This window comes from Euprymna scolopes, chromosome 45 (genome assembly GCF_053919585.1).
Source record: "Euprymna scolopes isolate OS-2025 chromosome 45, ASM5391958v1, whole genome shotgun sequence".
In the NCBI taxonomy this organism is placed as follows: Eukaryota; Metazoa; Mollusca; class Cephalopoda; order Sepiida; family Sepiolidae; genus Euprymna; species Euprymna scolopes.
In genome coordinates this window covers 31,097,905-31,169,993 of record NC_136526.1, presented here as the reverse complement: position 1 = coordinate 31,169,993, position 72,089 = coordinate 31,097,905, and the positions used below count along the sequence as shown (strand labels likewise).

The window sequence follows — 72,089 nt, the reverse complement described above, 5'->3', positions numbered from 1 at the left end:
AAACAGGGGAATTAGCTTCGGGTCAAATCCTGACGTCATGCCGGAATAGCTTGTGTTCGTTACAACTCGACTTTCAACCGAGTCGTTGTTTGTTTCATTCACCACACTCTTTTCTTCTACCTCTTCTTTTACGCTCGTCCATTCGCTTTAGTGACTAAAAATCGTCTGTCCTCCCGCTTTCCTTTCCTCGTTATTTATGGAACCAGGGAACGAGATTCTCCGAGATTCCCCGAGATTCCACGAGACTTTTTTCCCACATAAAAGCATGCGGGCGCCATCTTGATTCTCAATCACAATGCACAAACGCGCAGCCGCTTTAACGGTAAGCCACTTCTTTCTCCACACTTGCAAAAACTAAATAATGCATGTACTGCTTTGATACACATAGATATAACTGTCCAGCATATTATAAGAATTGTACAAATTGTGCAAAAAAGACATTTCGCTCGGATGTGTGAAATGAGAAAGAAAAATAAAACTTCTAATTAAGACATCAGTATACTGTTGCGGGGGGGGGGGGCGGAAAGGAAGAGAAGGTACAAATCGATCGTAATGCAGATAATAAAGCTAGACACAAGGCAAAGAGGAAACATTAATAGCAAAAAAAGATGACAAAAACATGTTCAGTTTAAAACAATCGAATATCGTGTTTTATTGTTTAGCATGAAAAGGGCAAAATGTATGGCAATCAATTATGGTAAAACTGGAGGGATAATGGTCATCTTACGAGGTTAAGATTCTGGGGTCTTTGAGGCAAAAATTGGTAGCTGGACGTTAGTGGGTACTGGAACGGGTAGCTGTGTGGATGAAAATCCAGGATTGAATCAATAGTAGGCAGTGGAGTGTGCCTCTTCCCTGGTCCTTATGGTGACAACGGCAACTTTACTGTCATTAATCGAGAAGAGAGTAATTCTCCCCCCTCCCCCCAGCTGAACTGGAGATTTGCTGTAAAAGCTACTTGCTTTATTAAGAGTCATGGTGATACAGACTCCTGTAATACAAAAGAAAGAATGAAAACAGTAATAAAAAAGCCAAGACAGCAAAATGGCAGATTAACACGCAACAACATTCTCCAATGATCCTCGTTACTGTTCTTCCGCATTTTCCCCGCGGCACCCTTTTGTGTAATTGAGCAGCGCGATTTTACACGAGATTTTCCGTCACTTTGTTAGAAAAGCTATGGGCGCCACTATCTTGATTCTTTCTTTCCTCCCTCTGACAGCTTGTCTCTACATCACGCACAGAAGCTTTAATGGTAAGCCACAATTTTCTCTACACTTCCCCTCCGTGATTTCATGATTACAGATAGGGCGATGAGCTGGAGATCATTTTCGCGGAGCACTCCTTTGAAGAGAAACGACACAGGCTTCATCCTCATGTGTGCTTTCGTCTGAAGTTCGAGAATTACTGCATCTGCTGAGAAGCTGCTAATATCTGAATCGTTGCCTGATGAAGGTGGCGTAAACCAGAGTAATCCAATGGGGGGTTGCAACTGTAATTTTTAATGCGACAGGGCAACACTGCACTGATTGTGGGCTTATTACCTCAGTGACGCGTCCGGTAGCATATCTTGTTGTACACCTGCCGCATGGGTTTTGGCTCAAAACGACATTTCCTTTCTAAAACTTCTCGCTGGTCACTTCTAGTTCGGGTAGCGGATTGTCTTCAATGTCCTCCCTCCTGACATGGTACATATTCCATGCGTCGTCCAGTACTGTGGAAGATGAACCGTCATCTTTTGGAGTGACGTTCTTATAATAGACCGCCTCAGATACTATGCAGTCCTTCCTGACTGGGAAGGTCTTGATGGATTTGTGGTTTTATTCAAAACCATGGATGTACCTTTCAACTATCCACAAGTTTTTTTTAACTTTTAACTTGTAAACGCAGCACAATTGTCGGCCAGTATTTCCATTGGTGGGCCTCGCTCAAGGAAGACACTTCCTTACTGTCAAATGAGGACAATCGTATCTTGCTAATGCAGCGACCGCCATACTGTAAACCTAGATGGGCCCTCGATAAGTGTAAAAAAATCCACTATCGCAAGTTTATTCTAGTTCTGTTTTGCTCTCAGATTCCCACTTTTTTCAGCGAACAGGTGCTAGATCGATCGACTGGCAGGTTTTGCAGATTTTACGATCTCTTTGGACACCTATAAGTCGATTAATGTGGCAAAGTACAGAGTTTGCTTTATAGTCGAATGTCTGTTTTGACAATGGATATTGGCGACCTAATCTTGTTTTACTCATCCTCCCATCGCTGCGCAACTTTCAAGCGCCGATCCTCCTTCCTTTAGCAGATCCAGCCACTTGCGCGCTACTCTGGTGATAAGTACCGTACGGTTCTAACAAGACTTTACGAGCGTCAACTCCTGGTCAATTCATACGCTTTCACCAGTGATAGCAGGGTTTCCAACTGTCGCCTGACCAGCATCTCGTGAGCGGCCCTTGTATTCACTCATTCTTTCTCAGTGTGTCAGAAATCCACCAAAGTCCACACGCCAAATCAGTGGGAACTGGAGCGCCAAGATGACCCCCCATCCTTAGCGCCGCATAGAACTCGGCTAAATTTATGTGCCTGGCATCGTTGGTAAAACGCAGTCAACACACATCTTCAATGACATTTCTGCCCCCAATGCTACTCTTGCAGCTAAAGAACTTGCATCTATCCAGGCTTTAATCTCGCTACCGACCATGCACCAGTCTCCTCCCACAGGGTCCTGCTCTCGTATCCTGCTAAGTATCTCTACTAACATGCAACAGAAATAGAGGTCATCGATCTCGTTGTCCCATCCCTTGATTGATGCGGTCGCCATGTGCTTGACAAACGTGACTGCCATTCTGAGCCATCCACACAAGGAAAAATAACTGACAAGTTTTTAACACAACGAAAACATTCAAGACTTTATGTTGGGTTTCATTCTCAATAATATAATTCTTCTTGTTGAATGACATGAACTTAATTTATAGAATTCCATTTTTCGAATGATAATTGTTATGTAAACAACAATTGTGGAAACCAACAGCTAAAAACTTTTTCTTGAATTATCGAATTTCAATTTGTTAATCATGGGCCATTACCGAATGAACAGCCGTGGAAATCTTCTACCAGGCTAAATCTCGCCATTCTAGAGCCTACTAATTTGACAGTATTTTAAACCTGTTATCTTCAGGTAAGTGTGTGTCGTTCCTTTGTAGTCCTATATCTGACGCACTATGCTAAATCTAATGATGTGAGATATTTCTTACATAGTCATCGCTCATCAGGGAATAAAACCAAACCCTTTGTAAATAAACGCTATTACACAAATGCCTCTTCAAGAGAATAAAAAAAAGCATTAAACAATTTTTGGGAATGACGAACTACTTCTGTAAGTTCATACCGAAATACTACACCGTTGTTACACCGTTACGAGAAATCCTACACAATGAAACACTCTGGTATCCGATGAACCTCTTATAGAGCAGTGGAGAAATTGAAGCCACAATAATAAGTTCACCTATTCTACAATGTTATGATCCAAGTAGAGAAATGAAAATCACTAGTAAAAAAAGGTTGAGGTGCAGTTTTATGACAGAAGCATGGAAACACGCGGTTACCAGTATAATATGAGTCACGTTGGCAAACTCCAGCAGAAAAAAATTATTGTCCGATTGACGTGGGAACACTCAGTATTTGATGTAATAAATGTCACCTATTAATTTATGAGATACATTATTGAAAATGATTATAAATCGTTTAGGCAGATTAAATGTAATCAATTACGAAAAGCCCTCCAAGACAACAAGAGATTTTTATTTGCACTACAAAAATATAAATTCGAGGTTATATATATCCCGTGGCGTGATTCATTCAGTATCTGCAGACACTTTGTTATGTGCATTGCATATCTATCGAATAACACACAAGAGATACAAGATACGGAAATGGATAATATATTCATATAATTGTGAATGAGGATCAAAAATATATCGTAGCCTCGACGCTTTCACATTGAGACTACTCAAACAGGATAATGGCGCGCCGCAGGTCCAATTGTAAAACCCAGTTCCACACGCATGCGACTGTATAAAGATTACTTCAGCTGCGCGCACATTTCCCTTTCTCCACCCACACAAATTCTGTGGACTTTTAAACAAAACTTTACTTTTTCACGCAGACGTCTTAGTAAGCATCTTACGTCATAAAGATGTTTTTTTTTTCATCCAATCGGGTTATGAAGAAAACAAATTAATTTTTTTTTTTTTCTGACGGTTTCTCTGGAGCCGATTGAAATGTATAAATAGTGCATTTTGCGCCAAACCAATCAGTCGACCCCCTAACAAGCATGCTGAAAGCATTAATGTCGATCTCCGTCCACGTGGATGTTAAACGCGTGCACGCTCGATAATTAATCCTCCACATGGAGATGGATGGACTGTTTACCCTTTTCTAGTTCTCCTCCTCCGCTAAAGTAAGCGATGGACTTTTATATCGTTTAATTCTTCCTAAAAAGAATTTTTCTTCATTACAAAAAGAACTTTTGATTCCTCAGTCGCAGATCTGTCTTCTTCATTACATAACAAAAACATTCAATTACCTCAGTCGCAGGAAGAGACTTTTACTTAAGAAGAAACTTTCTTCTCTTTTAATTTATTTAAACTTTTTTTTTTTTTAAATAAATTCTGTATTTAATTTTATAATTCCGCCTCAGTCATCTTTGTTTCATTGCCACCACCATTTTACACTTTATTTCTATTTTTTATTATTTTGAGTTTTTGGGATTAACACCGACACCAGTTAGTCCCGCAACAAATCCATTCCAACGTATACCGAGAAACTGAAAAAGACTCAATGCTACAGATGCTGGTGAAATATTCCAAATCAACTGGGCCAGAAAACAAAGATATACCACACACAAAAGCACTATACGTACAAGTTCGTGATGAGGTATATGTTGCGAAAGGAATATCATTAAAAAAAATACACGAAAAGTCGTCACAAACTCTTAAAAAATACCCACAAGAGATTCATAATAGGCATTTAGCGATAGAAAAGTGAATTACAAGAGCAAAGGAAGTTATATATTGACCCAATATAAACAATCAAATCAGAGAAATACTAAACACATCCTAATATTACTTAGACCATAGAAACAGTCATCAGATCCGTTAATACACCACGAAATACATGTAACGCCAAAGTTGCGACGGATATTTTTATTTTATATAACACGTTTCTGAATTTTTGAGTTGAGGATTGAATCTTCAACCTTCAGGAGAATATCACTTTTTACAATTGATTTTTCCAAGTACTCTAACCACTGCAGAACGGGGTTTTATGGACAATTCTGGTACGAATTTTAGGAGTCTAAAACCCATTTCATTTCTAGTTGTAAATATCACTATTTATTATTAATTATGACTATGTATTAACGAATATATATATATATATATATATATATATATATATATATATATATATATATATATATATATATAAGGGAGTAGTCACCAACAATGTGTATGTTTTAACATTATTTTATTATTCCGTGTCTTGGTTTTTCATTGAGAATTATGTTTGGATCATTGTAATAATGTTTTTAAGTCATTGAAATTGTTTTTACGCGCGTTTCAGACGTTCTGTGAAGCGTCCTCGTCAGAAATTATTTTCAAATGTGTTAGAGATGTAAAAATGGCAATTTTCGTAGTTCATTTGAAGTGTTTCCAAGGGGTGGAGGCTTGTAAGTGTTTATTATTCATTGGCATGTTCAATTTTTATTACTCTTTTATTGGGCTTGTCCAGTCCGCTGACCTGGTTGTAGTCACTCTCTCTTTCTGCTAGTGTTTTTTCTTTTCCTTTAGGGTGGGTTAGGGTGTGTGTGTGTGTGTGTGTGTGTGTGTGTGTGTGTGTGTGTGTGTGTGTGTGTGTGTGTGTGCGTGTGTGTGTGCGCGCGTGTGTGTGTGTGCGTGCGTGTGTGTGTTTGCTTTTATTGGTTTGAGAATGTGTATACTGTTTTATAGTATTATGAGGTTATTTTCTTCCTTAGGAAGGTGACTGTGATCCGAGGTCGTTACTAATGTGTATGTGTGAGGAGAGGGGGACCGGCTCTTCTGAAATAAGGGTAGAGGTGCTTTCATTCTATTTTGATATTTATTTTTTGGATTCTTGGATTTTAGTATTGTGATTTTTCGTTTTAGTCTTTTCGGGTATTCCTTATATTATGTTTGTTTAGAAATAGGGGTGTATTTAAAATATGTATAGGGGATTTTTTAATGTTTCTATTTATTTGTCTCCCCATGTGGGTATGGCCAGACCCAGGATCGGTTCCTAGTGTGGATGAGATTTTGTTCCCCAGAGGGGGGGGCAATTGGAGGGGGTATAGGTATGGGAGGGGGATGATAGAAGGGATGATAGTTGTTTCAGTGATGAGGGGGTTCTCCTCCACTGACTGATGAGGGAGCGAGGTGTTGGAACAGATATTATACTATGGTTCTAGGTGTTTCCTAGTGTTGTTAGTTTCGAGGTTAAGTAGGGTTGGTATTGTTCAGTGTGTTGTATTAGAGATAGGGGTGTTATGTCTGTGTGTGGTTGTATGCGCGCACGTGTGTGTGTTTTAATGGTTCGGTTCTGATTTATGTGTGGGTGTGTATATATGTATGTGTATGGATGTGCATGCGAGTGTACCTTGCATTTCATGTTTTTGTGTGATGATATTAGGCTCTGTTCAGTTCAGGAGTGAATCTGGTGATGAAGTTTTTTTCCTGTGTAAGTAAATAAAGATAATTGTCTGTTTGGAAGATTGGCATTATTTTGAAGCTGTTTCCACTGCATGTGTGTACGTGTTTTGAAACATAGAGGTGTCTGTTATCTGCAATTTTGATGTTGCTCTTATGTAAGGCCACTCTATTGCTGAAATTTTTGGTGGCGCCTATGTAGGATTTGTTGCATGTTGTGCATCTTAGTGCATATACTACATTTCTGGAGGTGCAATTTAGGTCCTTTTTTATTTGGAATGTTTGTGTTGGGTTTTTGAATGTGTATGTGTTACCTTCTATTATTATGTCACATACTCCACATCGCGGTTTGTTGCATGTTGTAACCCCTTTTGCAGTATGTGGGACGAGTTTTGAGGAAGTTAGGATGTGTTTTAAGTTTTTGGGTTGGCGTTTGCTTTTTATTATGTTTGTTGTTTTAATATGTTGTTTAGTTTGTCGTTCTGATTGAGGAGGATAAGGTTTTTTGTTATCTGTGTGAATAGTTCTGGGTTGTTTGTGTTGTGTGTGGAGACGTATGCTAAAATTTGTTCTTTGTTGTGTTCTTTTGGGGTTCTTAGTTGGTCTATTGGAATTTTTTCAGCCAGTTCAATACCTTTCTGTATTAGTGGTAGTGGATATCCTCTTTTCCGCAGTGTTATTTGTAGTTCATTCAGTCTAGTTGAACGTTCAGCGATTATGATGTATTAGATACGGATCGTTGGAATTCAAACAGTTTTGTAAGAATAGGATTTTAAGCTGATTACAACGAGTCCCAATTATCTACAAGATAATGGACTAGTGGAAAGAAATATTCAAACAATAAACTTTAGTTAAAAATGAAGACAACGAAAGGAAGTCTCATTTTAACATTCAATAAACAACTTTATTTGTCATCTTCGTTAGTGTCGTTAGTACAAGAGAGAAACGGGTTAGTAGGTTGAAGTGTCCTTGTGTAAAGATAGAATTGATATATTGCCGGCTTGTTGAGGAGAGAACAGATAAACAGAGCTCAGTTCTGTTTATACGTGTTTATAGCCTTTTATGTACTCAGTCATGTGATTGAGAGCTGGCTTGTGATTGGACAAGCCAGGGATAAAATGGATTTTAAATCTTGAGTCGCGAGAATAAGCTCCTGCCTGTGATTGTAGCGAGTTTTTGTTGCTACAACACTAAAAACGTTTGTTGAAAGCAACAAATACCCATTTTTAGCAATGTTAACATTAAGAACTACTTCATTAAGGTAAAACACTCGCCGTCATCAGTTTAACAGTTAATGAAAATGAATCTTCGAACAAATCTACCTAGCATTTTTCACAACAAAATAATAATAAAAAATGTGAAAAAGACAAAAAAGACTTAACGAACTGCCAAGTCTGAACAGGAATAACACTGTTCGTATACGATATGACGGAAAATGGAACCAAAAAGGAAACGTAATATTTTTTTAATTAAAAAAAAGTTAGTATTAAAAAAAACAACCAAGGAAATTGTCTACGACGCAATAGACGCCACCCTATAAATTAAATTAAAATCATGACCACTACACTATATGATTATGAAAATATATTCAATGAAGAAAATAGTTAAAGACAGAACGCATCTGAAAACCAGAAAGAAAACACTAATTAATCGCACAAATTGAGGAACAATCCGGCTTCCAGCTAATTATATGCTTTGCACAAATACATTTAGTAAATGTTACAAAACGTTTTTTGCAAGATAATCATGAGTTGTTCCCCTTTGACTATGTTTATTCACACTATTCCTCTTACAACAACCTCACACCACATAAGATATATATGTATTTGCACATCTACAAAGCTGTCGACATAATATAAGTCCGTCCACAACTTGAGGAACGTGCTGGAAAGCCCGAGAAGACAGCACATTATTTTAAATGTTTAGTCAGGTTATTTCAAAATGAAAATTATCCTTGTGTCAGGGTCTCTATACAGTCCAAAGACACTCAAGTTCTCTCAGTAGGCATTCAGTTTCAAGTTTCACCTGCCCCTGCAACATAAATACACTAAACGCACACAACAAAATCAAAGCCCATTTCTTTGTATACCACATAAACAGAATAACTCGTAACTCACCTCAGCAAAGAAAACCGCCAGAGGAAACCATCCACCAAAAGGAAAATCCAACTCCAAAGCACAAACATCACAGCAGACGCAACTCAGGCAACATATATACATATCTCAAGTTTCAACTGTTCCTGCAAATGCTTATTTACATATTTCAAGCAATGTTGTTCATTAGTTTGAGTTAATATAGAGATTTTTAACTTTGATGTGAAAATAATGAATGCCACTCTTTACAAGGATAACATTTTACTTGATTATCGTCACGCGTCTCCATTTTTATTGCGATTTCTAAAAAAAATCATGAGACACTTTTTAACGATATAAGTTTTATCCAATATATTTCTTATGTAATGTAATGAAATATTCTAGAATATTAAAGATTAGTTATCTAAAAGAATTATAAAATCGTATAGAATTAAGAATCAGATAAAATAGCACTTGTACAGTTTAATTAAGACATTGAAAAATGAAAATATCGAAAAAAGTTATATTGTACGTATCCATTTTGGACTGAAGATCTCCGAAAAAATTTCATCGAGTAGAAACCCACGTTTTTATGACAGCAGCGCGTTGAAGGTAGATATCTTGAAATTTTTTGAACACGCCACGGGAAGATAACTCAAAGTTAAGCACCGACACTCCCTCCCCATCTTTTATACTAGCTTTTCTTACTATAAATTGAACCTTTTACTCGATATTGTCACAACTTGTTTTTTGCTGTAAAAAAACTATTTGATGAAATTAGGTGAATTTTGTTTTCTTCGGAGAACATCATTCCATAACGGATACTTACAATTTAAACTTTTTTCGATATTTTCATTTTTTTAATGTCTTTATTAAAGTATTTTTTAGTAGTAGTTTTTTCCATTCCGTGATTCGCAAATAACCTGTGAAATTAATAAATTTCAACAAAGATTTCATATTTTATTTCAGCAAATAAATTTCTCACTCAAGTTTTACTGTCACCATTTCAGTGCGAGTCTGACGTAATGATATTTTCCTTAAAACAATTTTCAGGTTTTATTTAGTCTGACAGTATTTCACAAAAAACTGAATAAGAAAAGCAACAATATTTTTAACACATTTAAAAAAAAACATAAAATCAAATGCAGATTAATAACCTATATTTTACAAAACCGAACTCATGCAAAAAGAAAATCAAAAGTCTACAAATACTGCGTTTTTAGATAATATTTTATTTCAGAAAAATTTTGAAAAACTTTTATTCCAGAAAATTTTGAAAACATTTTGCTATTATAAAAATAGCAGAATTTTTTCAACTATTACTGATGTAATATCTATAAAAAATTAATGAAATTTGAAATTCATACATCATAAACCAATTAATGACAATTCTTAGATATAGTATTCCAACAAGGATAAAGGGCTTAACAAGGGACGGCCTTTTTCAAATTGATTTAGATTCAGAAAAAAACATTATCGTCATATCAAAACAAATCAACGATTATTTCTCATAGAAATGAAATGAAATTCAACCTCAGTGTAAATAAATATTTAACTGGAATCTTTGTCTCATTATTCTGCAACATATAAGATAAACAGATTAACATGAAACACCTTAGTTTCACCATGTACATGCTTTATAAAAATAGAATATGGTTACTTTACGCATCATCATATTTAATTTGTTTCAAGGTACAGAGTCAAATAGTCACTAGGAATCTTGTTTCTCTGCAGTAAATATTCGAGTTAGCTTCAACATAGTGTATCTAGATAAAATGGAAATCAATACATACTATATAGCAATGTATCTTTTACTCTATGCGTATGCATGTAACTTATTTGATTTCTTGCAAAAAGAAGGTAACAAAATAATGTTGTTCATTTCAAGTATGCTTTCACACAGATGACAATATATATTGTTTTTGGAAAAAGAAATGCAGTCTGTAGGACTATATTTTCTCTCCAGTATGCAATCGTGTATGTTGCAACATATAGTCTTTTCGTGAAAAACAAGAGCCACATACTTCACAAGAATATGGTTTTTCTCCAGTATGTGTTCGCATATGTTGCAACATCTTTTGTTTCATTGTAAAAGAAGAGCCACACACTTTACAAGAATACGGTTTCTCTCCAGTATGCCTTCGCATATGTTGCAACATACATTGTTTCTGTGTAAAAGAAGAGTGACATACTTTACAAGAATATGGTTTCTCTCCAGTATGTGTTCGCATGTGTTGCAACATATTTTGTTTCTGTGCAAAAGAAGAGCCACATACGTCACAAGAATATGGTTTCTCTCCAGTATGTGTTCGCATATGTTGCAACATCCCATGTCTCTGTGTAAAAGAAGAGCCACATACTTCACAAGAATATGGTTTCTCTCCAGTATGTGTTCGCATGTGTTGGAACATAATTTCCTTCTGTGTAAAAGAAGAACCACATACTTCACAAGAATATGGTTTATCGCCAGTATGTGTTCGCATGTGTCGCAACATACTTTGTTTCTGTGTAAAAGAATAGCCACACACTTCACAAGAATATGGTTTCTCTCCAGTATGTGTTCGCATGTGCTGCAACTTATGTTGTTTCTGTGTAAAAGAATAGCCACATACTTCACAAGAATATGGTTTCTCTCCAGTATGTGTCCGCATATGTAGCAACATATTTTGTTTATTTTTTAAAGTATAACCACATACTTCACAAGGATATTGTTTATCTCTATTGCTAAGCTTATCGGTCATATTTAAGATTTTGCAGTATAATTTTTTCTTATTTTGCTTCTGGCACAAGAAAATAAGGCTTTATTCATCTTTCAGTTAATGCTTATCATGGATTTTAAAGTTGAGATGTCTTATTTATATTTTATTATGTTTGAATGACAACCTTATTTATTATCAACTCTAATTTCTAATATATATGAATATAAGAATGTGGTGCCGCTCTGTATACCAACAGACTGTTAAGTTTGTGGCCTTGAAATAAAGGTTTGATCTTTAATCTCTGCAGATTGGTGGAAATCTAACATTTATTTACAGTGTGTGCAGCCTAATAATGCAAACCAATTTTTTGCCACAAAAATTTAATTTTTCACGTTCTCTGGTAAAATTTACAAGCATATGATTTAACTGTGATATTTTCTTCCCTATACAGAGATATACTTGAAAATATTCAGGCTTAATAGTCTTGTTTATGGAATATTTCTGAAAAGTGGTGATTTAAGCCGTCTGACTTGTTTAAGCACAAGTGACAAAATGGGGAAAAACCAGTTTTAACCAATTCTGATTGACTTCAAATAACTTCACTTCTTGATAAAGAAATAACTATCATCAAAATATCCAAAATACTTTGTGGAGATTATCAAACTATCAAAGCGTATGTGATCAATGGAAAGAAAAGTAGGAAAGTACTTTAAAGAATAATTTTGAAAAAATTGATTAAAGGAACATGTGCCGCATTGGCAGGGTGATGGTCAGAACACCCCATTCTACTAGCAAGAAGATTTTTCTGCGAGCTGGAGCGCCCCAAATGTAAAAAAATTAAAGATGGGAGACATTAAGGAGTTTTTGAAAAAGTGAAAATCTAAAAAAAAAAAAAAGCATTGGGCGAGAATCACATGGAAAGCATGCTCAATGGCTGGACAATATTTAAAGATGCATTTAAAGAACGTTGTCTTCACTGATGAATGCTGAGCAATGCTGGATGGACCAGGCGGATGGTCATCTGGTTGGGTGTTGAATGGTTATCCAGTTGCATCGTGCAACCACCAACAGCAAGGTGGTGGAGGTATAATGTTCTGGGCAGGAATTGGGCCATTTAGGATTCCACAAGGGGGGGGGTTATTTCAAGGGTTACTGCCAGCTTCTTACAAACTTCTTAATTCCCTGAAAAATCAAACTTTTACAGAGAGAAAATCTTTTGTACTTCAGAAGGATAAAGCATCTGTGCACAAGTCCGTTACACGCAAAGTTAGTTAAGGGATCATGGTTTCACAGGAGGAAGATTGTTGGTTTAGTCTCCCAACAGTCCCAAATTAAACCCAATTTGTGAGCCTTCATTAAACCGAGAATTTATGCTGATGAAACATAATGTATCATCTTGGATTCTCTCTGGAATGTAATGAGCGCCTGTAGATTAATTAAGCCATGTGAAGTCCAAAAACTTACTTCTGCTGTCAACAAATGTCTTCTTAAAATCCTCAAAAATAGAGGAGGCTATGTTGACTAGTAAGATAAAGTGAATAAAATTGCAACTGTTTTCTTTGCTTTATTTTGTAGTTTTTTGTGTGTTCATTCATTTTGATTTTGTATTTGTTAAATAAAAGCATTTGAAACAATAAAATTATAATTTTTTTACATTTTGCATAATCTAACCGGACAGTTAATATTGTACAAAAAAAATTATTATTGTATAAAAATGTAAGTTTAATCAAAATGTTTAGGGTTTAATGCATAAGTACATGATAGTTTGTATAAAAATAATGGTTTGATCAGAAACCTTTCAAGATTCAATATATGTTTAAGGAGTTATATAAAAAAAGTTAGGTGTTGCATAATCAAGCCACACCCACTGTAGTAAATTTTTATACATCTTATCTTAATCAATATATATTATCAATTTTCATTTTTTCAGTATGGGTTTCTTCTCTAGTATATCGGATGCCTAAATTTTGTATATATTAAAGAGTCTATGTGTACATTACTCAGATGCAACCACATATATTAAAGAAAAGAAGAAATATCTATATAATTAGCAAGAAATTGTTGGTTCAATAGATCATGTAAAGTGCTATTTATGACAGAAATTCTCTTGCTTCAGGATATTAGCATTTGCTGTTCTTTGTAGTATTCTGAAAAAAAGAAAAAAACAAAAGATAAATTACAAGTAAGATGTTTTTTTGCAGACAAATGTATGTGTTGCAACATATGTTTCCTTGTAAATGAATAACTACATACTTCACAAGAAAATGATTTCTCTCGACTATGCATACATGTGTCAAAACATATTTTATTTCTTTGTAAAAGCTTCATACTTCACTGAAATAAATTAAAAACAATTCAAAGATAAATTTAAGAAAAAGATATTAATTTTATTCTGCAAAATTATATTTTAAAGACACGTAATAAGTTATAATAAATACATTTTTGTGTATAGTAGTTTCAGCACATAAGACAATTATAAAATAATATTTTTAATTTGATTACTCAATGTCTTTATTAGAACAGGTTCTTATGTAAAGAAAAAAAATGAATGATTCGTTTTCTTATTCATGGTTGAAGAGAAACTTAAAAGCAATTAAGATTGAAGGAAAACTGAAAGCAATTACAGTTTTCCTTACGAACATTACAAACAATCTCAGTGACATGAACACAAATCTTTAATTTAAAAATGTAGATGTTAGCCAATTCAAAAGTTGATGGATCGAAAAAGTGATTGATGGAGAGATTTTACTGCCTGATACACATGGATATAGTGTTCATGGTGTGCTAGCAAGTGAAGAAAATGGGAGGTTGCCAGATTGCTACTTTTAAGGTCGTATTTTGCGAATTTGACGCTTCTTGAATCAGTTTGAGCCTAAAATTTTGGACAATAGATTATAAGAGTTCAAAATATTCTATATATAAGGAGAGTCTTACCCCATTTTTTTGGACCCTCGCACTCAGCACCGACTATGATTACTGTTATATTTTATTTGGCTTCAATTTTAGCAATTCTTTGATAATTTTACAGAAATATGTGATAGCAATTATTAAAAAAAACGTTATAATTATTTTTAAATCAGTTTGATCTTTAACTATTGCGTAGGCTTTTCTAATTTGTCTTTATTATTTTACCAATATACTTATTTGAATACACTTATTAGTGAAAAATGTTACAAATAAATATTCTTGAAACAGTTTGAGCTACAAAATTGTGTTTGCCTTTTGTAAGTTTTAACATATTTTTGTAACGATTTCACATAAAATAATATTTGGTAGTAACTATTAAAGAAAACGTTATAATGAGGTATTTTAAAGATGTTCAGAATAACATCTTATTAATTGTGATACTTGCTTAACAACTCTTCATTAGACAAAATCTCCATTTAGCAGCTTTTAAATTAACAAATCAAAGAAATCCTGTGTGTAGAATAAAAAACTACACACCACGTCTTTCTCTATCTTTTCTGTTCTTCTCCCAGAGAGAACATTCATGTTTGTATTACAATCCTCCTGGCATCTCTGTGGAGTCCTAAATTGTTAACCAAACTCTTGTAGTTCCATTATCTCTTGTCCCAACCCAACACATGCAGATATATCCTTTAATGCTAAGTTTGGCCGCTGGCAAAAATGACAGACGAATAAGAGACTTTTATATACAATTAGCCTAGGGACCCGGCATTGCCCGAGTGTTTTGAGGTGTGTGTTGAGCAAAAAAAAAAAGAGTGGTAGTAGGTAGGCAGGCTCACACCCATACCGTGAAGGAGGAAAAGAATTTGAAAAAAAAAAACGTGACGTCTTTGCCGTTGCATCCATCACCAAAGCAAAAGTGACGAACGTTTAAATTACAGCTAGTCAATTGAAAAGATGGGATGACTTTTGAAAATATCGGCAAAAAAAGCGACCCCTTCTTGTAGAAAAGTGTCCAGTTGAGGGCGAAGAAATTAATGTTTTTGACCAATTTTTCAATATTTGTCGTCCGAAGAGTCGAGCTTCAAAACAATACTGATCTCATGAAAATGCGTCGCCTCCATCGAAAGTTTGAGGCAGACATACATTCATTTAAACAGACAGGTGAGATTTATATTATAGATGTCCAATAAAGCGTATACAGATCACTCAATGAATACAAAAATTCACTTCATAGATTCATACATTGAACATTATCTGACTCATGTTCAAACTTCTGTTTTAAAAAAGTTTTTTAATGTCTATTCATATTTCAAAGATAAAAGTTGAAACCAATATTATCTCCAAATGGGAGTTAAATCCTTATCACAAATATGCATACAAATGACCAATTTTTATTGACAACTTTGTTAAGACAATGCAAAATAAAATATTCATGAAGAATGAGTGTTCAACGAATCTGAGAAAGTTTTAATCAAAGAGAGATGCTTTTTCTGTAAAGAGAAATTGACACCTAGTTGTTTTAGTCGTATGTCGTTTCAAAGAAATAGGTAAAAGTAAAAAGGGGTGTGTGGGTTTCTATAGTATACACATAATTTGGGGACTAAATATTTTCTGTACTGTAACACAATACACTATAAGTTCTTGGCTTAACATATACATTGCACCACTAATAAAAAATATATGTTTTTTATAAAGTACTAACCTTCAAATAGCACACGTCACAATATGAGCTCAATCGAGTTATTAGTTTCCAAATAACATAAATTTAAGTGAAGCTACAGTGCAAGTAGTTAGAGGAATGAAAAATCTGAATTTTATGTGTTGCTAAACATTGCTTTACCATCATCATCATCATCATCATCATCATCATCCTCCTATTCCATTTAACATCCATTTTACATTTGGAAAATTAAAAAAAAAATTAATTCCCAGCTGACGTATCAACGGGAAAAATACTATTCAAGAAAAGCGGTGGTTTGATAAGCGTTAATTTGACTCTCCTCTATCAGAAACAATGATTAGAATTTAAACGTGGTCATACAGACACAAATGATGCTGAATGCTTAAGTTGCCTAAATTTGTCAGTTGCCCTGAGAAACATTGAAAAAGTCTAAAACTCATTTTTGACGATCATCGATTGAAATTGCATGTGATAACATAGGAATTAAAGATGTTACAATTTTGCATGGACGTTTGTCAATGAAAAAGTTGTATTCAAAGTCTGTGTTATGTTTAATCTTAGTCCATAAAAACAACAAAGTGTCGGGAATTCAAAGTTGTTTGCAACTAAAAAGATATTTTTGTGGCAATATATGATGAGGATGAAACAGGAATACAGCCAAACATACAAAGATACAAAAATCAGCTCTGTATTTAGGAATATACAAGATATTTTATTTATTGATTAGCTTAAAAAATGAACCAAAAATAGTGAATATTATTGAGCATTTTGTATGTTTGATGAAATCACCAAAACTTACCATGAATGAATAAAAAAGTGTTCAGTTATCAAGACAATGCACCAGCAACAATTGGCTGTTCACAGATCACAGAAGATTACTTTGGTGAAAGAGGTTTGGTTTCAATGAAGAAATGATATTGGAAACGTAGGTGTATTTTGAAGACAAATTTCTCTACAAAAACATAAGACTTAAATTATTAGAGAAAGGCTAGAATAAATGTATCACCCTCGAAGGAGATGAAGTTAATTAAAGCCGAATTTTGCTTGAAATGTGTTGTTTTAGCAATTAAACCTGGGGCTTAATGAGCTTTGTAATATCAAGGGTCAACAAATAAAACAACATTCACTGCTGTTGCTACTTCAAACAACAAACTGGTATAGCGAGAAATATATTAGCATATTTGAATGCTTTCTGATGCATTTGAACACATTTCTGATATAAATAAAATATAAATTAAATGTCAATGTGGTTTTCAAGTATTAAACTTTGAAACTTTTTTAAAAATATTTCTTTGAACTGATTCTTTTATTTACAAAAAGTTGGATAATTTGTTTTTAAATAAAAAAAAAACATATGAAAATAATATTCTAAGTTGTAACTTTTATAGATTTTCAAAACATTTTCACAAAAATCAAATGTAATGCAAGTTCAAATCTCAAAATTATTAACACTTTGGTATTATTTGTCATGAGGATCCTAAACGAAATCAAATCATCCTAAAACTAAAAATTATACCTTTTTAGACCGTTATGCATGAACACTGAGAATAACTCAAGGCAAAACAAAATAAAAAATATTTTAGAATTTTGATTGGGGGATCAGTTTTGAATTTTAGCTTAATGAAAACTCATAACTTTTTGCTGGCCATATAATGTTTGAATCGTTCAAGTTTATAGTTATCTGCTATTTATTATTAATGTTCTTTAGCGCAAAGGTACTTCTCTAAACTAATTTTAATTTACCCCAAAGTATGATTTCAATTTCATAGTCATTTTTCTTTAGTACTAGCAGGCTGTCCACCGTTGCCCAGTTGTAAAATATGCGTAAATATTATATTTTAATTTGTGCAGATTTCTTATTTATTATAAACAAAAATACCATAGGTATTAAACGTAACGTTAAATTCCTTTAATAAAATGATGTAAAAAAAAACAGAAACTGAGATATGTGCATGAGAGTATTATGTTTGTTCTAAACAGTTCACTTCTAGTAAAAAAAATACTTGAGCTGAGATCGAAACCAAGACTAGATGACATGATTCTATTTCCTTTTGATGAACACCGGTTTTCTCTTTTTGTTTCAGACTATATTAGTTGGCCAGTTGTGTACAAATCCCAAGCACAATAGGCGTCTTCTATCATGCCTGAAAGCGACAATGTTCAACTGTCGAGATCGGAGATGCACTGCTGTACAACTCATGCTCTCTACCCAACCAAGTTATGACAATAAGACCATTACCAGCATCCTCAAAATGCATCGCTGGATTGCCATAAATAACAGAGACGTGCCCAGGGTGATGAAAAAGTTTTTGGCCACGGTTATGATCTTTGGTATCGTTTCAAGTGAGGGCCACATCATGCCACCTCACATCTTCAAAGTTGCCTTGAAAGTCAACACCAAAGTATACCTGGATGTGCTGAAGAGTGTGGTTATCCCCCGGTATAATATGGATTCTGAGTGTGGCAGCAAGACTCAGCGCCGGCCCATAAGTCCAAAGACACCCAGGCTTGGCTTCAGATGGAGTGCTATGAATTTGTACCCTTCTCTTGCTGACCCTCCTCCTCCTCCTCCCTTGACCTGAATCTGCTGGACTACTTTCTTTGGTCATACTTTGAGAACATCACAACACCAAAGCCAGCCTGATTGTTGCCATCTACCGAGTATTCGCTAAGCTCCTGCTGGCGCTTGTGGAAAAAGCATGCTCCCAGTTCTAGACCCATATCAAGGTGGTGATTGAAGCTGAAGGCGCTTAATTGAATAGATGCTTGCTCTACTACATAATAAAATTACCTGAATTCATTTTTTTCACTAAAAGTTTAAAAATAAAGGTGTAGTGTTGTTTTCTTTCTAGTGACAACTTTATTGTATATCTTGTATATCTTGTTAAAGTTTTTGTTAAATTATTAGTCAAGTAAAATATAACAGTAACAGTTTTGCCTTTGGCGTGAAATATTATGAAAAATACATATATAGATGTGTAGGTCCAGAAAAATGTCAGGTTTGAGCAGACAACAGCTAAAACAATTAGTTTCTTGTTGATATGGAGGCAGCTAACTGACAAAATTTCTTTATTATTAATTTCAATATCGTCATTCATAGTCTAAAAAGGGTAATATTTAAATTATTTTTATTAAATTCCTTTTTATTCTATTTATTCTAGGAAATATCAATTTTTAATTCCTACAACTTATTTTTTTTTAATCTTACCTTAAATTAACTTTCAGAAACTTATTTTAAATTCAAAATTTCTGTATGGACTTATGAACATTTTTCTTTAATATTAGCAGATTGTAAAACAGGCTGTGCACAAGAAAATTTGATTAGCTTTTAAATGATAATTGCTTCAGTTACTTGGTTTCGAAATTATATTTTTGTTTTGACAAAAGAAACGAGTAATGCTACGATTTTTATCAGCGACATGTGAACAGTTTATCATTGGACTTTCATAGAAAAAATTATTCACGTTCGATTTCTAAATATATATTTTTTAATTGTTTACTATTCAAAAGGCCTCGATTTTTTAAAAATTATCAACAGTAATATTGTCTGTGTATTGATAATAAGTTTTAAGACCAAATCTTCCACATTTTTTTTCATGAACCTTGAAAAATTCAATCATAAAAATAAAAATGAATTTCAGAAATCGTTTGAAATTACATAGTTAAAAACTGTCAAATATAAATAATAATTTACTTTTTTTAATTTCGTAAAACTGAAATAATTTTTAAATATGTTCCAACATTTTTTCCGAAAAATCAATAAAAATCGTATAAATCGGCAACCTTTGTGACCCCAAAATCAAATATATTATTTCATCATTCAAGTATACTTTAATATGGGTACGTGCAAAATGAATGCCGATGCTCAAAATGTATAAACATTTTGACTCCCTCCCTTTACTTAAAAATTCACCAAAAATCAGGAAATTAACCAATTTCAATGAAAGTTTCAGTATTTATCAAATAATGATCACGGAATATAATGAACCTATTATTATTATTATTATTATTATTATTATTATTATTATTGGAAATGTATTTTTTTAAATAAAACTTTTTAGTAGTAAAAAATATGCATAAATTTATTTTTGCTTTCATGAAAATAAAGCATATTAAATTATAACTATTAAAAAAATATTCATTTTTACAGGAACATTAGCAAAAAAAAAAACCCCTAAAGTCCGTATTAATGAAATCAATATAACTCAAAGAAAAATTAATTTCTCGAACTACAGATATTATCATTGAATTATACATTGTTTATTTAATATGTAAAAACAACTAAGCTGTAAATACCCCCCCCCACATACACACATAAAAAACATCTGATATGATCGCGTTTAGGGGGGGGGGTATGAGAATTTTTTGGTATATTATTTTATTTCAGACTTTTTTTTTTTAGAAAAGTAAGTAAAAAAGCAACGAAATTTATCAATTATTTGATTTTTGATAGAATTTTTTTAATCGCGTTGTTTTTATTGAATATTTTAGTTTTAAAATTTTAGTTATTTTAGTTTTTTTTATTGAATATGTTAGTTTTAAAAAGTTTACGTTCATTTTACGTTAAATTATTATAGAAAAGTGATCCCCCACTTTTTAAAACCAACATTTCTTCATATCTTGGAAACTACTCGTTTGCCGTAATTTTAAACGTTATTTTCGTTTTTCAGCGACCCCGAAAACTTTTAAAAGTGGTAATTTTAAAGGAATTTTCGATGGTGGAGTAATTCTTCATATTTACCTTTTTTTTTTAATTGAATTGTTAGGTGAAAGTACAGAATAGTTCCCCATGTTAAATAATAGGTTTCTTAATAATAGCGTTAAAAATAGCTCGGGTCGTAAAGTGCAGGGCAGGACTGCAGGAGGACTGCAGGTGCAGGAGTACCTGTAAAAGGTAACGCCGGGTCGGAAAAAGATCTCAAAATGAAAATAAAATAAATTCTCCGCTCAAAATAAGAAATGGGAGAAAAAAAAGTTAAACGGGAGAAAAAAAAGAGCTCAAAATGAAAGAAAAATAAAACAAATTATTTTTACAATTGTAGTCATCCGTATTATAAGATTTGTGTGACGTCACTTCCAATGTAAACAAAGAAGTGCACAGCGTCAGGATAACCGTTAATCAACCGAATTCGATAAAAATCTTCAAAGAGATTAAATTCATTTTTAATTATATTTTTTAAAGAAAAGTTAAATTTATCTAATTTCAATTATCGACATTTTCCTTCCAAAAATTGCTTTCCACTTCGATGTGATTATTTTTTGAAAATTTATAAAAACATATTTACAAAAATGTGAAATAATTCAAGTAATATTTTACTTACATTTATTGAATCTTTTTTCGCTAGACGTGTTTGATGGAAACATTCGTTGATGTGTTTTAAAGATTGCACGTGTTTTTTGCTTTGAATGGCAGAATGAATCTCGTCAAGTTCAAATAACGCATTGCGTCATCATCAAAACAGGTTTTCTACCGGGTTTCTCCCTCTCCTCTCTCTGACAAGTTTGTTTTATTGTCAGTAGTACTTATTGTAAACACAATTGTTACATTTTATTTTTACTTATTATTCTATTGATGAATTTTGTTTTATATTGTTATTTTCGTTAAATTAAAGTCTATAAGTCTAGCCTTGCGACCTTGAGAACGACAAAGATTTTGTTGTCAGCCTGTGGAATTGTCTTCCGTTTTCCTGCTTTCCAACTTTCTATAATATGGTTGTCTTCAAGTCCAACGTGAACAAGTTTCTGATGAGCCGTTCCGGCGTTCCACTTAGGTTAACAAATTTACCGAACTTTCATTACTACCGATTACTATATTGTCCTTTTGACTACTCTACACTCTTTAACCCTTATCCTTGAGTGGCCTATCGGCCTTGATAAGTGGTGACGTCTATGTAAAAAAAAAAAAAAAAAAAAAGTCTCTAAGTCTTAGCCTTGCGACCTTGAGTAATCAGTCAGCGCATGCGTCATCAACCCAAAACGTTATTCTCGCCCCGCTATACCCCCCCTCTCTCTCTCTGTCTCTCTCTCTCTCACACACACACACACACACACACACACACACATATATATATATATATATATATATATATATATATATATATACATTATTATTATTATTATTATTATTATTATTATTATTATTATTATTATTATTCGCGGATTTTTAAAATTTAAGATTAATCAGCGGATGCGTCATCAACACAAAACAAGTCGGGTTTTTTTTTTCTACGTTATTCTCGCCCCGCTATACCCCCCCTCTCTCTCTCCCTCTCTCTCTCTCTCACACACACACACACACACACATATATATATATATATATATATATACATATATATACTATACTCTCTCTCTCTCTCTCTCTCTTTCTCTCTCTCTTTCTCTCTCTCTCTCTCTATCATTTCCTTCTCTCATCACTAGTAATTTATTATTATTATTCGCGGATTATTTAAATTTATTTTCAATAAAGATTAACTGATACGGCGGATACGTACATTTATATTTTATACATATAAATATTTTTCTAATCCATTCTAAAATTAACAATTATGTTCATTTATTGTTTTTTTTTAATATTGTTTTAATTAATTAATTCTTTTATTAAAACATTTTTTACGTTAAAAAGATTTATAAAAAGTGAAAGTATCCACTCTTTATTATCTTTTTTTTAATATGAGCATGAGTAAAAAAAAAAAAGTTTGTAATTTGTATAAAACGATTTAATCGGAATCTGTAAATCACAGTGAACAAGAAAAACGGACATTACAATAAAGTAAATATTGCATTAAAATACGTGAAACAATTTGATAAGTTGAAGTTGTGCTTGAAGGACCAACGTAAATACGATTTAAATGTGAATTTAAAGTAATAAGACTAATAATTTTCCTCCTTTTAGTTTTATCTCCATGGAAAAGGAAGCCCGTCAAAGGAGGCCCGCCATGAAACTACGCATTAAAAAACTACGCTTTTATAAAATTACTAATTTATAATTTATAAAATTGATATAATTTTTAAAACTAGTAATTTTTAAAATTACTAATTTATAAAATTTATATAATGTGTTAAATTACTAATTTTTAAATTACTAATGTATAAAATTTATATAATTTTTAAAGTTACTAATTTTTAAAATTACTAATTTAAAAAAATTATATAATTTTTAAAATTACTAATTTATAAAATTACTAATTTATAAAATTCCTAATTTATAAAATTACTAATTTATAAAATTACTAATTTGCAAAATGACTAATTTATAAAATTTATATTTTTACAAATACTATTTTTTAAAATTACTAATTCATAAAATTTATAGAATTTTTAAAATGACTAATTTTTAAAATTACTAATTCATAAAATTGATATAATTTTTTAAATTACTAATTAATAACATTACTAACTTATAGCATTTATATAATTTTTAAAACTACTAATTTATAAAATGACTAATTTATAAAATTTATATAATGTGTAAAATTACTAATTTTTAAATTACTAATGTATAAAATTTATATAATTTTTAAAGTTGCTAATTTTTTCTATTACTAATTTAAAAAAATTATATAATTTTTAAAATTACTAATTTATAAAATTACTAATTTATAAAATTACTAATTTGAAAATGACTAATTTATAAAATTTATATTTTTTACAATTACTATTTTTTAAAATTACTAATTCATAGAATTTTTATAATTTTTAAAATGACTAATTTTTAAAATTACTAATTCATAAAATTGATATAATTTTTAAAATTACTAATTTATAAAATTACTAATTTATAAATTAGTAATTTTTAAAGTCACTAATTTAAAAAAATTATATAATTTTTAAAATTACTAATTTATAACATTATTCATTTATAAAATTCCTAATTCATAAAATTCCTAATTTATAAAATTCCTAATTTATAAAATTACTAATTTGCAAAATGCCTAATTTATAAAATTTATATTTTTTACAAATAATATTTTTTAAATTACTAATTCACGAAATTTATATAATTTTTAAAATGACTAATTTTAAAAATTACTAATTTATAAAATTTATATAATTTTTAAAATTACTAATTTATAAAATTACTAATTTATAACAATTATATAATGTGTAAAATTACTAATATTTAAAATTATTAATTTAAAAAATTTATATAATTTGTAAAGTAACTAATTTATAAAATTACTAATTTAAAAAAATTATATAATTTTTAAAATTACTAATTTATAAAATTACTAATTTATAAAATTCCTAATTAATAAAATTACTAATTTTTTAAATTAATAATTAATAACATTACTAATTTATAAAATTCATGAAATTTTTAAAATTACTAATTTATAAAATTTATATAATTTGTAAAATTACTAATTAGTAACATTACTAATTCATAAAATTTATGTAATTTTTAATATTACTAATTTATAAAATTTATACAATTATGAAAATTTCTAATTTATAAAAATTACTAATTCATAAAATTTACATAATTTTTTAAATTACTAATTTTTATAATTACTAATTTATAAACCTTATACAATTTTTAAAATTACTAATTTATAAAATTACTAATTTATAAAATTTATATAATTTTTAAAACTACTAATTTTTAAAATTACTAATTTATAAAAATTATATAATGTGTAAAATTACTAATTTTAAAAATTATTCATTTAAAAAATTTATAAAATTTGATAAGTTACAAATTTGTAAAATTACTAATTTAAAAATTTTTTATAATTTTTAAAATTACTTATTTAAAAAATTACTTATTTTTAAAATTCCTAATTCATAAAATTAATAATTTTTAAAATTAATAATTTATATCATTACTAATTTATAAAATTCATAGAATTTTTAAAATTACTAATTTATAAAATTTATATAATTTGTAAAATTACTAATTAGCAAAATTACTAATTCATAAAATTTATATAATTTTAAAAATTACTAATTTATAAAATTTATATAATTTTGAAAATTTCTAATTTATAAAAATTACTAATTCATAAAATTTACATCATTTTTTAAATTACTAATTTTTATAATTACTAATTTATAAACTTTATATAATTTTTAAAATTACTAATCTATTAAATTACAAATTTATGAAATTCCTAATTAATAAAATTACTACTTTTTAAAATTACTAATTTATAAAATTACTAATTTATAAAATTTATACAATTTTTTTAAATTACATATTTCTAAAACTTATATAATTTTTAAAATTACTAATTTTTAACATTGCTAATATATAAAATTTATATCATTTTTAAAATTATTAATTTATTAATTTACTAATATATAAAATTTGTCTAATTTTTTAAATTACTAATTTATAAAATTTCTAATTTATAAAATTTATATAATTTTAAAATTACTAATTTATAAAATTTATAGAATTTGTAAAATTACTAATTTTTAAAATTACTAATTTGTAAATTGATATACTTTTTAAAATTACTAATTTATAAAATTGATATAATTTTTAAAACTACTAATTTTTAAAATTACTTATTTGGAGTACTGATTCATTTTGAGCATTGAATCACTTTTAGAATTGATTAATTTTGAACATTGAATAATTTTGAGCATTGAATAATTTTGAGCAATGAATAATTTTAAGCATAGATTAATTTTAAGCATTGATTAATTTAGAGCATTGAATAATTTTGAGCATTGAATAATTTTCACCATTGAATAATTTTGCGCATAGAATAATTTTTAGCAATGATGAATTTTGAGCCTCGAATACTTTTGAGCATTGGTTAATCTTGAGCATTGATTGATTTTTGAGCATTGAGTAATTTGAGCATTGATTAATTTTGAGTATTGATTAATTTGGAGCATTGATTAATTTTGAGCAATGATTAATTTTGAACATCGAATAATTTTGATCATTGAATAATTTTGAGCATTGATTAATTTTGAGCATTGAGTAATTTAGAGCATTGGATAATTTGGAGCATTGAATTATTTTGAGCATTGAATAATTTTGAGCATTGATTAATTTGGAGCGTTGAATAATTTGGAGCATTGAATAATTTTAGCATTGAATAATTTTTAACATTGAATAATTTTGAACATTGATTAATTTTGAGCATTGATTAATTTTGAGCATTGAGTAATTTTGACAACTTAATAATTTTGAGCATTGAATAATTCTGAGCATTGGTTAATTTAAAGCATTGAATAATTTTGAGCATTGATTAATTTTGAGCATTGATTAATTTTGAGCATTGAATAATTTTGAGCATTGATTAATTTTGAGCATTGAATAATTTTGACCATTGATTAATTTGAGCATTTAATAATTTTGAGCATTGAATAATTTTGAGCATTGAATAATTTAGAGCATTGAATAATTTGAGCATTGATTAAATTGGAGCTTTGAATAATTTTGAGAATTGAAGAATTTTGAGCATTGATTAATTTTGAACATTGATTAATTTTGAGTATTGAAGAATTTTGAGCATTGAATAATTTTGAATGTTGAATAATTTTTAGCATTCATTAATTTGTTGCATTGAATAATTTTGAGCATTGAATAATTTTGAGCATTGAATCATTTTTAACATTGAGTAATTTGGAGCATTGATTAATCTGGACCATTGAATAATTTGGAGCATGGACTAATTTGGAGCATTGACTTATTTGGCGCATTGAATTATTTTGAGCATTGATTAATTTTGGACATTGAATAATTTTGAGAATGGACTAATTTTGAGCATTGAGTAAATTTGTCGCATTGAATAATATTTAGCATTCGTTAATTTTCACCATTGATTAATTTGTTGCATTAAATTATTTTTAGCATTTAATAATTTTGAGCATTGGTAAATTTTGAGCATTGAATAATTTGGAGCATTGAATAATTTGGTGCATTGACTACTTTGAGCATTGTATAATTTTGAGCATTGAATAATTTTAAGCATTGATTAATTCTGAGCATTGATTTACAGTGAGCAGTGAATAATTTGTTGCATTGAATAATTTTGAGCATTGATTAAGTTGGAGCGTTGAATAATTTGGAGCATTGAATAATATTAGCATTGAATAATGTTGAGCATTGAATAATTTTTAGCATTGAATTATTTTGAGCATTGATTATTTTGAGCATTGAATAATTTGGAGCATTGAATAATTTTGAGCATTGAATAATTCTGAGCACTGATTACTTTGAGCATTGTATAATTTTGAGCATTGAATAATTTTAAGCATTGATTAATTGAATAATTAAATTGGAGCATTGAATAATTTGGAGCATTGAATAATTTTGAGCATTGATTATTTTGAGCATTGTATAATTTTGAGCATTGAATAATTTTAAGCATTGGTTAATTTTTAGCATTGAATAATTTTAAGCTTGATTAATTCTGAGCATTGATTTATAGTGAGCAGTGAATAATTTGTTGCATTGAATAATTTTGAGCGTTGAGTAATGGGGAACATTGAATAATTTTGAGCATTGATTAATTTTGAGTATTGAGTAATTTTCAGCATTGAATAATTCTGAGCATTGAATAATTCTGAGCATTGAATAATTTGGAGCATTAAATAATTTTGACCATTGATTAATTTGAGCATTGAATAATTGGGAGCATTGATTTATTTTGAGCATTTAATAATTTTGAGCATTGAATAATTTAGAGCATTGAATTATTTGGAGCATTGATTAAATTGGAGCATTGAATAATTTTGAGCATTGATTAATTTTGAGCATTGATTAATTTTGAGCATTGAATAATTTTGAGCATTGAATAATTTTGAACGTTGAATGATTTTGAGCATTCATTAATTTGTTGCAATGAATAATTTTGAGCATTGGATAATTGTGAGCATTGAATAATTTTTAGCATTGAATAATTTTGAACATTGAGTAATTTGGAGCATTGATTAATTTTAAGCATTGAATAATTTGGAGCATTGAATAATTAGGCGCATTGAATTATTTTGAGCATTGATTAATTTTGTCGCATTGAATAATTTTGAGCATGGACTAATTTTGAGCATTGATTAATGTGTAGCATTGAATTATTTTGAGCATTGAATAATTTGGAGCATTGAATAATTTGGAGCATTGAATAATTTGGAGCATTGATTACTTTTAGCATTGTATAATTTTGAGCATTGAATAATTTTAAGCATTGATTAATTTTGATCATTGAATAATTTTGAGCATTGATTAATTCTGAGCATTGATTAATTTGTTGCATTGAATAATTTTGAGCATTGAGTAATGTGGAGTATTGAATAATTTTGACCATTGAATAATTTGGAGCATTGAATAATTTTGAACATTGATTAATTTAAAGCATTGAATAGTTTGGAGCATTGAATAATTTGGAGTATTGAACAATTTTGAGCATTGTATTATTTTGAGCATTGAATAATTGGGAGCATTGATTTAATTTGAGCATTGAATAATGTTTAGCATTGAATAATTTTCAGCATTGAATAATTTTGAGCATTGATTTATTTTGAGCATTGATTAATTTGGGCATTGAGTAATTTTGAGCATTGAGTAATTGTGAGCATTGAATAATTTAGAGCTGAATAATTTTGAGCATTGAATAATTTAGAGCATTGAATAATTTGGAGCATTAAATAATTTTGAACATTTAATTATTTTTAGCATTGTTTTTTTCAGTCAATCAGCCACTGCCTCTCAGTACACCGAATTCACCCTGATTGACCAAACTGCCAACACTATGTATGCTTATTAATTAACTAAATTTCATATAACAATTTTCTATGTGGAGTAAATTTTGAAATTTTGACCTCAGGTACACATCTGCCTTGACAAAACCGAAACAATAACCTAGTACTATCTCTTGCAAAACAATCATAATCTTATTGTATTCAAATATTGTATTCAAATATTATATTCAAATATTCTCATTTTCAAATCAGCCCAGATGAATTTAGATTCCCTTGCTTTGATTTGAGTCATTACAGTCAGCAAAGCCAGCTAGCAGGATGATTGGAATTTGCCCGGCATATTATATATACATATTAACCATCTTTTTTCTTTATCAGTTGCTTATATGGGTTCGTTCACAATAAGATTATGGATTTTTGAAACCACTGGGTCTGATCCTGGTCATAACTTGAAACATTTTCTCTGTCCTCAATGCCTATTGCTTACATACTGAACATATCTAATCCTCTCTCGGCATTGCTAAAGAGAAGGCCATTCACCCAGGGGTCCACATACGTACAATCAGCTTTCATGAAAAGCCAATCATGAGCTGATTTCATCCGGGGAGTGTTCTCTATTGCTGAATTAAACAAAGAAGAATGCTCTGGAACAGAGGCAGGGTCTGTGAATAAGAGTCTACCTCATCAAAGGGAAAGAGACCAGCAAGTACAGAGAAAACTCGACCTTGAAGACAAGACATCAGCTACAAGAGACTTAAATGTTGCACTAGATCATGTCCCATATTTCTCCTATAGACACTAACGCTGTGTCTGACTTAAATTGTCCAGCAACAGAACACCCAGTTCGTTTGAACTTTTCCAACAGTAAATGCTAATTTTTCAAATTTAGAGATAGATCCAATGATTTAACAATCACCACCGAAAGATTCCTAGTAAGGCTAAAGCCCAGATCATCGTGCAGTACTACCTCCCTGAACTTCCTCTCGCATTCTCCAAGAAGGGTAATCAGTATCAAATGACAATCTAAACCGTCGGAATGTAAGGAACGCAAGACATCAATAAGCAAATAAGTTAGGCAACTGTCAGTCAATTCATTGAAGCAGTTTTTCCTCCTCGACCAAAGGTAATGCAAATGACATAAGGTAATTTACTGGAATATCCAAAGGGAGGTTGGAAATCTAAGACTACTTGAAAAGAGGCATCTCGGCTTGTAGAGACCGCTCTAGATTTTGAAACGGTTACCCTTGGATTGCTCCGATCTATCTCAGGAGAAGAGCCGGGCAATCTAATAAGCAAATGTTTGATTGCCTTACTTGTCTCGCAACACGACATTATAGTTCCACATGATTGAATAAGTTTCCCTTCAACTGTCTTGAAAACTTCAAAAAAGAATTTTGGCCATTAATTGAGCCTCTGCTAAATCATCCTCAGTTGCATTTAAGTAAGCTGGCCAATTCTCCAAGATAACAGCAGTCTTGCTTATAAAACCTCCAAGAGATCCAAATAAGAACCATCCTTTTGTGGGGGAGAAGCAAATGATATCTTGAAATATCTTATCAATGATATCATTGATATCTAGATATTCATTATTTAATACCGATCTGATAGTGTTTGCTGATAATTTGCATTGATACAAATCGAGTGTTTAATCAAAAGCAGAGGTCAATCTTATTTTTTTACTTTTTTTAATCATTGGTTATGTCTTCAGTACTACTCTCAAATCTAGGCAAAAAATTAGAGAAACTCATTCGATCGTTTTTCATTTCACTACCACTAAACATAGGTTCCGTGATCTGGACCTGAGGAATTTATCTGGAAACAATGAAAAAGCTCTATTCGTAGTAGATCCAGACTTATAAAAAACTAGCGAGGATACCCGGCGTTGCCTGGGTTTTTGGAGGTGTAAAAGAAAAAAAATGTTAGTAGTCTGGCAGGCTCAAACCCGTGACACAGAGACACGAAGGTGGAAAAGAAAATGAAAGAAAACGTAACATCTTACCGCTACCCTATGAGGCCATAGGACGTGTTCAAATTTAGCGATGTTAATCAAAAAGTTGACTTGCTAACCGAATACGCAGGTGTAGAAATAAACGTTGGCTGAAGCTCAGTTCAGCTTTCATTTATTTGTTCCCCCACGATGTTAGGGAAACCAAGCTCCCCATGAAAAAGACTGACCTCGCAAATGAATAGCAATTGTCTGATATAAAGGGTATTCAGCACATTGATCAAAGCTGATTGCCTTCAACACATGCCAGCCATGAAAGCCAGCCAGCTAATGGTATTTGTTTCCCCACGAGAGTAAATTAGGCATGAGGCCGTTTTTTTTTAATGTGGAGAGAGAGGAGGGGGGAGGGAAAAAGGAGACATCTTCCCCCAGAGGAGTGGAGGTGAGCTAGTAGTGAGAGCCTCTTTGTATATGGGATTGCCCCTACATTGACCAGAAACTCATTACCACAGTTATATGTGGGGTTGCCCCCACATATGGTCTTTAGTGCAACATCTGCCGAACATATACTTCCCAGGCCATGGAAGGCTAGGGAGCTTATTTGATTCGATTCAGTTTCATTTTTTTATACTAAAAAGACAAACACTGGAAACCAGGGATTTTTAAAAACTCGCTCAAAATAAATGTAGAGACGACAACCGTTCACAAATCGTAGCTATTATAATTTAGGGAGTATATAAAAAGTTCTCCAAAATAGTACCCCTCTCCTCAGAACCCCCTTGAAAAAAGCCTTTGCTAGGCATGCAAAATCGCATGTGGCCATTTTGCCTTTTACATATATAGATAACCACTAGCCCCTGGTTGATGTAAATGAAAAAAAATCTTCTAATTCTCTCCGTATAGTCAGTTGAGAACTTAACCAATCGGATTCCATCTGTACTTTTTCCTCATCCGAGACACAGGAAATTTGTAGTTTGCAAATGTTAATCTCGATTTCGCTTATGTACTCTAACTTTTCACAGTGGAATACTGAAAATGTAGCATGAGTAATTTCTGCTAAATGGAACAATCGAAACTTTCCCTTAATGTTCATCTTCAGAATGGAGATTCTGGTCAGCTACTAATCTCTGGAAGATGCCGCAGTTGATGTAAATCTTCCATGATTTGTAAAGAAAATGAACAAACTCCAACCACTTGCTTGTTGTAAATGCTGCTGCTCGACGTTCTTTTTGGAATTCATGGTGAATGTTATTACTTATCACCAAGCACGGCTGGCCTGAAGCGAGGTTGCAAAAAAAAAAAAAAATACTTTCGTTCGCGACCCTCTCCTCCGATCTCTAAACTACATGTAACAAAGAAGCTAGAACTATTCACTAGTGAGGAAGGTTTTATAACAAATGAACCTTACTCTGTTGGTATAAATATCCACCAAAATATCGTTCGCCTTGGATATTAGAAGAGCCTCCTTTGTCGCAGCAGTAACACTTCGATGATTTGACTACAATCCTTGTTTTATAATTATTGATGTTAAGTGCGCCGAAGAACTTTTACCCCTCGACGTAAATACACCGTAGAGATCTCTGGATGCCAGAAAGCCTTCTACTCTAATAGTTTTCACCTTCGCTGCTAGACTGTGGAATTCCATTTGGGGTCCCTGCTTCCCTGACTGTACTGACATGCAGACGTTCAAGTGTAATGTAAACAAATATTTTTCTGCTCAACTTCCTACATAGTATCCCTGCAACTTATGTCGCCGATAGTAGCTCCCTACATCAAAGTGGTATAGTGCCTTGCTTGAAGTGAAAATGAAATAAAAATATATTGAATGTGCAGCAAATTCGATAATTTGACAACCAATTAACATATAATGGATATTGGAAATGCAGCAAGTATTTTACTAAATAAATAGCTTCTTTAATTGATTTATGAAATGGGAATTTCTATTATTTTTCAAAAATATGACATAAATGAAACACTTTTAAAACACTTTTAATATATCTAAATAGCACAGTATTTGTGGCGTGTTGATTTTCTTTGTGCATAAAATCAATTTTTTTTAAATATAGAATATAAATCTGCTTTTTGGTTATCCGTAGATATTTCGAACTTCAACTATATGTTCACTTCTTCTTATTATTATTATTATTATTATTATTATTATTATTATTATTATTATCGTTGCCGTTATTGTTATTGTTTTTAATATATGCAGATTGCAGTTCTGTGTTTTCAGCGATACAATTATTGATAATTATAGCTGAAATAAGATCATTTTTATGGAAGGAAGGACGACAACGCATGAGATGCAGTTACAGGAGTCATGATATGTGCTCCATTTTTTTTATTCTTCTGAAAAAACCCGCGTAAACAAAAGTGGTTCTATATTTAGAACTCTGTTCCTTAGAAAGTTCGCTAAGGGGAGGTAACTCTTCCTCCTATCACATCCCCCTTCTTTCAATAATTCGATAAAAAGATAAAGGAAGGACGACAACGCATGAGATGCATTTTTTTTTTTTTTTACATAGGCATCACCACATTATCAAGGCCAAGAGGCCACTCAAGGATAAGGGTTAAAGAGTGTACAGTAGAAATTGGACGTTATAGTAATCATTAGTAATGAAAATTTGGTAAAGTTGATAACTTATATGGAACGGCTCATCAAGAACTTATTTACGTTAGACTTGAAGACAACCATATTGTAGTAAGCCGGAAAGCAGGAAAACGGAAGACAATTCCACAGGCGTGCAGTTCTAAGAAAAAAAGCTTTGTTCATGGAATCTACGTTTAGGTTTAGGCACAGATCTGGTGATTGTATGGTTGCCTGAGGTTCTTACCTATTAGGGTATTTGCTTAACAGGTGACTGTTGTCTTTGTGAGTTTCTATACTGGACGAACAGAAGAGAAATCTTAGTGGAGTGTACCTTTGGACGTGATGTGCTTTCAGAGGGCTCTACTCTAAGATGCTGAAGATTTCGACACAGAGTTTTTTCTCGGCCCATTTGTGTGACACGTGCAGGGGGACCATTCGCCTGCTTCTTTATCTAACACACGTACAGGTTGTCTGATGTGCAGTCTGGGCAGATCTTTTGCATGTTGACCGTGGTATATCTGATTTCCTTGCCTCTGATACAGTCGTGCAATTATCTTCTCCTTGTTAGTGTTCTTGTTGGTGCATTTGATTGGGATGTTCCCAGCTAGCTTCCTTTGGTAGAGGAGTTCCCCTTGGTCATGGAATGGCATGATATAGAGGAGTCGAACGCAGGCATAGTAATACCATGTTCAAGTCACGGCCACTTGAAGCAGCTTTTTTGAATGCAGATTTCACTGCCTGGACACAGCGCTCTGCGAAGCCATTTGACTGTGGAAACCTGAGTGAAGCCCCATTCTTTTGCAAATTGGTTGAAATAAATAGAGCTGAAGTGTGGACCATTGTCACTTATCACTTTCTCTGGAATTCCTTGTTCTCCAAATATTTGCTTTGTATGTTTGATGCTTTCATGACTAGAGAATTCCTTTAGCAATCTCACAAATGGGAACTTGGAATAATAGTCCACAATGAGCATAAAGTTGATCATTTCCAGAGGCTTATGATCACTTTCCACCTGGAATAAACTTCCATAGATATGTCCTGAATCGTTCACAGCCAAAAACAACTGCAAGGAGCTCCCGCTCTATGCTGGCATATCGTTGCTCAGTCTCTGTTAAAGATTTGGATGCAAATGCTATTGGTTTACCGTCTTGAAAGAGAGCGTTGATCTATCGAACCGGATAACAGTTTGCTTTGAAGGGTCAAAGTATGACAGAAGCATATCTTTGCAAATGAGATCCTTGACTTGCTGAAGGGATCTCTGGTGATTTTATGTCCACTTCTTTTTTTAGGAGATCCCTTAAAGGTGATGTGAGATCTGACAGGTGTGGAATGAAAGGTGGCATATATTTGATGATTCCCAGCATCCTCTACAGGTCAGTGGTGTTCAATGGACTAGGTAACATTTTTATTTCTGTTGTCTTGCTGGGATCAACTGTTCGTACTATCACAATAGGTACGTGCAAAATAAATGCCGATTCTAAAAATGTATAAACATTTTGACCACTCCTATACTTATGTTATATAGGGGTCTCATTAAAAGAGACTTGTTGTAGAAGAGAGATGTTTAGAAGGAGTCTTATTACAGTGAGGGATGTTGAAAGACTCCGAGAGAGAGAGATTGTTCGTTTATAAGAGACTTAGAGAGATATTGTTCATTCCTTGTTGTGTAGAATGGAAGAAGAAGAAAGAGAAGAAGAAGCTCTTGTAGTGAGGACATATAGTGTTCAGACAGTTCGGACATCATGATGTTGAGACGTGTATGTAAAGACATATAACACAAACATATAATACAATTCCACATTACCTTTTTGTAAGAATTATAAGACACAAGACGAGCTTTACAAAAACATTTGATGGTGTATTTCGTCACACGGCCGTGTTTCCATCACCAAGAATTCAAAATCTCACATTTTTCCTTAAAGTGACGTCTCGCTCCTAGAGGACTGAACCTCTCTGAGTTTTCTCACTGACTGACTTCTAACTCTAAAGTTTTTTCTCTATTCCTACAACTTTCTATTTTCCGTGACGTCATACACATGTTAAAACATGCGCCTTCTTTCACGTGTTATGGACATACGTGTCCAAAACTTTTCCTATTTCTACAAAAGGAATTTTAACCTATAATTCAATATGTTAAAAACATTATCTTATAAGCTGCATTCTTTCAATTTAAAATTTCATAACAAACTTGATAGTTAACATTCTTTCCTTGAAATATTTATCTATATTCTAAACAAATGTTTGTTTTACATTTTTAAATTCTCACACGTAATCTATTTCTAAACCAAGATTACGAGGTTCGAATTTCGCCTATGCTATTTCATATTCATTTTAAACTAAATTCTTCATTTTTATACTTACATGAAAAGGGGACAACCCTTATCATGTAACACTTAAAAATTCACCAAAAATCAGGAAATCACCCAATTTTAATGGAATTTTCAGTATTCATCAAATGACAGGAGCATTACGAAAAAGCACCTAAGGTCCATATTTATGAATTTGATATAACTCGAAGAAAAATTAATTTCTCTAAATACCGATATTATCATTGAATAAAGCATTGTTTATTTAATATTTTTACACAAAAATATAATTGCAAAAATATTTCTACTTTTTTTTAATCTACAGGTTTCGCATAATTTTTATGTGAGTTTCTAATATTTTCCTTGCTTGCAAAAATGTGAAACTTTCAGCGTAGCATAATTTTTATATAATCTTTAAAAATAAAAAAATAAAAATTAGTTTCAAAACAGTAATATAGAAAGATAACTAAATTAAAAAATGGTAAAAATGATACAAACGTTCAGGATAGGAATGTACAGATGCACGTCTGGGTGAAAAAAGAAAACCCCTACCTAGCACGCCCTACCGCCTTTTAATTACATGACATCATTTTCAACAGCCTTTCAACTATCTCAGATTTGGGGCTTCCGTATAATCGATGTTTATAAAACTTCCGTTTGTTGCCATTTTGTGAGGGCAGAATCCCCCGATTTGGGAGGCTAATTAAGCTATTTTTGTACAAAAAGGTTTTTTTGGGGAAGAGAGTTTATCTCCTTCAATAAAATGAATAAAAGTTGGAGTGTCTAGAACCTGAGCCAGGACCGTCAACAAGATCCAGAAAAAAGTAAACTTACTTTTCACGGATGTTGTCAAGTTGTATGTAACTTCAGACACTGGCAGTTCGTACACATTTTTTCGGTGAACTTTTGCCTGAGCAAATGTGCCAAAGGTCCAATCGAACACGGCTAAATTCATCCTTCCCTGCAACAGACTACGACAGCATGCGGATTACAAAAATACTAAATTTACCGTTTCATTGAAGCAAGCTACCAGCTCCATTTGTTGGACGTAAGATGGTCACACTATTTTGCAATAATATCCTGTGTACCAATGAAGTGTTCTTGAATTTTACAGGTAGGGTTTGTTGCTTTATAGTTGTATCATTTCTTGCCAGAAAGTACACAAGCAGATGACACTTTATACCATTCTGTGCCTAGGCTGTATCTGCCAAGATGAGGACACGGTATTGATCATCATCATCGTGTGACTATTGTGTGCACTGAGCAATAACTAAAGAGCTTCCAGAATCCAAATATAAATATCAAGAAACATGAGCCAGCAGAACAACATTCATCACGAAACTTGCCAAATATTTTAGACAAGAGTGTCATGCAAATGAAACAGATTCACAAAACAAAGTCTCTTACAAACAAAGTATTTTCCAAAAGAGTCGATAAAAAATACACCAATATATTCTATTACAAAACAAATTAGATAAATGTGCCAACTAACAGCGTACCAAATATTTGAGTGATTTCAATTAGGGCTATATAAGGACGCCGCTATAGACTAGCTAAAAACATGCTTCTATATAATTAAGAGAGGATTATAATGATTGTCTAAGATCAAGGCTTTATAGCAGACGCTTTTAAGCGATCTCAGCTATGACAACGTGCAGGTTTTGAGTATGAGCCACCTGACGCATACAATTGTAAGGTTCTGCTGGGACACAATTAAGTGCGTAAATATATCCACTGGACGATCTGTGAAAAGTTGAATACCGAATGCAGAAGCAAGTCCTGGTAACATACACTGGAAAGAACAGTTGGAAATACGCCTTCACTATAATTATGTAATTTCATATAGTTACGTACCTAGAAACAAGAGCTATCAAACCTGATTTGGGACAAGAAAGAGGAAGAAGCAATCTTAGTAAATGTTAGTGTCTTAGTGTACCAAAAGATGCTGGGTTTAACAGAGCTGAGAGGTGTGCCAGTTGGCACAGTTTAATATTCAAATTTAAAATCGTTAAATACAATTTAGGCGTGCAGCGCAATTGATTGTTTCGGCGTGTTAAAAAATTGAAAAATGACACCCACGCAAATTCCGGCGTGACCTTTATATACCAAAAGTGCGTACGTAGTTGAAAGCACCTCATGTGATGTCTTTCGTCCAATGGAATTCCTCCTAGGACACATTTTAAAACTGATTTTTTAGAGCTCGTTTGGAGCCAATCAAATCAAATATAAACATGCACAAACACAAAATCTATCTCTTTAGTCTCTTAGCCTTTCGAGCATTCTTTCGTCTTTTTAAACTCTTTCGACTCATTCAACGCTTTCTCATTAGGACTTACCACGCGTGCAAACATCAATTATTTCATTTCCACTGCTCCGCGCATTAATACTCTCTTTTAACAGACGAACATTAATATTGTCTATGTTACACATTTGAACATTCAAAGAACACAAAAAAGAGACTCTCCACCTTTCATATGAACTCAAAAAAAAAGAACTCTGAAATATTGAGAACTATGTTTTAACTTGTTATTATTTGTTATTTCTATTCCGGAAATAAACCTCCGTTTGTGTTGCACATAAGATTTCTTATTTTTATTTTTATTATTTGTGGAGGAAGTCAGTTCCCAAAAAAAAGGCCAGGCGACCCCCACAAGTTGGTGACCCGACGCAGAAATCATATGCACAACGGAATCTTATAAACTATTACACAACCATGACTCAGCGGAAAAAGCGACAATTTTTTTTCGACCACAATTTCAAGCTCCGCGTCACTGGAAAAAGTCAGTTGACAGTTTAAAGGCTTTGAAATCACTTTCGAGCGAAGAAAACAAACATGGAACCTTCCTGTGTTAAAAAACCTCTGGCAACGTTAACGGTAAATATACCAGCATTTAATCCTACCAACATAAAGACCTGGTTTATCCAAATCCAGGCCCTTTTCGACACAAAGCGGATAACGTCTCAACGAACCAAATACTGTTACTTGGTGGAAAAACTCCCGGCAGACGTCGTCGAAGAGGTGGCGGATTTATTGGAGAATGTGCCTGAAGACAACCCATATGACGAACTTAAGAAGGCCATCTTACGACGGACAGGCTTTTCAAACGAAACAAGGTTACGCAATAATATGCAGTATTAATGCACGTTTTACATTTTATTACTATTATCATATTTCGATACTTGGTTTATATCAAAAGATGTTAGGGCAACCGCTGCTGTGAAACTCAATTTTACTGTAAAAAAAAAGCTTGAGAAAAAAGAATGTTTTATACTTAGGGATGTATAATTATATAAGTAAATTATTTTTTAAATTCAATTTATATTTTTAATGAATCCAAACTATATTAAGCACTTATTTGGTTTATTTTTTTAGAAGGGCGAAAAGGACCCAGTAGAAAGTACAGAATGCAACATTGTTTTTATAAATTTTTATTGAAAAAAAGTAAAAAATGTTAATTTTAAGTGTTGTAACTATCAATACTTTAATAAAATTAAAATAAATTTCTATTTTAAAGGGGGGAATTTTTAGAATAACATCTTAAATGTAGTGAAAGAAAACCACATAAGCATAATTCTTTAGTTTAATGCGACTAATTTGTCGGTGCCATGTAAATAAAACGAAATAAAAATTCCTAATTTTAATAACTTCGATTTCTTGTATTTTATAGTCGGCATTTCAGTAATTTTCTTTTTAGCGATACTTTAATTATTACATAAATGCCTGTAGTTTTTTTCCATTCCGTGATTAGCAAATAACCTGTTAAATTAATAAATTTCAACAAAGATTTCATATTTTATTTCAGCAAATAAATTTCTCACTCAGGTTTTACCGTCACCATTTCAGCGCGAGTTTGACGCAATGATATTTTCCTTTAAACAATTTTCAAGTTTTATTTTGTCTGACAGTATTTCACAAAAAACTGGATAAGAAAAGCAACAATATTTTTAACACAAATATTTAAAAAAAATGAAATAAAATGCAGATTAATAACCTATATTTTACAAAACCGAACTCATGCAAAAAGAAAATCAAAAGTCTACAAATACTATTATAAAAATAGCAGAATTTTTTCAACTATTACTGATGTAATATCTATAAAAAATAATGAAATTTGAAATTCATATCTCATAGACAAATTAATGACAATTCTTAGATATAGTATTCCAACAAGGATAAAGGGTTTAACATGGGACGGCCTTTTTCAAATTGATTTAGTTTCAGAAAAAAACATTATCGTCATATCAAAACAAATCAACGATTATTTCTCATAGAAATGAAATCAAATTCAACCTCAGTGTAAATAAATATTAAACTGAAATCGTTGTCTCGTTATTCTGCAACATATAGGATAAACAGATTAACATGAAACACCTTAGTTCCACCATGTACATGCTTTATAAAAATAGAATATGGTTACTTTAAGCATCATCATATTTAATTTGTTTAAAGGTACAGAGTCAAATAGTCACTAGGAATCTTGTTTCTCTGCAGTAAATATTTGAGTTAGCTTCAATATAGTGTATCTAGATAAAATGGAAATCAATACATACTATATAGCAATGCATCTTTTACTCTATGCGTATGCATGTAACTTATTTGATATCTGTCAAAAAGAAGGTAACGAAATAATGTTGTTTATTTCAAGTATGTTTTCACACAGATGACAATATATATTGTTTTTGGAAAAAAAATGCAGTCTGTAGGACTATATTTTCTCTCCAGTATGCAATCGTGTATGTTGCAACATATAGTCTTTTCGGGAAAAACAAGAGCCAAATACTTCACAAGAATATGGTTTTTCTCCAGTATGTGTTCGCATATGTTGCAACATCTTTTGTTTCATTGTAAAAGAAGAGCCACAAACTTTACAAGAATACAGTTTCTCTCCAGTATGCCTTCGCATATGTTGCAACATACATTGTTTCTGTGTAAAAGAAGAGCGACATACTTTACAAGAATATGGTTTCTCTCTATTTTTTTCATTTTTCTTATCATTTTGTTTAAGCCAGGGATGGGGCATCCTACCAGATGCAAAACATACACCTGCTATTTTAGACACACCAACCGAGAGATCTTTTTAAGATTCTAACCGTCCCTTTAAGTGCAATTGTTTGAATCTCCTTTGCACTTGGTTTACCTGGTATATTTGTAAGATAGTTTGTAAAATTCTTTTTCATAAGTCCGGTTGCTCCTATAATTACTGGAATGATAGAGATCTTCTAAAGGTTCCAGTTTCTTTTCATGTCATACATAAGACCCTGTTCACATGTGTAGCAACATATTTTGTTTCTAATTAAAAGAGCCACATATTTCACAAGAAAAGTGTTTCCCTCCAATATTTTTCCACATGTGTTGCCAGATATTTTGTTTCTGTATAAAATAAATCCGCACATTTCACAAAGAATATGGTTTTTCTCATGTATGTTTTTGCATGTGTTTTAACAGATTTTGTTTCCATGCAAAAGCAGAACCACATACTTCACAAGAATATGGTTTTTCTCCAGTATGTATTCGCATGTGTTGCAGCAGATTTTGTTTCTGTGTAAAAGAAGATTCACATATTTCACAAGAATATGGTTTCTCTTCAGCATGTGTTAGCATGTGTTTCAACATATTTGGTTTCTGTTTAAAGCTAGAGCCACATACTTCACAGGAATATGGTTTCTCTCCAGTATGTGTTCGCATATGTTGCAACATATTTTGTTTCTGTGCAAAAGAAGAGCCACATACGTCACAAGAATATGGTTTCTCTCCAGTATGTGTTCGCATATGTTGCAACATCCCATTTCTCTGTGTAAAAGAAGACCCACATACTTCACAAGAATATGGTTTCTCTCCAGTATGTGTTCGCATGTGTTGCAACATACTTTGTTTCCGTGTAAAAGAAGAACCACATACTTCACAAGAATATGGTTTATCGCCAGTATGTGTTCGCATGTGTTGCAACATACTTTGTTTCCGTGTAAAAGAATAGCCACATACTTCACAAGAATATGGTTTCTCTCCAGTATGTGTTCGCATGTGCTGCAACTTATGTTGTTTCTGTGTAAAAGAATAGCCACATACTTCACAAGAATATGGTTTCTCTCCAGTATGTGTCCGCATATGTAGCAACATATTTTGTTTATTTTTTAAAGTATAACCACATACTTCACAAGGATATTGTTTCTCTCTATTGCTAAGCTTATCGGTCATATTTAAGATTTTGCAGTATAATTTTTTTATTATTTTGCTTTTTGTACAAGAAAATAAAGTGTTATTCATCTTTCAGTTAATGCTTATCATGGATTTCAAAGTTGAGATGTCTTATTTATATTTATTATGTTTGAATGACAACCTTATTTATTGTCAACTCTAATTTCTAATATATATGAATATAAGAATGTGGTGCCGCTCTGTATACCAACAGACTGTTAAGTTTGTGGCCTTGAAATAAAGGTTTGATCTTTAATCTCTACAGATTGGTGGAAATCTAACATTTATTTACAGTGTGTGCAGCCTAATAATGCAAACCAATTTTTTGCCACAAAAATTTAATTTTTCACGTTCTCTGGTAAAATTTACAAGCATATGATTTAACTGTGATATTTTCTTCCCTATACAGAGATATACTTGAAAATATTCAGGCTTAATATTCTTGTTTATGGAATTTTTCTGAAAATGGTGATTTAAGCCGTCTGACTTGTTTAAGCACAAGTGACAAAATGGGGAAAAGCCAGTTTTAACCAATTCTGATTGACTTCAAATAACTTCACTGCTTGATAAAGAAATAACTACCATCAAAATATCCAAAATACTTTGTGGAGATTATCAAACTATCAAAGCGTATGTGATCAATGGAAAGAAAAGTAGGAAAATACTTTAAAGAATAATTTTGAAAAAATTGATGAAAGGAATATGTGCCGCATTGGCAGGGTGATGGTCAGAACACCCCATTCTACTAGCAAGAAGATTTTTCTGCGAGCTGGAGCGCTCCAAATGTCGAAAAAATTAAAGATGGGAGACATTAAGGAGTTTTTGAAAAAGTGAAAATCTAAAAAAAAAAAAAGCATTGGGCGAGAATCACATGGAAAGCTCAATGGCTGCACAATATTTAAAGATGGATTTCAAGAACGTTGTCTTCACTGATGAATGCCGAGCAATGCTGGATGGACCAGGCGGATGGTCATCTGGTTGCGTGTTGAATGGTTATCCAGTTGCATCGTGCAACCACCAACAGCAAGGTGGTGGAGGTATAATGTTCTGGGCAGGAATTCAAGGCAATGAGATTATTGGGCCATTTAGGGTTCCACAAGGGGGGAAAATTGATTTCAAGGGTTACTGCCAGCTTCTTACAAACTTTTTAATTCCCTGAAAAATCAAACTTTTACAGAGAGAAAATCTTTTGTACTTCAGAAGGATAAAGCATCTGTGCACAAGTCCGTTACACGCAAAGTTAGTTAAGGGATCATGGTTTCACAGGAGGAAGATTGTTGGTTTAGTCTCCCAACAGTCCCAAGTTAAACCCGATTTGTGAGCCTTCATTAAACCGAGAATTTATGCTGATGAAACATAATGTATCATCTTGGATTCTCTCTGGAATGCAATGAGCGCCTGTAGATTAATTAAGCCATGTGAAGTCCAAAAACTTACTTCTGCTGTCAACAAATGTCTTCTTAAAATCCTCAAAAATAGAGGAGGCTATGTTGACTAGTAAGATAAAGTGAATAAGATTGCAACTGTTTTTTTTGCTTTATTTTGTAGTTTTTTGTATGTTCTTTCATTTTAATTTTGTATTTGTTAAATAAAAGCATTTGAAACAATAAAATTATAATTTTTTTACATTTTGCATAATCTAACCGGACAGTTAATATTGTACAAAAAAAATTGTTATTGTATAAAAATGTAAGTTTAATCAAAATGTTTAATGCATAAGTACATGATAGTTTGTATAAAAATAATGGTTTGATCAGAAACCTTTCAAGATTCAATATATGTTTAAGGAGTTATATAAAAAAAGTTAGGTGCTGCATAATCAAGCCACACCCACTGTAGTAAATTTTTATACATCTTATCTTAATCAATATATATTATCAATTTTCATTTTTTCAGTATGGGTTTCTTCTCTAGTATATCGGATGCCTAAATTTTGTATATATTAAAGAGTCTATGTGTACATTACTCAGATGCAACCACATATATTAAAGAAAAGAAGAAATATCTATATAATTAGCAAGAAATTGTTGGTTCAATAGATTATGTAAAGTGCTATTTATGACAGAAATTCTCTTGCTTCAGCCAATTAGCATTTGCTGTTCTTTGTAGTATTCTGAAAAAAAGAAAAAACAAAAGATAAATTACAAGTAAGATATTTTTTTGCAGACAAATGTATGTGTTGCAACATATGTTTCCTTGTAAATGAATAACTACATACTTCACAAGAAAATGATTTCTCTCGACTATGCATACATGTCAAAACATATTTTATTTCTTTGTAAGAGCTTCATACTTCACTGAAATAAATTAAAAACAATTCAAAGATAAATTTAAGAAAAAGATATTAATTTTATTCTGCAAAATTATATTTTAAAGACACGTAATAAGTTATAATAAATACATTTTTGTGTATAGTAGTTTCAGCACATAAGACAATTATAAAATAATATTTTTAACTTGATTACTCAATGTCTTTATTAAAACGAGTTCTTATGCAAAGAAAAAAATTGGTAATTTAATGATTCGTTTTCTTATTCATGGTTGAAGAGAAACTTAAAAGCAATTAAGATTGAAGGAAAACTGAAAGCAATTACAGTTTTCCTTACGAACATTACAAACAATCTCAGTGACATGAACACAAATTTTTAATTTAAAAATGTAGATGTTAGCCAATTCAAAAGTTGATGGATCGAAAAAGTGATTGATGGAGAGATTTTACTGCCTGATACACATGGATATAGCGTTCATGGTGTGCTAGCAAGTGAAGAAAATGGGAGGTTGCCAGATTGCTACTTTTAAGGTCGTATTTTGCGAATTTTACCCTTTTTGAATCAGTTGGAGCCTAAAATTTTGGACAATAGATTATAAGAGTTCAAAATATTCTATATATAAGGAGAGTCTTACCCCATTTTTTGGACCCTCGAACTCAGCATCGACTATGATTACTGTTATATTCTATTTGGCTTCAATTTTAGCAATTCTTTGATAATTTTACAGAAACATGTGATAGCAATTATTAAAAAACGTTATAATTATTTTTAAATCAGTTTGATCTTTAACTATTGCGTAGGCTTTTCTAATTTGTCTTTTTTTATTATTTTACGAATATACTTATTTGAATACACTTATTAGTGAAAAATGTTACAAATAAATATTCTTGAAACAGTTTGAGCTACAAAAATGTGTTTGCCTTTTGTAAGTTTTAACATATTTTTGTAACGATTTCACATAAAATAATATTTGGTAGTAACTATTAAAGAAAACGTTATAATGAGGTATTTTAAAGATGTTCAGAATAACAGCTCATTAATTGTGATACTTGCTTAACAACTCTTCATTAGACAAAATCTCCATTTAGCAGCTTTTAAATTAACAAATCAAAGAAATCCTGTGTGTAGAATAAAAAACTACACACCACGTCTTTCTCTATCTTTCCTGTTCTTCTCCCAGAGAGAACATTCATGTTTGTATTACAATCCTCCTGGCATCTCTGTGGAGTCCTAAATTGTTAACCAAACTCTTCTAGTTCCATTATCTCTTGTCCCAACCCAACACATGCAGATATATCCTTTAATGCTAAGTTTGGCCGCTGGCAAAAATGACAGACGAATAAGAGACTTTTATATACAATTAGCCTAGGGACCCGGCATTGCCCGAGTGTTTTGAGGTGTGTGTTGAGCAAAAAAAAAAAGAGTGGTAGTAGGTAGGCAGGCTCGAACCCATACCGTGAAGGAGGAAAAGAATTTGAAAAGAAAAACGTGACGTCTTTGCCGTTGCATCCATCACCAAAGCAAAAGTGACGAAGGTTTAAATTACAGCTAGTCAATCGAAAAGATGGGATGACTTTTGAAAATATCGGCAAAAAAAGCGACCCCTTCTTGTAGAAAAGTGGCCAGTTGAGGGCGAAGAAATTAATGTTTTTGACCAATTTTTCAATATTTGTCGTCCGAAGAGTCGAGCTTCAAAACAATACTGATCTCATGAAAATGCGTCGCCTCCGTCGAAAGTTTGAGGCAGACATACATTCATTTAAACAGACAGGTGAGATTTATATTATAGATGTCCAATAAAGCGTATACAGATCACTCAATGAGTACAAAAATTCACTTCATAGATTCATATATTGAATATTATCTGACTCATGTTCAAACTTATGTTTTAAAAAAGTTTTTTAATGTCTATCTATATTTCAAAGATAAAAGTTAAAACCAATATTATCTCCAAATGGGAGTTAAATCCTTATCACAAATATGCATACAAATGACCAATTTTTATTGACAACTTTGTTAAGACAATGCAAGATAAAATATTCATAAAGAATGAGTGTTCAACGAATCTGAGAAAGTTTTAATCAAAGAGAGATGCTTTTTTTCTGTAAAGAGAAATTGACACCTAGTTGTTTTAGCTGTATGTCGTTTCAAAGAAATAGGTAAAAGTAAAAAGGGGTGTGTGGGTTTCTATAGTATACACATAATTTGGGGACTAAATATTTTCTGTACTGTAACACAATACACTATAAGTTCTTGGCTTAACATATACATTGCACCACTAATAAAAAATATATGTTTTTTATAAAGTACTAACCTTCAAATAGCACACGTCACAATATGAGCTCAATCGAGTTATTAGTTTCCAAATAACATAAATTTAAGTGAAGCTACAGTGCAAGTAGTTAGAGGAATGAAAAATCTGAATTTTATCTGTTGCTAAACATTGCTCTATCATCATCATCATCATCATCATCATCATCATCATCCTTTTCCATTTAACATCCATTTTACATTTGGACAATTAAAAAAAAAATTAATTCCCAGCTGACGTATCAACGGGAAAAATACTATTCAAGGAAAGCGATGGTTTGATAAGCGTTAATTTGACTCTCCTCTATCAGAAACAATGATTAGAATTTAAACGTGGTCATACAGACACAAATGATGCCGAATGCTTAAGTTGCCTAAATTTGTCAGTTGCCCTGAGAAACATTGAAAAAGTCTAAAACTCATTTTTGACGATCATCGATTGAAATTGCATGTGATAACATAGGAATTAAAGATATTACAATTTTGCATGGACGTTTGTCGATGAAAAAGTTGTATTCAAAGTCTGTGTTATGTTTATTCTTAGTCCATAAGAACAACAAAGTGTCGGGAATTCCAAGTTGTTTGCAACTAAAAAGATATTTTTGTGGTATAATATGATGAGGATGAAATATGAATACAGCCAAACAACCAAAGATACAAAAATCAGCTAGCAAGGTTTTGACCTTTGTATTTAGGAATATATAAGATATTTTATTTATTGATTAGCTTAAAAAATGAACCAAAAACAGTGAATATCATTGAGCATTTTGTATGTTTGATGAAATCACCAAAACTTGCCACAAATGAATAAAAAAGTGTTCAGTTATCAAGACCATGCACCAGCAACAATTGGCTGTTTACAGATCACAGAAGATTACCTTGGTGAAAGAGGTTTGGTCCCAATGAAGAAATGATATTGGAAACGTAGGTGTATTTTGAAGACAAATTTTTCTACAAAAACATAAGACTTAAATTATTAGAAAAAGGCTAGAATAAATGTATCACCCTCGAAGGAGATGAAGTTAATTAAAGCCGAATTTTGCTTGAAATGTGTTTTTTTAGCAATTAAACCTGGGGCTTAATGAGCTTTGTAATATCAAGGGTCAACAAATAAAACAACATTCACTGCTGTTGCTACTTCAAACAACAAAACTGGTATGGCGAGAAATATATTAGCATATTTGAATGCTTTCTGATGCATTTGAACACATTTCTGATATAAATAAAATATAAATTAAATGTCAATGTGGTTTTCAAATAATAAACTTTGAAACTTTTTAAAAAATATTTCTTTGAACTGATTCTTTTATTTACAAAAAGTTGGATAATTTGTTTTTAAATCAAAAAAAAACATATGAAAATAATATTCTAAGTTGTAACTTTTATAGATTTTTAAAACATTTTCACAAAATCAAATGTAATGCAAGTTCAAATCTCAAAATTATTAACACTTTGGTATTATTTTTCATGAGGATCCTAAACGAAATCAAATCATCCTAAAACTAAAAATTATACCTTTTTAGACCGTTATGCATGAACACTGAGAATAACTCAAGGCAAAACAAAATAAAAAATATTTTAGAATTTTGATTGGGGGATCAGTTTTGAATTTTAGCTTAATGAAAACTCATAACTTTTTGCTGGCCATATAATGTTTGAATCGTTCAAGTTTATAGTTATCTGCTATTTATTATTAATGTTCTTTAGCGCAAAGGTACTTCTCTAAACTAATTTTAATTTACCCCAAAGTATGATTTCAATTTCATAGTCATTTTTCTTTAGTACTAGCAGGCTGTCCACCGTTGCCCAGTTGTAAAATATGCGTAAATATTATATTTTAATTTGTGCAGATTTCTTATTTATTATAAACAAAAATACCATAGGTATTAAACGTAACGTTAAATTCCTTTAATAAAATGATGTAAAAAAAAACAGAAACTGAGATATGTGCATGAGAGTATTATGTTTGTTCTAAACAGGTCACTTCTAGTAAAAAAAATACTTGAGCTGAGATCGAAACCAAGACTAGATGACATGATTCTATTTCCTTTTGATGAACACCGGTTTTCTCTTTTTGTTTCAGACTATATTAGTTGGCCAGTTGTGTACAAATCCCAAGCACAATAGGCGTCTTCTATCATGCCTGAAAGCGACAATGTTCAACTGTCGAGATCGGAGATGCACTGCTGTACAACTCATGCTCTCTACCCAACCAAGTTATGACAATAAGACCATTACCAGCATCCTCAAAATGCATCGCTGGATTGCCATAAATAACAGAGACGTGCCCAGGGTGATGAAAAAGTTTTCGGCCACGGTTATGATCTTTGGTATCGTTTCAAGTGAGGGCCACATCATGCCACCTCACATCTTCAAAGTTGCCTTGAAAGTCAACACCAAAGTATACCTGGATGTGCTGAAGAGTGTGGTTATCCCCCGGTATAATATGGATTCTGAGTGTGGCAGCAAGACTCAGCGCCGGCCCATAAGTCCAAAGACACCCAGGCTTGGCTTCAGATGGAGTGCTATGAATTTGTACCCTTCTCTTGCTTACCCTCCTCCTCCTCCTCCCTTGACCTGAATCTGCTGGACTACTTTCTTTGGTCATACTTTGAGAACATCACAACACCAAAGCCAGCCTGATTGTTGCCATCTACCGAGTATTCGCTAAGCTCCTGCTGGCGCTTGTGGAAAAAGCATGCTCCCAGTTCTAGACCCATATCAAGGTGGTGATTGAAGCTGAAGGCGCTTAATTGAATAGATGCTTGCTCTACTACATAATAAAATTACCTGAATTCATTTTTTTCACTAAAAGTTTAAAAATAAAGGTGTAGTGTTGTTTTCTTTCTAGTGACAACTTTATTGTATATCTTGTATATCTTGTTAAAGTTTTTGTTAAATTATTAGTCAAGTAAAATATAACAGTAACAGTTTTGCCTTTGGCGTGAAATATTATGAAAAATACATATATAGATGTGTAGGTCCAGAAAAATGTCAGGTTTGAGCAGACAACAGCTAAAACAATTAGTTTCTTGTTGATATGGAGGCAGCTAACTGACAAAATTTCTTTATTATTAATTTCAATATCGTCATTCATAGTCTAAAAAGGGTAATATTTAAATTATTTTTATTAAATTCCTTTTTATTCTATTTATTCTAGGAAATATCAATTTTTAATTCCTACAACTTATTTTTTTTTAATCTTACCTTAAATTAACTTTCAGAAACTTATTTTAAATTCAAAATTTCTGTATGGACTTATGAACATTTTTCTTTAATATTAGCAGATTGTAAAACAGGCTGTGCACAAGAAAATTTGATTAGCTTTTAAATGATAATTGCTTCAGTTACTTGGTTTCGAAATTATATTTTTGTTTTGACAAAAGAAACGAGTAATGCTACGATTTTTATCAGCGACATGTGAACAGTTTATCATTGGACTTTCATAGAAAAAATTATTCACGTTCGATTTCTAAATATATATTTTTTAATTGTTTACTATTCAAAAGGCCTCGATTTTTTAAAAATTATCAACAGTAATATTGTCTGTGTATTGATAATAAGTTTTAAGACCAAATCTTCCACATTTTTTTTCATGAACCTTGAAAAATTCAATCATAAAAATAAAAATGAATTTCAGAAATCGTTTGAAATTACATAGTTAAAAACTGTCAAATATAAATAATAATTTACTTTTTTTAATTTCGTAAAACTGAAATAATTTTTAAATATGTTCCAACATTTTTTCCGAAAAATCAATAAAAATCGTATAAATCGGCAACCTTTGTGACCCCAAAATCAAATATATTATTTCATCATTCAAGTATACTTTAATATGGGTACGTGCAAAATGAATGCCGATGCTCAAAATGTATAAACATTTTGACTCCCTCCCTTTACTTAAAAATTCACCAAAAATCAGGAAATTAACCAATTTCAATGAAAGTTTCAGTATTTATCAAATAATGATCACGGAATATAATGAACCTATTATTATTATTATTATTATTATTATTATTATTATTATTATTATTGGAAATGTATTTTTTTAAATAAAACTTTTCAGCAGTAAAAAACTATGCATAAATTTATTTTTGCTTTCATGAAAATAAAGCATATTAAATTATAACAATTAAAAAAATATTTCATTTTTACAGGAACATTAGCAAAAAAAAAAAAAACCCTAAAGTCCGTATTAATGAAATCAATATAACTCAAAGAAAAATTAATTTCTCGAACTACAGATATTATCATTGAATTATACATTGTTTATTTAATATGTAAAAACAACTAAGCTGTAAATACCCCCCCACATACACACATAAAAAACATCTGATATGATCGCGTTTAGGGGGGGGGTATGAGAATTTTTTTGTATATTATTTTATTTCAGACTTTTTTTTTTTAGAAAAGTAAGTAAAAAAGCAACGAAATTTATCAATTATTTGATTTTTGATAGAATTTTTTAAATCGCGTTGTTTTTATTGAATATTTTAGTTTTAAAATTTTAGTTATTTTAGTTTTTTTTATTGAATATGTTAGTTTTAAAAAGTTTACGTTCATTTTACGTTAAATTATTATAGAAAAGTGATCCCCCACTTTTTAAAACCAACATTTCTTCATATCTTGGAAACTACTCGTTTGCCGTAATTTTAAACGTTATTTTCGTTTTTCAGCGACCCCGAAAACTTTTAAAAGTGGTAATTTTAAAGGAATTTTCGATGGTGGAGTAATTCTTCATATTTACCTTTTTTTTTTTAATTGAATTGTTAGGTGAAAGTACAGAATAGTTCCCCATGTTAAATAATAGGTTTCTTAATAATAGCGTTAAAAATAGCTCGGGTCGTAAAGTGCAGGGCAGGCAGGACTGCAGGAGGACTGCAGGAGTACCTGTAAAAGGTAACGCCGGGTCGGAAAAAGATCTCAAAATGAAAATAAAATAAATTCTCCGCTCAAAATAAGAAATGGGAGAAAAAAAAGTTAAACGGGAGAAAAAAAGAGCTCAAAATGAAAGAAAAATAAAACAAATTATTTTTACAATTGTAGTCATCCGTATTATAAGATTTGTGTGACGTCACTTCCAATGTAAACAAAGAAGTGCACAGCGTCAGGATAACCGTTAATCAACCGAATTCGATAAAAATCTTCAAAGAGATTAAATTCATTTTTAATTATATTTTTTAAAGAAAAGTTAAATTTATCTAATTTCAATTATCGACATTTTCCTTCCAAAAATTGCTTTCCACTTCGATGTGATTATTTTTGGAAAATTTATAAAAACATATTTACAAAAATGTGAAATAATTCAAGTAATATTTTACTTACATTTATTGAATCTTTTTTCGCTAGACGTGTTTGATGGAAACATTCGTTGATGTTTTTTAAAGGTTGCGTGTGTTTTTTGCTTTGAATGGCAGAATGAATCTCGTCAAGTTCAAATAACGCATTGCGTCATCATCAAAACAGGTTTTCTACCGGGTTTCTCCCTCTCCTCTCTCTGACAAGTTTGTTTTATTGTTAGTAGTACTTATTGTAAACACAATTGTTACATTTTATTTTTACTTATTATTCTATTGATGAATTTTGTTTATATTGTTATCTTCGTTAAATTAAAGTCTATAAGTCTAGCCTTGCGACCTTGAGAACGACAAAGATTTTGTTGTCAGCCTGTGGAATTGTCTTCCGTTTTCCTGCTTTCCAACTTTCTATAATATGGTTGTCTTCAAGTCCAACGTGAACAAGTTTCTGATGAGCCGTTCCGGCGTTCCACTTAGGTTAACAAATTTACCGAACTTTCATTACTACCGATTACTATATTGTCCTTTTGACTACTCTACACTCTTTAACCCTTATCCTTGAGTGGCCTATCGGCCTTGATAAGTGGTGACGTCTATGTAAAAAAAAAAAAAAAAAAAGTCTCTAAGTCTTAGCCTTGCTACCTTGAGTAATCAGTCAGCGCATGTGTCATCAACCCAAAACGTTATTCTCGCCCCGCTATACCCCCCCTCTCTCTCTCTGTCTCTCTCTCTCACACACACACACACACACACACATATATATATATATATATATATATATATATATATATATATATATATATATATATATATATATACATTATTATTATTATTATTATTATTATTATTATTATTATTCGCGGATTTTTAAAATTTAAGATTAATCAGCGGATGCGTCATCAACACAAAACAAGTCGGGTTTTTTTTTCTACGTTATTCTCGCCCCGCTATACCCCCCCTCTCTCTCTCCCTCTCTCTCTCTCTCTCTCTCTCTCTCACACACACACACACACACACACACATATATATATATATATATATATATATTTATATACATATATATACTATACTCTCTCTCTCTCTCTCTCTCTCTCTCTCTCTCTCTCTCTCTCTCTCTCTCTATCATTTCCTTCTCTCATCACTAGTAATTTATTATTATTATTCGCGGATTATTTAAATTTATTTTCAATAAAGATTAACCGATACGGCGGATACGTACATTTATATTTTATACATATAAATATTTTTCTAATCAATTCTAAAATTAACAATTATGTTCATTTATTGTTTTTTTTTAATATTGTTTTAATTAATTAATTCTTTTATTAAAACATTTTTTACGTTAAAAAGATTTATAAAAAGTGAAAGTATCCACTCTTTATTATCTTTTTTTTAATATGAGCATGAGTAAAAAAAAAAGTTTGTAATTTGTATAAAACGATTTAATCGGAATCTGTAAATCACAGTGAACAAGAAAAACGGACATTACAATAAAGTAAATATTGCATTAAAATACGTGAAACAATTTGATAAGTTGAAGTTGTGCTTGAAGAACCAACGTAAATACGATTTAAATGTGAATTTAAAGTAATAAGACTAATAATTTTCCTCCTTTTAGTTTTATCTCCATGGAAAAGGAAGCCCGTCAAAGGAGGCCCGCCATGAAACTACGCATTAAAAAACTACGCTTTTATAAAATTACTAATTTATAATTTATAAAATTGATATAATTTTTAAAACTAGTAATTTTTAAAATTACTAATTTATAAAATTTATATAATGTGTTAAATTACTAATTTTTAAATTACTAATGTATAAAATTTATATAATTTTTAAAGTTACTAATTTTTAAAATTACTAATTTAAAAAAATTATATAATTTTTAAAATTACTAATTTATAAAATTCCTAATTTATAAAATTCCTAATTTATAAAATTACTAATTTATAAAATTACTAATTTGCAAAATGACTAATTTATAAAATTTATATTTTTACAATTACTATTTTTTAAAATTACTAATTCATAAAATTTATAAAATTTATAGAATTTTTAAAATGACTAATTTTTAAAATTACTAATTCATAAAATTGATATAATTTTTTAAATTACTAATTAATAACATTACTAACTTATAGCATTTATATAATTTTTAAAACTACTAATTTTTAAAATGACTAATTTATAAAATTTATATAATGTGTAAAATTACTAATTTTTAAATTACTAATGTATAAAATTTATATAATTTTTAAAGTTACTAATTTTTTCAATTACTAATTTAAAAAAATTATATAATTTTTAAAATTACTAATTTATAAAATTACTAATTTATAAAATTACTAATTTGAAAATGACTAATTTATAAAATTTATATTTTTTACAATTACTATTTTTTAAAATTACTAATTCATAGAATTTTTATAATTTTTAAAATGACTAATTTTTAAAATTACTAATTCATAAAATTGATATAATTTTTAAAATTACTAATTTATAAAATTACTAATTTATAAAATTTATATAATTTTTAAAGTCACTAATTTAAAAAAATTATATAATTTTTAAAATTACTAATTTATAAAATTATTCATTTATAAAATTCCTAATTCATAAAATTCCTAATTTATAAAATTCCTAATTTATAAAATTACTAATTTGCAAAATGCCTAATTTATAAAATTTATATTTTTTACAAATAATATTTTTTAAATTACTAATTCACGAAATTTATATAATTTTTAAAATGACTAATTTTTAAAATTACTAATTTATAAAATTTATATAATTTTTAAAATTACTAATTTATAAAATTACTAATTTATAACAATTATATAATGTGTAAAATTACTAATATTTAAAATTATTAATTTAAAAAATTTATATAATTCGTAAAGTTACTAATTTATAAAATTACTAATTCAAAAAAATTATATAATTTTTAAAATTACTAATTTATAAAATTACTAATTTATAAAATTCCTAATTCATAAAATTACTAATTTTTTAAATTAATAATTAATAACATTACTAATTTATAAAATTCATGAAATTTTTAAAATTACTAATTCATAAAATTTATATAATTTGTAAAATTACTAATTAGTAAAATTACTAATTCATAAAATTTATGTAATTTTTAATATTACTAATTTATAAAATTTATACAATTATGAAAATTTCTAATTTATAAAAATTACTAATTCATAAAATTTACATAATTTTTTAAATTACTAATTTTTATAATTACTAATTTATAAACCTTATACAATTTTTAAAATTACTAATTTATAAAATTACTAATTTATAAAATTTATATAATTTTTAAAACTACTAATTTTTAAAATTACTAATTTATAAAAATTATATAATGTGTAAAATTACTAATTTTAAAAATTATTCATTTAAAAAATTTATAAAATTTGATAAGTTACTAATTTGTAAAATTACTAATTTAAAATTTTTTTATAATTTTTAAAATTACTAATTTAAAAAATTACTTATTTTTAAAATTCCTAATTCATAAAATTAATAATTTTTAAAATTAATAATTTATATCATTACTAATTTATAAAATTCATAGAATTTTTAAAATTACTAATTTATAAAATTTATATAATTTGTAAAATTACTAATTAGCAAAATTACTAATTCATAAAATTTATATAATTTTCAAAATTACTAATTTATAAAATTTATATAATTTTGAAAATTTCTAATTTATAAAAATTACTAATTCATAAAATTTACATCATTTTTTAAATTACTAATTTTTATAATTACTAATTTATAAACTTTATATAATTTTTAAAATTACTAATCTATTAAATTACAAATTTATGAAATTCCTAATTAATAAAATTACTACTTTTTAAAATTACTAATTTATAAAATTACTAATTTATAAAATTTATACAATTTTTTAAATTACATATTTCTAAAATTTATATAATTTTTAAAATTACTAATTTTTAACATTGCTAATATATAAAATTTATATCATTTTTAAAATTACTAATTTATTAATTTACTAATATATAAAATTTGTCTAATTTTTTAAATTACTAATTTATAAAATTTCTAATTTATAAAATTTATATAATTTTAAAATTACTAATTTATAAAATTTATAGAATTTGTAAAATTACTAATTTTTAAAATTACTAATTTGTAAATTGATATACTTTTTAAAATTACTAATTTATAAAATTGATATAATTTTTAAAACTACTAATTTTTAAAATTACTTATTTGGAGTACTGATTCATTTTGAGCATTGAATCACTTTTAGAATTGATTAATTTTGAACATTGAATAATTTTGAGCATTGAATAATTTGGAGCAATGAATAATTTTAAGCATAGATTAATTTTAAGCATTGATTAATTAAGAGCATTGAATAATTTTCACCATTGAATAATTTTCACCATTGAATAATTTTGCGCATAGAATAATTTTTAGCAATGATGAATTTTGAGCCTCGAATACTTTTGAGCATTGGTTAATCTTGAGCATTGATTGATTTTTGAGCATTGAGTAATTTGAGCATTGATTAATTTTGAGTATTGATTAATTTGGAGCATTGATTAATTTTGAGCAATGATTAATTTTGAACATCGAATAATTTTGATCATTGAATAATTTTGAGCATTGATTAATTTTGAGCATTGAATAATTTAGAGCATTGGATAATTTGGAGCATTGAATTATTTTGAGCATTGAATAATTTTGAGCATTGATTAATTTGGAGCGTTGAATAATTTGGAGCATTGAATAATTTTAGCATTGAATAATTTTTAACATTGAATAATTTTGAACATTGATTAATTTTGAGCATTGATTAATTTTGAGCATTGAGTAATTTTGACAACTTAATAATTTTGAGCATTGAATAATTTTGAGCATTGGTTAATTTAAAGCATTTAATAATTTTGAGCATTGATTAATTTTGAGCATTGATTAATTTTGAGCATTGAATAATTTTGAGCATTGATTAATTTTGAGCATTGAATAATTTTGACCATTGATTAATTTGAGCATTGATTAATTTTGAGCATTGAATAATTTATAGCATTGAATAATTTTGAGCATTGAATAATTTAGAGCATTGAATAATTATGAGCATTGCATAATTTTGAGCATTGGTTAAATTGGAGCTTTGAATAATTTTGAGAATTGAAGAATTTTGAGCATTGATTAATTTTGAACATTGATTAATTTTGAGTATTGAAGAATTTTGAGCATTGAATAATTTTGAATGTTGAATAATTTTTAGCATTCATTAATTTGTTGCATTGAATAATTTTGAGCATTGAATAATTTTGAGCATTGAATCATTTTTAACATTGAGTAATTTGGAGCATTGATTAATCTGGACCATTGAATAATTTGGAGCATGGACTAATTTGGAGCATTGACTTATTTGGCGCATTGAATTATTTTGAGCATTGATTAATTTTGAGCATTGAATTATTTTGAGCATTGATTAATTTTGGACATTGAATAATTTTGAGCATGGACTAATTTTGAGCATTGAGTAATTTTGTCGCATTGAATAATATTTAGCATTCGTTAATTTTCACCATTGATTAATTTGTTGCATTAAATTATTTTTAGCATTTAATAATTTTGAGCATTGGTAAATTTTGAGCATTGAATAATTTGGAGCATTGAATAATTTGGTGCATTGACTACTTTGAGCATTGTATAATTTTGAGCATTGAATAATTTTAAGCATTGATTAATTCTGAGCATTGATTTACAGTGAGCAGTGAATAATTTGTTGCATTGAATAATTTTGAGCATTGATTAAGTTGGAGCGTTGAATAATTTGGAGCATTGAATAATATTAGCATTGAATAATGTTGAGCATTGAATAATTTTTAGCATTGAATTATTTTGAGCATTGATTATTTTGAGCATTGAATAATTTGGAGCATTGAATAATTTGGAGCATTGAATAATTCTGAGCACTGATTACTTTGAGCATTGTATAATTTTGAGCATTGAATAATTTTAAGCATTGATTAATTGAATAATTAAATTGGAGCATTGAATAATTTGGAGCATTGAATAATTTTGAGCATTGATTATTTTGAGCATTGTATAATTTTGAGCATTGAATAATTTTAAGCATTGATTAATTCTGAGCATTGATTTATAGTGAGCAGTGAATAATTTGTTGCATTGAATAATTTTGAGCGTTGAGTAATGGGGAACATTGAATAATTTTGAGCATTGATTAATTTTGAGTATTGAGTAATTTTCAGCATTGAATAATTCTGAGCATTGAATAATTCTGAGCATTGAATAATTTGGAGCATTGAATAATTTTGACCATTGATTAATTTGAGCATTGAATAATTGGGAGCATTGATTTATTTTGAGCATTTAATAATTTTGAGCAGTGAATAATTTAGAGCATTGAATTATTTGGAGCATTGATTAAATTGGAGCATTGAATAATTTTGAGCATTGATTAATTTTGAGCATTGATTAATTTTGAGCATTGAATAATTTTTAGCATTGAATAATTTTGAACGTTGAATGATTTTGAGCATTCATTAATTTGTTGCAATGAATAATTTTGAGCATTGGATAATTGTGAGCATTGAATAATTTTTAGCATTGAATAATTTTGAACATTGAATAATTTGGAGCATTGATTAATTTTGAGCATTGAATAATTTTGAGCATTGAATAATTTGGAGTATTGAATAATTTTTAGCATTGAATAATTTTGAGCATTGAATAATTTTAGCATTGAATAATTTTTAGCATTGAATAATTTAGAACATTGATTAATTTTTAGCATTGAATAATTTTTAGCATTGATTAATTTTGAGCATTGAATAATTTGAAGCATTGAATAATTTGGAGCCCTGAATAATTTATAGCATTGAATAATTTTTAGCATTGAATAATTTTTAGCATTGAATAATTTTGAGCATTGAATAATTTTGAGCATTGAATAATTTTGAGCATTGATTAATTCTGAGCATTGATTAATTTGTTGCATTGAATAATTTTGAGCATTGAGTAATGTGGAGTATTGAATAATTTTGACCATTGAATAATTTGGAGCATTGAATAATTTTGAACATTGATTAATTTTGAGCATTGATTAATTTTGAGCATTGAGTAATTTTGACAACTTAATAATTTTGAGCATTGAATAATTCTGAGCATTGGTTAATTTAAAGCATTGAATAATTTTGAGCATTGATTAATTTTGAGCATTGATTAATTTTGAGCATTGAATAATTTTGAGCATTGATTAATTTTGAGCATTGAATAATTTTTAACATTGATTAATTTGAGCATTTAATAATTTTGAGCATTGAATAATTTTGAGCATTGAATAATTTTGAGCATTGAATAATTTAGAGCATTGAATAATTATGAGCATTGCATAATTTTGAGCATTGATTAAATTGGAGCTTTGAATAATTTTGAGAATTGAAGAATTTTGAGCATTGATTAATTTTGAACATTGATTAATTTTGAGTATTGAAGAATTTTGAGCATTGAATAATTTTGAATGTTGAATAATTTTTAGCATTCATTAATTTGTTGCATTGAATAATTTTGAGCATTGAATAATTTTGAGCATTGAATCATTTTTAACATTGAGTAATTTGGAGCATTGATTAATCTGGACCATTGAATAATTTGGAGCATGGACTAATTTGGAGCATTGACTTATTTGGCGCATTGAATTATTTTGAGCATTGATTAATTTTGAGCATTGAATTATTTTGAGCATTGATTAATTTTGGACATTGAATAATTTTGAGCATGGACTAATTTTGAGCATTGAGTAATTTTGTCGCATTGAATAATATTTAGCATTCGTTAATTTTCACCATTGATTAATTTGTTGCATTAAATTATTTTTAGCATTTAATAATTTTGAGCATTGGTAAATTTTGAGCATTGAATAATTTGGAGCATTGAATAATTTGGTGCATTGACTACTTTGAGCATTGTATAATTTTGAGCATTGAATAATTTTAAGCATTGATTAATTCTGAGCATTGATTTACAGTGAGCAGTGAATAATTTGTTGCATTGAATAATTTTGAGCATTGATTAAGTTGGAGCGTTGAATAATTTGGAGCATTGAATAATATTAGCATTGAATAATGTTGAGCATTGAATAATTTTTAGCATTGAATTATTTTGAGCATTGATTATTTTGAGCATTGAATAATTTGGAGCATTGAATAATTTGGAGCATTGAATAATTCTGAGCACTGATTACTTTGAGCATTGTATAATTTTGAGCATTGAATAATTTTAAGCATTGATTAATTGAATAATTAAATTGGAGCATTGAATAATTTGGAGCATTGAATAATTTTGAGCATTGATTATTTTGAGCATTGTATAATTTTAAGCATTGAATAATTTTAAGCATTGATTAATTTTTAGCATTGAATAATTTTAAGCATTGATTAATTCTGAGCATTGATTTATAGTGAGCAGTGAATAATTTGTTGCATTGAATAATTTTGAGCGTTGAGTAATGGGGAACATTGAATAATTTTGAGCATTGATTAATTTTGAGTATTGAGTAATTTTCAGCATTGAATAATTCTGAGCATTGAATAATTCTGAGCATTGAATAATTTGGAGCATTGAATAATTTTGACCATTGATTAATTTGAGCATTGAATAATTGGGAGCATTGATTTATTTTGAGCATTTAATAATTTTGAGCATTGAATAATTTAGAGCATTGAATTATTTGGAGCATTGATTAAATTGGAGCATTGAATAATTTTGAGCATTGATTAATTTTGAGCATTGATTAATTTTGAGCATTGAATAATTTTGAGCATTGAATAATTTTGAACGTTGAATAATTTTGAGCATTCATTAATTTGTTGCAATGAATAATTTTGAGCATTGGATAATTGTGAGCATTGAATAATTTTTAGCATTGAATAATTTTGAACATTGAGTAATTTGGAGCATTGATTAATTTTAAGCATTGAATAATTTGGAGCATTGAATAATTAGGCGCATTGAATTATTTTGAGCATTGATTTATTTTGAACATTGAATTATTTTGAGCATTGATTTATTTTGTCGCATTGAATAATTTTGAGCATGGACTAATTTTGAGCATTGATTAATGTGTTGCATTGAATTATTTTGAGCATTGAATAATTTTGAGCATTGAATAATTTGGAGCATTGAATAATTTGGAGCATTGATTACTTTTAGCATTGTATAATTTTGAGCATTGAATAATTTTAAGCATTGATTAATTTTGAGCATTGAATAATTTTGAGCATTGATTAATTCTGAGCATTGATTAATTTGTTGCATTGAATAATTTTGAGCATTGAGTAATGTGGAGTATTGAATAATTTTGACCATTGAATAATTTGGAGCATTGAATAATTTTGAACATTGATTAATTTAAAGCATTGAATAGTTTGGAGCATTGAATAATTTGGAGTATTGAACAATTTTGAGCATTGTATAATTTTGAGCATTGAATAATTGGGAGCATTGATTTAATTTGAGCATTGAATAATGTTTAGCATTGAATAATTTTCAGCATTGAATAATTTTGAGCATTGATTTATTTTGAGCATTGATTAATTTGGGCATTGAGTAATTTTGAGCATTGAGTAATTGTGAGCATTGAATAATTTAGAGCTGAATAATTTTGAGCATTGAATAATTTAGAGCATTGAATAATTTGGAGCATTAAATAATTTTGAACATTTAATTATTTTTAGCATTGAATAGAAACCTCAAGGTTCCTTTTAAAAACATGCAAGCTTTATTCTAACAGGTTGATAAAGTTTTTAGTCCCTTTCCGAAAAGGTGTTAAGATGTTCAACTTGTCATGGAAGTGATGTGTGCGGGGATGAGAACAGAGAGCGATATAATCCAATTTATATAAAAGGAACATTTTCTTCAAATCATGGAGTTTAAATTTAGCGTTCTCAACCTGGTGGGTCCTCAGCAAGCGAAAGCATTTACGAAATCAGCTCAGGATCAATTAATATAATTCACTCTGGTTTCGCTTTTTATAGTCGAGTAGCGATGCGTTGATGTGGTCTGTTTTTTTTTTTTTGTTTGTTTGTTTTTTTCAGTCAATCAGCCACTGCCTCTCAGTACACCGAATTCACCCTGATTGACCAAACTGCCAACACTATGTATGCTTATTAATTAACTAAATTTCATATAGAAATTTTCCATGTGGAGTAAATTTTGAAATTTTGACCTCAGGTACACATCTGCCTTGACAAAACCCAAACAATAACCTAGTACTATCTCTCGTATAGTCTTATTGTATTCAAATATTGTATTCAAATATTATATTCAAATATTCTCATTTTCAAATCAGCCCAGATGAATTTAGATTCCCTTGCTTTGATTTGAGTCATTACAGTCAGCAAAGCCAGCTAGCAGGATGATTGGAATTTGCCCGGTATATTATATATACATATTAACCAGCTTTTTTCTTTATCAGTTGCTTATATGGGTTCGTTCACAATAAGATTATGGATTTTTTAAACCACTGGGTCTGATCCTGGTCATAACTTGAAACATTTTCTCTGTCCTCAATGCCTATTGCTTACATACTGAACATATCTAATCCTCTCTCGGCATTGCTAAAGAGAAGGCCATTCACCCAGGGGTCCACATACGTACAATCAGCTTTCATGAAAAGCCAATCATGAGCTGATTTCATCCGGGGAGTGTTCTCTATTGCTGAATTAAACAAAGAAGAATGCTATGGAACAGAGGCAGGGTCTGTGAATAAGAGTCTACCTCATCAAAGGGAAAGAGACCAGCAAGTACAGAGAAAACTCGACCTTGAAGACAAGACATCAGCTACAAGAGACTTAAATGTTGCACTAGATCATGTCCCATATTTCTCCTATAGACACTAACGCTGTGTCTGACTTAAATTGTCCAGCAACAGAACACCCAGTTCGTTTGAACTTTTCCAACAGTAAATGCTAATTTTTCAAATTTAGAGATAGATCCAATGATTTAACAATCACCACCGAAAGATACCTAGTATGGCTAAAGCCCAGATCATCGTGCAGTACTACCTCCCTGAACTTCCTCTCGCATTCTCCAAGAAGGGTAATCAGTTTCAAATGACAATCTAAACCGTCGGAATGTAAGGAACGCAAGACATCAATAAGCAAATAAGTTAGGCAACTGTCAGTCAATTCATTGAAGCAGTTTTTCCTCCTCGACCAAAGGTAATGCAAATGACATAAGGTAATTTACTGGAATATCCAAAGGGAGGTTGGAAATCTAAGACTACTTGAAAAGAGGCATCTCGGCTTGTAGAGACCGCTCTAGATTTTGAAACGGTTACCCTTGGATTGCTCCGATCTATCTCAGGAGAAGAGCCGGGCAATCTAATAAGCAAATGTTTGATTGCCTTACTTGTCTCGCAACACGACATTATAGTTCCACATGATTGAATAAGTTTCCCTTCAACTGTCTTGAAAACTTCAAAAAAGAATTTTGGCCATTAATTGAGCCTCTGCTAAATCATCCTCAGTTGCATTTAAGTAAGCTGGCCAATTCTCCAAGATAACAGCAGTCTTGCTTATAAAACCTCCAAGAGATCCAAATAAGAACCATCCTTTTGTGGGTGAGAAGCAAATGATATCTTGAAATATCTTATCAATGATATCATTGATATCTAGATATTCATTATTTAATACCGATCTGATAGTGTTTGCTGATAATTTGCATTGATACAAATCGAGTGTTTAATCAAAAGCAGAGGTCAATCTTAATTTTTTTACTTTTTTTAATCATTGGTTATGTCTTCAGTACTACTCTCAAATCTAGGCAAAAAATTAGAGAAACTCATTCGATCGTTTTTCATTTCACTACCACTAAACATAGGTTCCGTGATCTGGACCTGAGGAATTTATCTGGAAACAATGAAAAAGCTCTATTCGTAGTAGATCCAGACTTATAAAAAACTAGCGAGGATACCCGGCGTTGCCTGGGTTTTTGGAGGTGTAAAAGAAAAAAAATGTTAGTAGTCTGGCAGGCTCAAACCCGTGACACAGAGACACGAAGGTGGAAAAGAAAATGAAAGAAAACGTAACATCTTACCGCTACCCTATGAGGCCATAGGACGTGTTCAAATTTAGCGATGTTAATCAAAAAGTTGACTTGCTAACCGAATACGCAGGTGTAGAAATAAACGTTGGCTGAAGCTCAGTTCAGCTTTCATTTATTTGTTCCCCCACGATGTTAGGGAAACCAAGCCCCCCTGAAAAAGACTGATCTCGCAAATGAATAGCAATTGTCTGATATAAAGGGTATTCAGCACATTGATCAAAGCTGATTGCCTTCAACACATGCCAGCCATGAAAGCCAGCCAGCTAATGGTATTTGTTTCCCCACGAGAGTAAATTAGGCATGAGGCCGTTTTTTTTAATGTGGAGAGAGAGGAGGGGGGAGGGAAAAAGGAGACATCTTCCCCCAGAGGAGTGGAGGTGAGCTAGTAGTGAGAGCCTCTTTGTATATGGGATTGCCCCTACATTGACCAGAAACTCATTACCACAGTTGCCCCCACATATGGTCTTTAGTGCAGCATCTGCCGAACATATACTTCCCAGGCCATGGAAGGCTAGGGAGCTTATTTGATTCGATTCAGTTTCACTTTTTTATACTAAAAAGACAAACACTGGAAACCAGGGATTTTTAAAAACTCGCTCAAAATAAATGTAGAGACGACGACCGTTCACAAATCGTAGCTATTATAATTTAGGGAGTATATAAAAAGTTCTCCAAAATAGTACCCCTCTCCTCAGAACCCCCTTGAAAAAAGCCTTTGCTAGGCATGCAAAATCGCATGTGGCCATTTTGCCTTTTACATATATAGATAACCACTAGCCCCTGGTTGATGTAAATGAAAAAAGATCTTCTAATTCTCTCCGTATAGTCAGTTGAGAACTTAACCAATCGGATTCCATCTGTACTTTTTCCTCATCCGAGACACAGGAAATTTGTAGTTTGCAGATGTTAATCTCGATTTCGCTTATGTACTCTAACTTTTCACAGTGGAATACTGAAAATGTAGCATGAGTAATTTCTGCTAAATGGAACAATCGAAACTTTCCCTTAATGTTCATCTTCAGAATGGAGATTCTGGTCAGCTACTAATCTCTGGAAGCTGCCGCAGTTGATGTAAATCTTCCATGATTTGTAAAGAAAATGAACAAACTCCAACCACTTGCTTGTTGTAAATGCTGCTGCTCGACGTTCTTTTTGGAATTCATGGTGAATGTTATTACTTATCACCAAGCACGGCTGGCCTGAAGCGAGGTTGCAAAAAAAAAAAAAAATACTTCCTTCGCGACCCTCTCCTCCGATCTCTAAACTACATGTAACAAAGAAGCTAGAACTATTCACTAGTGAGGAAGGTTTTATAACAAATGAACCTTACTCTGTTGGTATAAATATCCACCAAAATATCGTTCGCCTTGGATATTAGAAGAGCCTCCTTTGTCGCAGCAGCAACACTTCGATGATTTGACTACAATCCTTGTTTTATAATTATTGATGTTAAGTGCGCCGAAGAACTTTTACCCCTCGACGTAAATACACCGTAGAGATCTCTGGATGCCAGAAAGCCTTCTACTCTAATAGTTTTCACCTTCGCTGCTAGACTGTGGAATTCCATTTGGGGTCCCTGCTTCCCTGACTGTACTGACATGCAGACGTTCAAGTGTAATGTAAACAAATATTTTTCTGCTCAACTTCCTACATAGTATCCCTGCAACTTATGTCGCCGATAGTAGCTCCCTACATCAAAGTGGTATAGTGCCTTGCTTGAAGTGAAAATGAAATAAAAATATATTGAATGTGCAGCAAATTCGATAATTTGACAACCAATTAACATATAATGGATATTGGAAATGCAGCAAGTATTTTACTAAATAAATAGCTTCTTTAATTGATTTATGAAATGGGAATTTCTATTATTTTTCAAAAATATGACATAAGTGATAGTGTTAAAACACTTTTAATATATCTAAATGGCACCGTATTTGTGGCGTGTTGATTTCCTTTGTGCATGAAATCAATTTTTTTAAATATAGAATATACATCTGCTTTTTGGTTATCCGTAGATATTTCGAACTTCAACTATTATGTTCACTTCTTCTTCTTCTTCTTCTTCTTCTTATTCTTCTTCTTATTATTATTATTATCGTTGCCGTTATTGTTATTGTTTTTAATATATGCAGTTCTGTGTTTTCAGCGATGCAATTATTGATAATTATAGCTGAAATAAGATCATTTTTATGGAAGGAAGGACGACAACGCATGAGATGCATTTTTTTTTTTTTTTTTTTTTACATAGGCATCACCACATTATCAAGGCCAAGAGGCCACTCAAGGATAAGGGTTAAAGAGTGTACAGTAGAAATTGGACATTATAGTAATCATTAGTAATGAAAATTTGGTAAAGTTGATAACTTATATGGAACGGCTCATCAAGAACTTATTTACGTTAGACTTGAAGACAACCATATTGTAGTAAGCCGGAAAGCAGGAAAACGGAAGACAATTCCACAGGCGTGCAGTTCTAAGAAAAAAAGCTTTGTTCATGGAATCTACGTTTAGGTTTAGGCACAGATCTGGTGATTGTATGGTTGCCTGAGGTTCTTACCTATTAGGGTATTTGCTTAACAGGTGACTGTTGTCTTTGTGAGTTTCTATACTGGACGAACAGAAGAGAAATCTTAGTGGAGTGTACCTTTGGACGTGATGTGCTTTCAGAGGGCTCTACTCTAAGATGCTGAAGATTTCGACACAGAGTTTTTTCTCGGCCCATTTGTGTGACACGTACAGGGGGACCATTCGCCTGCTTCTTTATCTAACACACGTACAGGTTGTCTGATGTGCAGTCTGGGCAGATCTTTTGCATGTTGACCGTGGTATATCTGATTTCCTTGCCTCTGATACAGTCGTGCAATTATCTTCTCCTTGTTAGTGTTCTTGTTGGTGCATTTGATTGGGATGTTCCCAGCTAGCTTCCTTTGGTAGAGGAGTTCCCCTTGGTCATGGAATGGCATGATATAGAGGAGTCGAACGCAGGCATAGTAATACCATGTTCAAGTCACGGCCACTTGAAGCAGCTTTTTTGAATGCAGATTTCACTGCCTGGACACAGCGCACTGCGAAGCCATTTGACTGTGGAAACCTGAGTGAAGCCCCATTCTTTTGCAAATTGGTTGAAATAAATAGAGCTGAAGTGTGGACCATTATCACTTATCACTTTCTCTGGAATTCCTTGTTCTCCAAATATTTGCTTTGTATGTTTGATGCTTTCATGACTAGAGAATTCCTTTAGCAATCTCACAAATGGGAACTTGGAATAATAGTCCACAATGAGCATAAAGTTGATCATTTCCAGAGGCTTATGATCACTTTCCACCTGGAATAAACTTCCATAGATATAAGTCCTGAATCGTTCACAGCCAAAAACAACTGCGAGGAGCTCCCGCTCTATGCTGGCATATCGTTGCTCAGTCTCTGTTAAAGATTTGGATGTAAATACCGTCTTGAAGGAGAGCGGCGCCAAGTCCTCTACTTGATGTATCGACCCGGATAACAGTTTGCTTTGAAGGGTCAAAGTATGACAGAAGCATATCTTTGCAAATGAGATCCTTGACTTGCTGAAGGGATCTCTGGTGATTTTATGTCCACTTCTTTTTTTAGGAGATCTCTTAAAGGTGATGTGAGATCTGACAGGTGTGGAATGAAAGGTGGCATATATTTGATGATTCCCAGCATCCTCTACAGGTCAGTGGTGTTCAATGGACTAGGTAACATTTTTATTTCTGTTGTCTTGCTGGGATCAACTGTTCGTACTATCACAATAGGTACGTGCAAAATAAATGCCGATTCTAAAAATGTATAAATATTTTGACCACTCCTATACTTATGGTATATAGGGGTCTCATTAAAAGAGACTTGTTGTAGAAGAGAGATGTTTAGAAGGAGTCTTATTACAGTGAGGGATGTTGAAAGACTCCGAGGGAGAGATTGTTCGTTTATAAGAGACTTAGAGAGATATTGTTCATTCCTTGTTGTGTAGAATGGAAGAAGAAGAAAGAGAAGAAGAAGCTCTTTGAGTGAGGACATATAGTGTTCAGACAGTTCGGACATCATGATGTTGAGACGTGTATGTAAAGACATATAACACAAACATATAATACAATTCCACATTACCTTTTTGTAAGAATTATAAGACACAAGACGAGCTTTACAAAAACATTTGATGGTTTATTTCGTCACACGGCCGTGTTTCCATCACCAAGAATTCAAAATCTCACATTTTTCCTTAAAGTGACGTCTCGCTCCTAGAGGACTGAACCTCTCTGAGTTTTCTCACTGACTGACTTCTAACTCTAAAGTTTTTTCTCTATTCCTAGAACTTTCTATTTTCCGTGACGTCATACACATGTTAAAACATGCGCCTTCTTTCACGTGTTATGGACATACGTGTCCAAAACTTTTCCTATTTCTACAAAAGGAATTTTAACCTATATTCAATATGTTAAAAACATTATCTTATAAGCTGCATTCTTTCAATTTAAAATTTCATAACAAACTTGATAGTTAACATTCTTTCCTTGAAATATTTATCTATATTCTAAACAAATGTTTGTTTTACATTTTTAAATTCTCACACGTAATCTATTTCTAAACCAAGATTACGAGGTTCGAATTTCGCCTATGCTATTTCATTTTCATTTCAAACTAAATTCTCCATTTTTATACTTACATGAAAAGGGGACAACCCTTATCATGTAACACTTAAAAATTCACCAAAAATCAGGAAATTAACCAATTTTAATGGAATTTTCAGTATTCATCAAATGACAGGAGCATTACGAAAAAAGCACCTAAGGTCCATATTTATGAATTTGATATAACTCGAAGAAAAATTAATTTCTCTAAATACCGATATTATCATTGAATAAAGCATTGTTTATTTAATATTTTTACACAAAAATATAATTGCAAAATATATTTCTACTTTTTTTTAATCTACAGGTTTCGCATAATTTTTATGTGAGATTCTAATATTTTCCTTGCTTGCAAAAATGTGAAACTTTCAGCGTTGCATAATTTTTATATAATCTTTAAAAATAAAAAAATTAGTTTCAAAACAGGAATATAGAAAAATAACTAAATGAAAAAATGGTAAAAATGATACAAACGTTCAGGATAGGAATGTACAGATGCACGTCTGGGTGAAAAAAGAAAACCCCTACCTAGCATGCCCTACCGCCTTTTAATTACATGACATCATTTTCAACAGCCTTTCAACTATCTCAGATTTGGGGCTTCCGTATAATCGATGTTTATAAAACTTCCGTTTGTTGCCATTTTGTGAGGGCAGAATCCCCCGATTTGGGAAGCTAATTAAGCTATTTTTGTACAAAAAGTTTTTTTGAGGAAGAGAGTTTATCTCCTTCAATAAAATGAATAAAAGTTGGAGTGTCTAGAACCTGAGCCAGGACCGTCAACAAGATCCAGAAAAAAGTCAACTTACTTTTCACGGATGTTGTCAAGTTGTATGTAACTTCAGACACTGGCAGTTCGTACACATTTTTTCGGTGAACTTTTGCCTGAGCAAATGTGCCAAATCTGTTAGCAAAGCTGGGTAAAAGTACAATCGGAAAAAATACCGCTTGGTGAAGATGGTTACGTCAAAGACCTAGTAAAGCAAAAACAATACAAATACATTTGTAAAGACGACAACGATTCATTTCAACATCCCAAGATGAGATATTGAAATGAAAGAGAATAAGAAAATTTTTTTTAACAACGTTGCCATTAATAAACTGTGATATGTAAGAAATTATTCAATCATCGTACAAGCCCTAACTGCCATTGTATCGATCGATTTGATTGATCGAATCTAACCAGACATGTCACGTGTCTTTGGCGCCAATTTCAATTTCCTTTTCAAATTTCTTCATTTTGTTCCAAATCAGCAAAGGAGGAAGGACTCATTTTTATTATGTCTTCTAAGAAGGAGATTTGGGCGCTAATATTAGTGCCTTCAGATCTCAACTGTGGATGAAATATAGAACATATTTGTAAAAGCCTGCGAATTAGGTATATTTATCAAACAGAATTCTACAACCGCATTACAGACCTTTCTTATTATTGTGAACTTTTCATCTTCGGTATTCAGCCTGGTTGTGTTGTTTTTTTAGGTCCAATCGAACACGGCTAAATTCATCCTTCCCTGCAACAGACTACGACAGCATGCGGATTACAAAAAGACTAAATTTACCATTTCATTGAAGCAAACTACCAGCTCCATTTGTTGGACGTAAGATGGTCACACTATTTTGCAATAATATCCTGTGTACCAATGAAGTGTTCTTGAATTTTACAGGTAGGGTTTGTTGCTTTATAGTTGTATCATTTCTTGCCTTCAAGAGAGAGCATCGAACATGTTAGTTAAAATTTCCATCTTGAAATAAAATAATTATTACAGATAACGTACAACTTTGGCATTGTTAACTGGCCAGAATGTACACAAGCAGATGACACTTTATACCATTCTGTGCCTAGGCTGTATCTGCCAAGATGAGGACACGGTATTGATCATCATCATCGTGTAACTATTGTGTGCACTGAGCAATAACTAAAGAGCTTCCAAAATCCAAATATAAATATCAAGAAACATGAGCCAGCAGAACAACATTCATCACGAAACTTGCCAAATATTTTAGACAAGAGTGTCATGCAAATGAAACAGATTCACAAAACAAAGTCTCTTACAAACAAAGTATTTTCCAAAAGAGTCGATAAAAAATACACCAATATATTCTATTACAAAACAAATTAGATAAATGTGCCAACTAACAGCGTACCAAATATTTGAGTGATTTCAATTAGGGCTATATAAGGACGCCGCTATAGACTAGCTAAAAACATGCTTCTCTATAATTAAGAGAGGATTATAATGATTGTCTAAGATCAAGGCTTTATAGCAGACGCTTTTAAGCGATCTCAGCTATGACAACGTGCATGTTTTGAGTATGAGCCTCCTGACGCATACACAACTGTAAGGTTCTGCTGGGACACAATTAAGTGCGTAAATATATCCACTGAATCATCTGTGAAAAGTTGAATACCGAATGCAGAAGCAAGTCCTGGTAACATACACTGGAAGAACAGTTGGAAATACGCCTTCACTATAATTATGTAATTTCATATAGTTACGTACCTAGAAACAAGAGCTATCAAACCTGATTTGGGACAAGAAAGAGGAAGAAGCAATCTTAGTAAATGTTAGTGTCTTAGTGTACCAAAAGATGCTGGGTTTAACAGAGCTGAGAGGTGTGACAGTTGGCACAGTTTAATATTCAAATTTAAAATCGTTAAATACAATTTAGGCGTGCAGCGCAATTGATTGTTTCGGCGCGTTAAAAAAATGAAAAATGACACCCACGCAAATTCCGGCGTGACCTTTATATACCAAAAGTGCGTACGTAGTTGAAAGCACCCCATGTGATGTCTTTCGTCCAATGGAATTCCTCCTAGGACACATTTTAAAACTGATTTTTTAGAGCTCGTTTGGAGCCAATCAAATCAAATATAAACATGCACAACACACAAAATCTATCTCTTTAGTCTCTTAGCCTTTCGAGCATTCTTTCGTCTTTTTAAACACTTTCGACTCATTCAACGCTTTCTCATTAGGACTTACCACGCGTGCAAACATCAATTATTTCATTTCCACTGCTCCGCGCATTAATACTCTCTTTTAACAGACGAACATTAATATTGTCTATGTTACACATTTGAACATTCAAAGAACACAAAAAAGAGACTCTCCACCTTTCATATGAACTAAAAAAAAAAGAACTCTGAAATATTGAGAACTATGTTTTAACTTGTTATTATTTGTTATTTCTATTCCGGAAATAAACCTCCGTTTGTGTTGCACATAAGATTTCTTATTTTTATTATTTGTGGAGGAAGTCAGTTCCCAAAAAAAAGGCCAGGCGACCCCCACAAGTTGGTGACCCGACGCAGAAATCATAGGCACAACGGAATCTTATAAACTATTAAACAACCATGACTCAGCAGAAAAAGCGACAATTTTTTTTCGACTACAATTTCAAGCTCCGCGTCACCGGAAAAAGTCAGTTGACAGTTTAAAGGCTTTGAAATCACTTTCGAGCGAAGAAAACAAACATGGAACCTTCCTGTGTTAAAAAACCTCTGGCAACGTTAACGGTAAATATACCAGCATTTAATCCTACATACATAAAGACCTGGTTTATCCAAATCCAGGCCCTTTTCGACACAAAGCGGATAACGTCTCAACGAACCAAATACTGTTACTTGGTGGAAAAACTCCCGGCAGACGTCGTCGAAGAGGTGGCGGAT

General features: G+C 31.1%; 2 long non-coding RNA genes across 2 annotated transcripts; both read right to left on the bottom strand.

The window, feature by feature from the left end:
* Positions 1-9,997: 9,997 nt before the first annotated feature.
* LOC145269356 (uncharacterized) lies at positions 9,998-22,073 on the bottom strand. Its single transcript, XR_013865004.1, has 2 exons — positions 21,400-22,073; positions 9,998-13,634 (listed from the first exon to the last, which is right to left on the bottom strand). It is a non-coding gene; the product is annotated as an uncharacterized LOC145269356 (long non-coding RNA).
* A 21,221-nt stretch (positions 22,074-43,294) lies between these two features.
* Positions 43,295-52,020, bottom strand: LOC145269355 (uncharacterized). Its single transcript, XR_013865003.1, has 2 exons — positions 51,679-52,020; positions 43,295-43,886 (listed from the first exon to the last, which is right to left on the bottom strand). It is a non-coding gene; the product is annotated as an uncharacterized LOC145269355 (long non-coding RNA).
* Between the last annotated feature and the right edge of the window lie 20,069 nt (positions 52,021-72,089).